At 53.1% G+C, this 57,582-nt stretch overlaps 20 protein-coding genes across 20 annotated transcripts; 9 read left to right on the top strand and 11 right to left on the bottom strand.

Moving 5' to 3' along the window:
• Positions 1-324: 324 nt before the first annotated feature.
• CORC01_13671 (CAAX amino terminal protease) lies at positions 325-1,432 on the top strand (the record flags this gene model as incomplete). The annotated part of the gene is made up of 3 exons (XM_022625287.1): positions 325-420; positions 494-877; positions 950-1,432. The coding sequence occupies 3 exons, from the start codon at positions 325-327 to the stop codon at positions 1,430-1,432; spliced, it is 963 nt and encodes a 320-aa protein (XP_022468223.1).
• Positions 1,433-1,477: 45 nt separating this feature from the next.
• Positions 1,478-2,799, bottom strand: CORC01_13670 (uncharacterized protein; the record flags this gene model as incomplete). The annotated part of the gene is made up of 2 exons (XM_022625286.1): positions 1,478-2,684; positions 2,753-2,799. The coding sequence occupies 2 exons, from the start codon at positions 2,797-2,799 to the stop codon at positions 1,478-1,480; spliced, it is 1,254 nt and encodes a 417-aa protein (XP_022468222.1).
• A 901-nt stretch (positions 2,800-3,700) lies between these two features.
• Positions 3,701-5,520, top strand: CORC01_13669 (Sec1 family protein; the record flags this gene model as incomplete). Its single annotated transcript, XM_022625285.1, has 2 exons — positions 3,701-4,840; positions 4,906-5,520. The coding sequence occupies 2 exons, from the start codon at positions 3,701-3,703 to the stop codon at positions 5,518-5,520; spliced, it is 1,755 nt and encodes a 584-aa protein (XP_022468221.1).
• Positions 5,521-6,306: 786 nt separating this feature from the next.
• CORC01_13668 (glucose inhibited division protein A) lies at positions 6,307-8,477 on the top strand (the record flags this gene model as incomplete). The annotated part of the gene is made up of 3 exons (XM_022625284.1): positions 6,307-6,410; positions 6,475-6,739; positions 6,804-8,477. 3 exons carry the CDS (start codon positions 6,307-6,309, stop codon positions 8,475-8,477), a joined length of 2,043 nt encoding a protein of 680 aa, XP_022468220.1.
• Positions 8,478-8,918: 441 nt separating this feature from the next.
• Positions 8,919-10,135, bottom strand: CORC01_13667 (CDP-alcohol phosphatidyltransferase; the record flags this gene model as incomplete). Its single annotated transcript, XM_022625283.1, has 4 exons — positions 8,919-9,024; positions 9,132-9,378; positions 9,498-9,811; positions 9,900-10,135. The coding sequence occupies 4 exons, from the start codon at positions 10,133-10,135 to the stop codon at positions 8,919-8,921; spliced, it is 903 nt and encodes a 300-aa protein (XP_022468219.1).
• A 778-nt stretch (positions 10,136-10,913) lies between these two features.
• On the bottom strand, positions 10,914-12,272 carry CORC01_13666 (Gti1/Pac2 family protein; the record flags this gene model as incomplete). The annotated part of the gene is made up of 1 exon (XM_022625282.1): positions 10,914-12,272. One exon carries the CDS (start codon positions 12,270-12,272, stop codon positions 10,914-10,916), a length of 1,359 nt encoding a protein of 452 aa, XP_022468218.1.
• An 839-nt stretch (positions 12,273-13,111) lies between these two features.
• CORC01_13665 (uncharacterized protein) lies at positions 13,112-13,312 on the top strand (the record flags this gene model as incomplete). The annotated part of the gene is made up of 1 exon (XM_022625281.1): positions 13,112-13,312. One exon carries the CDS (start codon positions 13,112-13,114, stop codon positions 13,310-13,312), a length of 201 nt encoding a protein of 66 aa, XP_022468217.1.
• A 360-nt stretch (positions 13,313-13,672) lies between these two features.
• Positions 13,673-13,894, bottom strand: CORC01_13664 (uncharacterized protein; the record flags this gene model as incomplete). The annotated part of the gene is made up of 1 exon (XM_022625280.1): positions 13,673-13,894. The coding sequence occupies one exon, from the start codon at positions 13,892-13,894 to the stop codon at positions 13,673-13,675; it is 222 nt and encodes a 73-aa protein (XP_022468216.1).
• A 14,577-nt stretch (positions 13,895-28,471) lies between these two features.
• Positions 28,472-28,744, bottom strand: CORC01_13663 (uncharacterized protein; the record flags this gene model as incomplete). The annotated part of the gene is made up of 1 exon (XM_022625279.1): positions 28,472-28,744. One exon carries the CDS (start codon positions 28,742-28,744, stop codon positions 28,472-28,474), a length of 273 nt encoding a protein of 90 aa, XP_022468215.1.
• A 5,223-nt stretch (positions 28,745-33,967) lies between these two features.
• On the bottom strand, positions 33,968-34,159 carry CORC01_13662 (uncharacterized protein; the record flags this gene model as incomplete). The annotated part of the gene is made up of 1 exon (XM_022625278.1): positions 33,968-34,159. The coding sequence occupies one exon, from the start codon at positions 34,157-34,159 to the stop codon at positions 33,968-33,970; it is 192 nt and encodes a 63-aa protein (XP_022468214.1).
• A 558-nt stretch (positions 34,160-34,717) lies between these two features.
• Positions 34,718-37,545, bottom strand: CORC01_13661 (ubiquitin interaction domain-containing protein; the record flags this gene model as incomplete). Its single annotated transcript, XM_022625277.1, has 10 exons — positions 34,718-35,150; positions 35,307-35,497; positions 35,595-35,779; positions 35,876-35,936; positions 36,006-36,079; positions 36,157-36,194; positions 36,265-36,434; positions 36,487-36,559; positions 36,608-36,717; positions 36,784-37,545. Coding segments are annotated over 10 exons (2,097 nt in total), but the record flags the coding sequence as incomplete, so codon positions are not given.
• Positions 37,546-40,179: 2,634 nt separating this feature from the next.
• CORC01_13660 (uncharacterized protein) lies at positions 40,180-41,310 on the bottom strand (the record flags this gene model as incomplete). The annotated part of the gene is made up of 1 exon (XM_022625276.1): positions 40,180-41,310. One exon carries the CDS (start codon positions 41,308-41,310, stop codon positions 40,180-40,182), a length of 1,131 nt encoding a protein of 376 aa, XP_022468212.1.
• A 2,267-nt stretch (positions 41,311-43,577) lies between these two features.
• Positions 43,578-44,099, top strand: CORC01_13659 (E3 ubiquitin-protein ligase RBX1; the record flags this gene model as incomplete). The annotated part of the gene is made up of 4 exons (XM_022625275.1): positions 43,578-43,685; positions 43,738-43,816; positions 43,882-43,952; positions 44,001-44,099. 4 exons carry the CDS (start codon positions 43,578-43,580, stop codon positions 44,097-44,099), a joined length of 357 nt encoding a protein of 118 aa, XP_022468211.1.
• A 224-nt stretch (positions 44,100-44,323) lies between these two features.
• CORC01_13658 (microsomal signal peptidase 12 kDa subunit) lies at positions 44,324-44,799 on the bottom strand (the record flags this gene model as incomplete). Its single annotated transcript, XM_022625274.1, has 3 exons — positions 44,324-44,530; positions 44,607-44,666; positions 44,749-44,799. 3 exons carry the CDS (start codon positions 44,797-44,799, stop codon positions 44,324-44,326), a joined length of 318 nt encoding a protein of 105 aa, XP_022468210.1.
• A 1,544-nt stretch (positions 44,800-46,343) lies between these two features.
• CORC01_13657 (CorA-like Mg2+ transporter) lies at positions 46,344-48,265 on the top strand (the record flags this gene model as incomplete). The annotated part of the gene is made up of 2 exons (XM_022625273.1): positions 46,344-47,632; positions 47,689-48,265. 2 exons carry the CDS (start codon positions 46,344-46,346, stop codon positions 48,263-48,265), a joined length of 1,866 nt encoding a protein of 621 aa, XP_022468209.1.
• A 606-nt stretch (positions 48,266-48,871) lies between these two features.
• CORC01_13656 (Tim10/DDP family zinc finger) lies at positions 48,872-49,303 on the top strand (the record flags this gene model as incomplete). Its single annotated transcript, XM_022625272.1, has 2 exons — positions 48,872-48,989; positions 49,137-49,303. 2 exons carry the CDS (start codon positions 48,872-48,874, stop codon positions 49,301-49,303), a joined length of 285 nt encoding a protein of 94 aa, XP_022468208.1.
• A 483-nt stretch (positions 49,304-49,786) lies between these two features.
• Positions 49,787-50,620, bottom strand: CORC01_13655 (ribosomal protein L23; the record flags this gene model as incomplete). Its single annotated transcript, XM_022625271.1, has 3 exons — positions 49,787-50,167; positions 50,277-50,344; positions 50,596-50,620. 3 exons carry the CDS (start codon positions 50,618-50,620, stop codon positions 49,787-49,789), a joined length of 474 nt encoding a protein of 157 aa, XP_022468207.1.
• A 473-nt stretch (positions 50,621-51,093) lies between these two features.
• On the top strand, positions 51,094-51,999 carry CORC01_13654 (nucleolus protein; the record flags this gene model as incomplete). The annotated part of the gene is made up of 1 exon (XM_022625270.1): positions 51,094-51,999. One exon carries the CDS (start codon positions 51,094-51,096, stop codon positions 51,997-51,999), a length of 906 nt encoding a protein of 301 aa, XP_022468206.1.
• Positions 52,000-52,229: 230 nt separating this feature from the next.
• Positions 52,230-52,673, top strand: CORC01_13653 (uncharacterized protein; the record flags this gene model as incomplete). The annotated part of the gene is made up of 1 exon (XM_022625269.1): positions 52,230-52,673. The coding sequence occupies one exon, from the start codon at positions 52,230-52,232 to the stop codon at positions 52,671-52,673; it is 444 nt and encodes a 147-aa protein (XP_022468205.1).
• Positions 52,674-52,881: 208 nt separating this feature from the next.
• Positions 52,882-53,942, bottom strand: CORC01_13652 (2,3-diketo-5-methylthio-1-phosphopentane phosphatase; the record flags this gene model as incomplete). Its single annotated transcript, XM_022625268.1, has 3 exons — positions 52,882-53,529; positions 53,742-53,782; positions 53,897-53,942. The coding sequence occupies 3 exons, from the start codon at positions 53,940-53,942 to the stop codon at positions 52,882-52,884; spliced, it is 735 nt and encodes a 244-aa protein (XP_022468204.1).
• Positions 53,943-57,582: the final 3,640 nt, after the last annotated feature.

The following is a 57,582-nucleotide window of genomic DNA, read 5'->3' as shown; positions in this document are numbered from 1 at the left end:
GTACAGCCTTGCTGTATCAGCCCTAGTAAGCTCGTGATGATACAGTGAGCCCCTAAGCTTTGCCGTTTTATAGGTTTTCCCGTGTATTCATTGCTCTCCTCGACAAGACCCTACCTTGACTTTCAAAAGGGTTGGATTCCGTCTTCGCCATACCAAGATTCTCGGCAATAACGCCATGAAGGCAGCCGCGTCTGTGGGCAAATAGTATCCTTCAGCACAAGACCCATCCGTTTACGCCACCCGTGGTTGCCCTCCACAAGTTTCGACACGTTGAGTGCGATTCTCCCTAGACAACTGGTGCACGGAATTGCACCAGCCGTCCTCATGTCTTTCTCTAGCAACCCCGGCCTCGCGGCTGGCACTGGCCTTTCCGGGACCGCCTCTCCATTCTTGCAGCCGTTGACGGCATGCGCGATGCTGGTAAAGCGAGGGACTCCTCACTTCTACCTACTCCCGCTGAAGTGTTTGTTCAGTCACTAACCCGCCTATGTAGGTCATGTACACTGCTGTTTACGTGCTGCCTCTTTATATCTCGCCTGCCAGCCGTCCATCGTCAACGCTATCGAGAGACGACCCTATCGTCATCCGCACACGCATCAGATCCGTCCTATTCTCTACCGCATCTTGCTCCGCCCTGACTTATCTCATCCTTGCCCGTCTGCCCGGTGATGCTCTACCCTTTGGACCACTTCATGCTATGGGATATTGGCCCATTGGCATACTCGAGTCTGGATCATGCCTTCTTCTTACGGCCATCCTGTTCGCAGCTCCGCTGTACGAGATTCTTCTCATGGACGGTGTCTGGCAAGACTGGCGAGGTCTTGATCCCATCATACGCATTTGGACCCAGCTGACAACGTGGCGGAATATTGTCGTGGTAAGTTACATCAAGGAAGCCTCAGAGGCGTATAGTATGCTCGATGCTTATAGATGCTAATGTGCGCCCAAGGGACCTTTGACCGAGGAAATGCTATTCCGCTCTGCCTCTGTTCCGCTGCTGCTCAGCGCTCGCATGTCCTTGACTCAAACCGTCTTTCTGTCCCCAGTCATCTTTGGCTTTGCTCATGTTCATCATTTTTATGAATTTCGCATCTCTCACCCCAAGGTGCCCCTGGTTGTTGCTGTGGCCCGCTCAGTTCTGCAGTTCAGCTACACGTCTCTCTTCGGTGCCTACGCCACTTTTCTTTTCCTCCGATCCGGGAGCCTCTTAGCCATCGTGCTGGTGCACGCGTTCTGCAATGCAATGGGCCTCCCCCGTTTCTGGGGAGCTGTCGAGCCTTACTGGCACGTGAGTGGGCACCATACGCGATCTGATAGTCGAAAGTGGACGGTCATTTACTATGGACTTTTGTTCACCGGGGCAATTTCTTGGTGGAAAAATCTGGTGCCCATGACCCAGACCTCGGCGAGCCTGTTTCCGCAGGGGTTTTGAGGCGCCTTGTGTAGTAGATATATCAGATATTGCCCTAGCAATGTGTCATTTTTCCATATCGATGTCCAGTCCTGGCATTGCGCCGGGTATTGTTAATCCATCATCACTGCGCATCCTCCGCCGACGCAGCGAATCCTGCTCCCAACCTGTTTGCGTCCTTGCCTCGGCCTCGACCTCTCTTCGAGCTTCTGCGCGGAGATTTGGGTTGATTTCCTTTCCTTTTGCCCTGCTCACCGATGCGTTGATCTCGGCTAACCCATCTTCCGGTCCCCTGGTGTTCTTCTTGCGCGGCCACATACTCGGCAGGGCGATCTCCTGGAATCGGGGCTCCACGCACCGCTCGTCGAACCAGCGGTGTAGACGCGACTCGATCAGTTGGGCGATTTTAGGCACATCTTTTAGCCTTGAACGGCCCCCAAGAAGACTTCCAATCGACAGATCAAGGCGGTAATCATCCATGAAGCTGAAAGTCATCATGGTCGGGGTAGATTGTGATGGGTTGCTCGGGATGAAGGAAATGGACAGGGTGCCACTGAACCTTACAACGGTAACTGAAAGTGCTACGGGTAGCACGGCGCTGAGGTTTTTGGGATAGTTGAGGAGGAGCTTTGTCTCAAGTGCAAGAGTAAGCATATCGCTGAGGTCAACGTCCATCCGTGCCTGTAGCTTCGCGCCGTCCCTCGTTGCGGCGCTCGCGTTAAGAGTCCTGCCGCTGCCTAAGTTCAGCCCGTCCTCGTCAACGGGAATGACTCGACAGTTGCTAAAAATGGGGAAGTCTTCTCCTAGGCTAAGCTCCGTGACGCGGATCTCATCTACGAAGTCGGGCCTCGATCCTCCGTTCAATGCCTTGGTGAGAGAGCTCAGAATGGCATCATCATGTTGCGCATCGCTTCGAAACTGGGCGATTGTTTGGGCCACGAGGACGTTGAACCAGTCCAAACTTTCTGGCTGGTGACTATCAACATTGTAATAGGTTTTGCTGAGGATGGAACCGATGGTTAAGTTCGGAGGATTTCGGAGGACGCTCGACTTCTTCCGGTTGAGCGTCTGCTGGCCATGCTTCGCATTTGCTGTACGAAGACTAAGGAGAGAGCGCTTATGAGCCAACGTCCTTGACCGACGTTCTGTTGCTCTCAATGACGCTGTCACCTCTGGCGAGGGAGGGTCGCCGAAGATGAAGAATTTGATAAAGGCCGCCAGAACGAGGACGACTGAGAGCTGGCCGAGAATGAGGCCTTGTGTAAAAGAAAGGCTATGAAGTTACTTGTTAGCATGCAGTTCTTTAGAGAGCAGTAGATGTATGGATGAAGAAGAACTGACGTCGGCTCTGCCTTTGCAGGGCAAGTGTCAGCGGATAGGCCTGCCATCGTGATGGTGGCCGAAGACGGGTCGTTTGGTGCTCAGAAGACGCTATTTCTCTGTTGTATGCCCATCTGGTTTGAATTACAAGCTTTCAAAGTGAACTGCGTGAAGGCCTGGCCGCCTCGAGGTGTGCAGCTTCGAAAGCTGATACCAACGTAACCTAAGATATGCTGCATGAACGTCACGGTGAAGTGTCTGCCTGTTTGACTAACAGTTTTAACACTGTGGAGCGGCCTGAACATCACTGCTTGGAGGATCCACCGCTGACCCGAATAGACTAGTCGCTGTGTCAGGCACGCTCATGCTGCGCGAGTTCCCACTGTCAACTTGAGGTATACAGCACTAGGGCACCTTTTTCAATCCCCACAACGCATTTGTATACCTGTTTAAGAATAAATTTAATGAGAAAAACGAAATGGAACTACGTTTTTTGTATACTTGGGTATTGTGTCATCAGAAATTAGAAACCCAGTGGCATGCCAAGCTGTTGTGCCGTACCTCTAGAAAAGGGAGTAGATGTATGAAGGTACCTGAGGGGGAAGTACTTTGCCAAGAAACCTAGGTACCTAGAGGTACCTTACCTTACTTTAGTACCTAAGGTACCTTAAGGTAGGCCAGGGAGCTCAGGCAAGCTGTCCCAGTCGACTACCTCCGCCATCCGCATCAGTTGCGAACTACATCGATTCCGCTCATCCAGCGATTCATCTTAATTCAACAACAATACAACGCGGCCGAATGCCATCCATGCGTAGAGAACTGACGGCTCCCATCTGAAACTGGTCACTGATATTATCTCGTCCTCCCACCTGTCGCAGGCCTGTCCACTAGCCGTCTCCCATCCTTCTCTCCGCCAAGCACCACGCTTCACCAAGGATTCGACCTTTGCGCTCTGCGCCCCTGGCCAATATGGACGTGGCACAAGCAGTGGCCAGTTATGTCTCTCGTATGATTCAATCGGCCGATTCTTCTTCGACGACACAGTCGGCCAAGATGAAGGTCCTGCTACTGGATCGAGAGACAGTTCCCATTGTGTCCACTGCCATCACCCAGTCAGCACTACTGAACCATGAGGTTTATCTCATCGATCGCATAGACAACGCCAAAAGGGAAAAGATGCGCCATCTCCGATGTTTGTGTCTCGTACGCCCATCGCCAGACTCCATTCAGCTTCTTATTGATGAGTTACGAGAGCCAAGATACGGGGAGTATCACCTGTATTTCACCAACATCGTCAAGAAGTCATCACTAGAAAGACTCGCCGAGGCTGATGACCATGAGGTCGTCAAGTTGGTCCAGGAGCAGTTTGCCGACTTCATCGTCATCAACCCCGACCTATTCTCACTTGGGCTCAGCCTTCCCCATCAGCGTCTGTGGGGCAGCAACCCAGACACGTGGAATTCAGACGCCCTACAGAGAAGCACTGACGGACTCATTGCCGTGCTCCTCGCGCTCAAGAAAAAACCGCTGATCAGATATTCCAAGACTAGCCCACTTACCAAGAAACTCGCTACAGAAGTGCGATATCGCATCACGCAGGAGGAGCAGCTTTTCGACTTTCGTAAGGTGGATACGCCTCCTATTCTCCTCGTTCTCGACCGACGCGAGGATCCAGCAACACCTCTTCTCACCCAATGGACATATCAAGCCATGGTGCATCATCTTCTCGGAATCACCAATGGCCGAGTTGATCTGAGCGATGTGCCTGACATTCGCCCAGAGCTAAAGGAAATCGTCTTGTCGCAAGATCAGGATCCTTTTTTCAAGAAGAACATGTATCTCAACTTTGGTGACCTGGGCGGGAACATCAAGGACTACGTGGAGCAGTATCAGTCCAAGACACAAAACAGCTCAAATATTGAGTCTATATCGGACATGAAGCGCTTCATCGAGGAATACCCTGAGTTCCGCAAGCTATCTGGAAATGTTAGCAAGCATGTCACCTTGGTCTCGGAGTTGAGCAGACGTGTCGGCGCCGAGAACCTACTTGAAGTCAGTGAGCTTGAACAAAGTCTCGCTTGTAACGACAACCATGCGGCCGATCTCAAGGTAAGTGCCCGACGACCAAAGCACGATTTCCCAGAATGACCACCCAAAGCTGACTCTTCGCTTAGAACATCCAAAAGCTCATTCAGTCTCCAAAGGTGACAAGCGACAGCAAGATGGGCCTTGTCGCCCTCTATGCGCTACGATACGAGCGGAGTCCGTCTAACGCTCTTCCCATGCTCGTGGATCTCTTGGTGGCCGCTGGCGGGGTTTCGGTTCGGCGAGCAGATCTCGTTTTCAAGCTGGTGAAATACCAATCTTCATTGCAGCAGTCACAGGCACAAACAGGCATCACAGACATCTTCGAGGGAGCTGGCATATTTGGAGGAGCCGGTGCCCGGTTCAAGGGGCTGAAGGGCGTTGAGAACGTTTACACCCAGCATAGCCCTCTGCTTGAAAATACGCTTCAGAATCTGATCCGGGGACGGCTGAAAGAACAGCAGTATCCCTTTGTTGAGGGTGGGGGAACTACTCGGGACAAGCCGCAAGATATGATTGTCTTCATAGTAGGTGGTGCGACGTACGAGGAGGCTAAAATGGTTGCAACAATCAACGCATCGTCGCCAGGTGTGCGCTTGGTACTAGGAGGTACAACGGTCCATAACTCGGCTACGTTCCTTGAAGAGGTTGAGGACGCTGTATCTTCGTGGCCCGAGATACAAAAACCCGGCACGAGGCGATAGTGGGAAAATAATCCGGCTCTAACCTTGATTATGACTTAGGAAAATCAGGATCTTGGTAGCCGCCGGTAGTTGTCATATCTGCACGTGTACTTAGGTCACTCCAATGAGCAACACGCAAGGTAACCAGGCGTAAATTCAATGGCGCGCCAAGACGTTCTTGAACCGAGATAATCCGACGCAGACTACTCCATTCCCAAATTGTAAAATTACGGCAGGAGTGGTCGGAGGACTCTCTGTGACGTGCTCGCGTGACGGTAGAAAAGGGGAAAAAAGGAGAATATCAAATGGAAGTATTCATGCCAGAGGCGACGAGAGCTGGAGTTCTCCAGTAGGTATTGTCACACATGCTGTACACAGACACACAAAGTTCAACCGATATGTTTAGAAGCGAATGAGAAATATTGCCGTAGGCAGGCTTTGCTGGGCATCATCTATGCGACTTACAGAATATATATGGGCTTGTTGAGAGGCCTAGGTCACTGGCAATCAATATGAATGGATTACTCCAAAGATGCTGGTGGTGAGAATTAGGTATCCACACCCCTGGAGTCGGCGCTTGTAATTGCCGTGCACCGATCATGTCACTGTGCACTGTGGCGCCAAGGGGCCAAAAAAATCCCAAGGGGACTGAAGGCGCGCGCAGGAGATCTCGATACACGGAACTCTGACCTTTGCTCCCAAAGCAACAACCTTCAAAGTCGGTTCCACCTCTTAGGACATAAGCCGGTCGGCCGCGCTCTGCTACGTGAGGCGCGTTCAGTCTTTTATTCGCCGCACACATAACCAATGCGATCCCTTTCAGCAGCCTTGAAGCTGCGCCCACGTATTACTGCCAGAGGCCTTCGAGATCTCAGCAGGTGCGGGTTCGCAGACGTTGCAGAAGGCACTAGGTTAGTTTGTAATACACCAAGCACTTCTAGTACGCCAGTCGCACGTCGCTAACCCTTGTTCAAGACCATTCGATGTCGTCGTGGTGGGAGGCGGCCACGCGGGCGCAGAAGCATGTGCCGCAGCTGCCAGAACCGGCGCGCGGACGGCTCTGGTGACACCAAAGATCGAGAACCTCGGCACCTGCTCCTGCAACCCTTCATTCGGCGGCATCGGCAAAGGAATCATACTCCGCGAAATCGACGCTCTCGATGGGCTGGCAGGTAGGGTCATCGACAAGGCCGGCGTGCAGTTCAGGGTCTTGAACCGGACAAAGGGGCCCGCTGTCTGGGTATGAAAGCCAAAATACCCCTTTCGTAGAACTATTCATCGCCGCTAACGCTCTGTTTCTGCAGGGACCCCGAGCGCAGATTGACCGAAAGCTATACCAGAAGCACATGAGAGAAGAGCTAGAAACGTATCCAAACCTCTCAATCGTGCTAGGCAGTGTATCCGACATCGTCACAAGCGCAAGCCCAGACACGACGAATTCCGCCCAGAGCAAGATCACAGGCGTGCGTCTCGAGTCTGGTGAGGTCCTTCCTACACGCGCAGTCATCATCACGACGGGCACGTTCCTCAGCGCCGAGATCCACATCGGCATGAAGTCGTACCCAGCTGGACGTATAGGAGAAGACGCCTCGTACGGGTTGAGCAAGTCGTTGAATGACAGCGGTTTTCGCCTGGGGAGGCTCAAGACGGGGACGCCGCCGCGTATCGCCAAGGACAGCATTGACTTTTCCAAGCTGGAAAGGCAGCCCGGAGACGACCCGCCAATGCCGTTTAGCTTCCTGAACGATAGAGTTGCCGTCGAGGAGCAAATGTCCTGCCACGTCACTTATACGACTGAGTCGACACATGAAATCGTAAGGGCTAACCTGGATAAGACGATCCATATTCGAGAAACCATCAGAGGCCCGAGATACTGCCCTTCATTAGAAGCCAAAATTACCCGGTTCTCAGACAAAAACAGACATATTGTCTGGCTGGAGCCCGAAGGGTTCGACAGCGACCTTATATATCCCAATGGCTTGTCCATGACGGTACCGGAAGAGGCCCAGGAAAAAATTTTGCGCTCGATCCCGGGCCTAGAGAAGTGCGTCATGACACAAGTCGGCTACGGCGTCGAGTACGACTACGTAGACCCTCGGAGCCTCAAGGCGACACTGGAAACGAAGCAGATCAGCGGTCTGTACCTTGCTGGCCAGATTAATGGCACCACGGGCTACGAAGAGGCGGCTGGGCAGGGCGTTGTTGCGGGCATGAACGCCGGTCGCGCCTCTCTTGGTCTCGAAGCGGCCCCGATATCCCGAGCAGACGGCTACATCGGCATCATGATTGACGACCTCATTACCAAGGGCGTCACAGAACCGTACAGAATGTTTACAACACGAAGCGAATACAGACTGACATCGAGAGCGGATAACGCCGACCTCCGACTGACAGAGCAAGGACGAAATTGGGGCGTCGTGTCGGACAAGCGGTGGACACATTTCAATGAGGAGAAGCAGCAGATGAACGACATCATGTCACTCCTCTCATTGACGAGCAAGAGCACACCCGAATGGTCCCGGCAAGGTTTTCCCGTAAAAGAAGACACGAGCCGACGCAACGCAATGGATATGCTCCGACTGCGCAACGTGACCATGGACCAAGTCGCTGCTGCGGTGCCAGGCATTGGCTCCATCCCGGAGCGTATCAAGTCTCGCATCCACATCGAGGCGACATATGCACCATTCATCAAGCGACAGCTCGCCGAGCGCAAGGTCTTCGCCCGGGATGAAAGTCTGAGACTGCCTGACGCGATTGACTATGACCAGGTCCCAGGCCTGGCCATGGCTGAGAAAACCGTTCTCAAAGCCACCATGCCCGAGACTCTGGCTCAGGCGAGGCGGTTGGAGGGCATTACACCATCCGGGTGCCTCCGGTTGCTGGGCTATGTGCAACGCCAGCAGAAGAGCATTGCCCTGGCCAACGTGGAGAAGACGTGGCGGGAAAAGCAAGGCCGGGAGAACGACATGGGACAATGACTGTTGCGTTGAAAGCCTGGTGAAGAGCTTGCCGAATGAGGGGCAAGGTGGTGATATGCCGGAAAAGGCGCGGCGTTGATGCTTGTATTAATACCAGAGCAATCGTGCCAACTGGGACCGAGATTTCTTGTTTCCCTCTGTGCATGTACATGTAATTTACAATAACTTTTTGTCCACCTTCCGTAACGCCCTCTGAATCCATGCTTGTTACCTACACTGATGCGGCCACACTTGACGAATGTATTGCGTCTTTCCTACTCATGAGACTGTGGTTATATCACTTGATACTGATGCGGTTGGTTTCTCAGCAGATGACAAGAATGAGCTTCAAATGTTTGGGCCAGTCAAAATACCAGGAGGGAAAAAAAAAGGAAAAGAAATGGGGGAGGGGCGAAGAGCAAGCTGCCGGTGACCAAAGGGAGAGAGCCCCTTTGATACTGATTATACCTTTGGAGGCCAAGTCTTGGGCGGTGCAAGAATCTTGACCGCATCCTTGGTGTATATATAGCTTGCGCCGCTCCAAATGGTTGTAGTAGCAACGATATATCTGGCCTTGTGTCAGCGCGCAAACATGCAAACACCGCTCCCGTCGCCTCTTCCTCCCGTCTCACGAGTCTGTTGGCATCGGCGGGGGTTGGAGACGGTCAAACTTACTGCATGGCAGTCAAAGCCGTCGATAGGTCGTAGCTAAACACGGGCGCGGCTGTCGTCAGGCCGATGAGGACGAGCTGGAGAAACGTGTTGTATTTGCTGATCGTCGTGGGATGGACTTCGGCCGAGGGCAGGGAAAAGTCCCAGTACCGCGCAAAGGTCTTTGGCGGCGGGAGGGAGATCCAACGGTAGTAGATGGCGGAGATGGCGAGGCCCACGTCGCGGCCCAGGATGATTGTTGCTAGCCACACTGCAAGGTGCATGAAATCAATCGTCAGTTTACATCTTTCCCCCCCATCACCACTGCTCCATCTTGTCCGTTTCGTCTGTCTACGAAGCGGGGCCCGAACCCAGAAAGAAGAGACCTACCCGGAAGAGACCCCTGAGCGGCAAGGCACACAGTCAGGATCGTCATCAATGCCTTGTCCGCCATCGGATCGATCACGGTCCCGACGACTGTCTGCTGCTTCCACCGCCTCGCGATCCACCCATCCAGCAAATCCGTCACGCCGGCATACGCAAACAGGCCCAGGGCCCAAGCATGCTGCTCGTGAAGGATAAAGTAGCCCACAAAGGGCGCGGCCACGAGGCGCGAAAGCGTCAACAGGTTCGGGAGAGTGCGGATATCTTCGCGGAGGTTGGTTGGCAACGTAGGTAGCTTCGCAACGATCTTGCTTGCCGTGCTGGAGCCGGGTTTCTCACGGATTAGCCAATGAATCGTGCCTCGGTGAAGGAGAGAGCTGGGGGGGAGGGGAGGAGGGCAGCACATACCTGGGGGGTTGACCGTCACTCCGCGACGCATAGAGGGCGACAAGTCGCGGGCGCGATTGGGGCTGGAGTGGGTGGTTGAGAATGGCACTGGCACTGGCACAGGCACTAAGCTTCAGCGTTGGCCGATGCCGTGCCGATGATGGCAACGCGTGAAGAAGACGGTTGCTGCTGCTATGTACGCGACCGCATTGGGCCAGAGACACAGCCCTTCGACCGCCGAGCCTAACAAACAGCATGTCTGTCTCCTGTAGCCCGACGTAGACCACAGTCGAGCTTCACTTCGCTTTCGTGCGATTGATTGGATGGATGACAGTCGCGAGCTCACGTGCGGGTGGCAGACGACCTCGTCCACATTTACTTGCTGTCAGCGCAGAGCTGGGGTGCCCCATCGTTTGGTAAGCTTGGTTGATGATTGGCCCGTGTCTGTAGCATATCACGAACCCGAATACTCTGCCACAAGCATACTATTCTTTACTGCATAACTGACTTTTTATTTCCTTCGACTGGGGGGGTGCAACGTAGCAACGGCTACTGTCTAATCACTCCCATTGACGGGAGCTTTACAGACCACACACATACGCTCGCAGACGATCAAATTTTATGATGATGCGTTGCGTTGCGTACGACACGTGTCTGAAGACTGTAATTGCCTTACAGGTAAACTTTTCGGTGTGTTCCCAAACACCCTCCTCTCTCCTCAGTACACCTCACATATTCCTGCGCCGTGGATTGCACTCAGCTTCGTGCACCTCTCTGTTTTTCTTCTGAATAAACCAACTTCATCGCAAACCGCAATCTCGGCGCTGCGCTCTGCAAGCACCTTGGCGCCTGAATTCGGAGTCTGCCTCGTTAACCCGAAGAAATCGGTGACCCCGCAACATTTTCCACACTGTCGTTCAAGGGCAATCCTCTCCAGCGATCCAACCAACGTTAGGTTCTCTTCCACATCCAACAGCTTTAGTGTTGAGCAAACTGGGGTGGCTGAAACATGCATACACATAGTACTGCTTCTCTTCAGGTCCTACCCAGTGTGTTGTTGCTGTTGTTGCTATTCGGCCAGCCCGCACTTCCTTGGGGAATATATTGACCTTGGTCGTCGTCCAATTGGTCAAACGTATTCCATGTGTCGCGGCTGAGCCCTTCAATGGGAAAGCCCTGGGATGGTCGGTCGCCTCCCATTCCAGATTCGGGATGCACATTTCGTGGTGACGAGGAGGGGAAGGTTTCGTGAGGAGACATGTCGTGAGCGCGTTGCTGGGAGTACAGCATTGATGTCATGTAGTTGCCTCCGCCCAGTGACCGCGAGGGGTCGGTTGAAACAGCTGGCAAACTGCTGGCAAGACTCATTTCGGGTCCCGTACCAGGTTCGTAAGCTGCCGAGTGTCGTCGAGGGTGATGCTGGGACTCGAGTGCCATATTTCGCGACATATCGGGAGTCAATCCGGCACTCGATGGATACCGGCCTGCACGGCTGAGGTTATCATAGCCATAACTTGGGTGTTGAGGCTGCGCGTAGCCAACGTTGCTGACAGATCCAGGAACTGGGTTCATGTACGACATGTACGGTGGGTGCGCGAACTGTGTTGCAGGCATTCCACTCATGTGTAGCGAAGGAACCGACATTGCTCGTGATAGACTCTGGTGGTGGCCATTGACCGGGTAGTGTTGGGCGAAAAGACCGTGGCCTGCGCGCGAATCGTCCATTTCGACCTCGTCGATGGGGGCGCGGAAATTTTGTGACATAATCAATTCCCCTCTGGGAATGATGGTTGAGAGCTGGTGATCTTTTGATGGAGTCATCAGCTTGCCGTCTGTTACATCTTCCACGTTGTAGTAAGACACCAGATGGTGCGGTACGCCTTGGTAAGTAACGCTGATTGTCTTCTTCACAAGTCCGTTTTCCTTGAAGGGGTACGAGTCAACCAGAGACCCAATCAATGCCCGCTCCGCGTCCTTGTTGCCGCCTTGTGAACCATCCCCCATGCCCAGATTGGAGGCTGTGCCGTTCACGCTGCCTTGGCGCGCGACTTCGGGCTTCGTCACGCCTGTAGGTTTCTTGTTGCGTTTCATGGCGCGCTTCTTCTCGCCGGGTGGGAACGGCCGGTCAAGCTCACGATAGATGAGAAAGTTACCGAGGATACGGCTGGGACTCCAGGCAACTCCGTCAGTCCACCGCTTGATGCCGGACGAATGCTCCTCGTAGATGAAGACATTCCCGCTCTTGATGAGATCCTGGCGTTCTCGGTCGTGTGGCCTTCGGGGAACATGGTGTAGCGCACTGCTCAAACATGCTTCAAATAGAACCAAAGCATCGAGGGTGGAAGCGACGTGACCGATGAAGGTTGGGTTTAACGGAACATTGGAATTTGCCATTTTGGCTTCCGGTTGCGCCGAGTCTAATCGTGTAAGTTACTTTAAACGTTGTCAGGAACGGCTGTAGAGTTGCGCCACTTACCGGCAGTATATGTATGCGGTGGAAAAGAGATGTCAGACGGAGCGTGAAAGCCGAGTCTTCCCTTGTGATGATGATGGAAGCTAGCCCGGCTGACTGAACAGGATAGTGCTCGTGGGAATAGAGATGCAGCCGTTGTAGTTGGGCGCGGTGTGTGAAACTGGAACTTGCGAGGAAGGATGGAGGAGAAGTAGACAAAAGAAACGCCGATGGGAGGGGGAAGGGAGGATGTCTTTCAACGGCGAGTAGGTGATTAAGACTTGTTAAAGCTAAATTTCCCGAGGCGTTTCTGCGAAGAAGAGAAGAGGGAGGGGAATATAATGGGCAGGGTAAGGTGAGGTAAGGTACGACACGGTATGTGTGGAGCTCTCTGAATCTGTAGCAGCAGACGCGGGACCGTGGTTCGCCCTACGCTGATCGTAGTATCCAGGTCGCGACACACTGAGCGCCTCTTAGTCCACCTCTTCGTCTTCTTGTTCAGCCACGGATGAGGAGCTGGCTGGATGACTCAGGGTAACCGTCGCCTGACGCCTGAAGCCTGAGTTGATGGGCAACGTGTGGTGGTGGAAAGAGCTTGTGTGTGGGACAGCGCGATGGGGAGAACGCCTCGGATCGCAGAGAAAGGAAGGTTTTTGGACTGGGCCAAGCAAAGGACGAAGCTTGAGGGCGGAATGTGTACGGCCAGCAGCAGGCAACGGTGGAGAAAAGGTTCGTATGTGTCTATGGCTTGTGGCTTGCGTGGGTCAGGAACCGGAGGTTGATGGTGAGATCCAGTGTTTTAAGGTTTGTCAAGCGCAGCACGGTTGAATGTTGGCGGCGTGTTAGCTGTGTGGTTTGGGTTTCCCTCCTGTCCTGTCGTGGCGGCTGGCTGCGGTGGTCTGGCGAAAGTGCAGGACCCAGCACGATTACTGTAGTGAATGCTCCGAGGAGAAAGACCTTTCCTTGTCAGGAAGAGAAGTGATAGTGCATTGAATGGGTGAGGATAGATTGTTGTCGCAAAGGAATGAGCGTGGGTGGTGGTTGATGTATGCAGTGCGATGTGCTGTGGAACGGACCCTGAGATCTTGGATGTCGGGAGGAGAGTAAACAGAAGGGAGGGCCTCGGAGGTTTTTGATTTCATGAACCGAGCGGTTGGGCCTCGAACTCCTGGTATCCTGAGCTTCGGATGCTAGGGACAGCAGAAGTAATCGAGACAGCTTGCAGAATGGATGTTGCCGAGGACTTATATGAGTGTCGGTGCCCGACGGTAAAACTGGTAATTGCGCGTGAAGATCGGGAGACTGGATGAAATATGTCCATGTACTTTGTTTTGCTGTGCAATCAGGGGAGCGCGCGCCCAGGGCAGCCGAGGACAAGATGGAGGTGCCTCGAGCGAAGAGGGCCAGGATAGAACAGACAGGCCTGGGTTAAGACAATAGACAGGGCAGATCGGGTCCAGGGCTCAAGGCGGGATGCCGACGTAGGGTCAGGCAAGGTGCCGCGGTCGAGGAGATCAGGAAGCTGTTTGAAGCCGAGCAAGGGTAGTAGATGAAGCTCTACCATGTACGTACGTCGAGAGCCAAGAAAGACAAGGCGGACGGGGCAGAGCGCAGAGCGGCGGCGGCGGTAGCGGCAGGGCAGGGCAGGGCAGGAGGAAAGAGGTGGAGGTGAAGATGGAGGTGGAGATGGAGGTGGAGGTGGACGAGGACGACGATGAGATGGAAGGCGACAAGCATTCGCCATCAGTCGCATCAACAAGAGGTACGGGTAGATAGAACACAGGTGCGGGAGCCAGAGCCAGAGCCACAGCCAAAGAGTCAGTCCTCCAAAGCAGAGCCGGTGGGTGTGGAGAGGCAGGACAAGGCGGAGGAGACGACGGCGGCGGCGGCGGCGGTGGGACTTGGACTGGGACTGGGACTACATAGGACGCAAAGACACACAACCCAGCACACAGGATACAGGGGTTAGACTAAGAAGGGTATGGGGTGTGGAAATGGAAAAGAGAAATGGGGTACGGAGTACAAGAGGAGTGTGGATTGAAGGCCGGGGTGGGTGGGGGGGGGGGGCGTGTGGGTGAGAGACGGGGAGGTCGAGGGAGGGAGTGAAATGGGAGAGGAGAGAAACAACAGTGCAGCAGGAGTGCCTTCGGTATGAGAAAAACGACTGTGGGCAATCGAAGGAGGACAACGAGCCAGAAAGAGAGAGAGCGAGAGAGAAAGAGAGCGAGAGATTTAGTGTGTGTGTGTGTGTGTGTGTGCATGTAGGTGTGCGTGTGTAGGTGTAGGTGTACAAAGTACATGCATGCGTGGGTGGGTGGTGGAGAGAAGGACGTGCCAGATGCTGGGGGAAACGCTCGGCGATCAGAAAGAAGAAAGGAAATTCCTCGAGAGGTCCAGCGCGGACCAGGTCGGCAGGCAGGGTAGCTATCGTATCCAAAAAGACTAGAGAGACAGCGAGAGAAAGAGAGAGAGAGAGAGAGAGAGAGGGAAAGAGGGGACAGAGGTACAAGTGCCAATACCGTCCGTACCTGCGCCAATACCAATACCCAATACCCAATACCCAATACCAATCAATGCCTGCGCAAGTTGTGGAAGTGTGCCAGAAGAGCATAGACTTTTCCCTCTATCTATCCGTAGGTAGTAGTGGCTATTCTCTCGTGACTCCCCCCCCCCCATCCTACTGTACCTACCTGTACCTCTTCCACATACGACACCTACCTACGGAAAACCTAGCACAGCCCTGAGATGGGCACTTGTCAAGGCCAATGGGCGGGTTGGTGATAGGTGAATCAATGGGCGACGTAGATGGGGTTAGGATTCGATTCTAATCAACCAAGCGGGCCTCTTATCCGCACCTGCATCTGGACTTTCTGTTGCAGTTCCTTATGTCTCATCTCGGTTTGCCATCCATTCTACACCATCCTGCACTGCTCAGTCGTCCATAGATAACTATGGCTCGGTATCTGTGCCGGTGTTGGTGCTGGTATCCGTAGATGCTTGGCTTGGGTTGACCAGTCTCCTGTGAGTCGGCACTACCACGGCACATTATATCAAGCACCAAAGGTACCAAACGAAGCCTACGCAGCCGTGTGATGTGCAACGCAATGGAACAGGGCCGATGCTGGTTAGGTGCGGCTACTTCTGTAATTGTTGTTGTTATTGTTGTCGTCGTGGCCGTCGTCGAAGTTTTGGTGTTGGTGTGGGAGGCATAGTCAAGGTTGGGCGAGGGAAAAGAGTCCGACAAGGTTAAGCTCAAATGCCTCAAAGTAAGCGGAGGATAAGGCTCTCGCAGAAGGATCAAGAGGCGGGCAATACGGAGAGAGTGCTCGGGCAAGGCAAGGCGATGGGATCGAACGACAACTGCTGGCCGGTGCTTGATGCTTGATTCGGGATGCTAGCCATAGTTTGCCTGATTTGCTTTTTTGGGTTTTGATGCCGACTGTCTGGCGGGTAGACGGGGATGAGTCTTTATCTCATCTATTCTGCTTGCCCTGTATTGTCGTGCCTCAAGCACGGGCTGACGCCAACCACGAGAGTGTTACGAGAGTGTTGGGGTGCGGGAGATGTCGATGCCGAATACACCATCATCTACAGCAGACAAACATTTGGGTCTGGTTGCGACCATGTTGAGAAGCGCGAGAACCGGCAAAGACGGGAACAAGTAGCTGCGACCTGGTACCTAGAAGCAAAGCAAAGGTACATGAGAGCAGATAAAACATGCAGTGAACTTGATGTTGCGGCATCTGGGTAAGAGGGGAAATAGTGGCGCTGGATAAGTGATCCGGCTTCGTGCGATTGCAGATTTCGCACACCTAGCATACCTGCCTCTTCCTGGCAGCGGGGAGCTGCCCGACAGCAAGGTAAGGAGAGCGAGAGCCTCCTCGTGTTTGGAGTTTCTGCTTGTTCAATATGCAGAGGACCTCTTCGGTGCTCAGCAACTGCAAGTTGAGGGGACAAGTAAACCACCGAGCGCCAATAGCCAGCCCGCGAGGTATCAGCGTTAAGCTCGTGTTCGGCTTGAATCATCTACGTCGGGGAAGAAGGAGGGCTAGACAAGGACGTCAATGGACGGATAGAATATGGGAAGGGCAAGGGGAGACAGGAAAGGCAATCATGAGCTGGACATGATAAGGTCGGACGGATGGAAGGGAATGGGATGGGATGGGAATGGATGAGATGGGATAAGGGTTAATCAAACGGCCGAGTCGAAAGTGGAAAGTGGAAGAGAAAGGGAGAGAGAGGGATGATGGTCATGGAGATGGAAGAGGCATAAGGCGGTGATGGGGTGAATGATGGGCACGGCCGAAGGTATCAGGAAGAGGGAGAGGAGGCGTGGCGTCGGCAGCAACATCGACTAGGTACCACACCGATTCGTTGAAATGGGGAGGACTGCAGGTGATGCCAAAGGTACCCAAGGTTAGCGATTGCTGCTTGCGATTGCCGTTGAAACAAGAATGCTCTCCTCTTCTTTCCTCTCTCCTTTCGTACACTCGGAACGCGTAGGAGGGGGAGGGGGAGGAGGGAGGAATAGGAGGTGGTGGTGGTGGAGGAGCTTCCATTGTAAGAGGTGATGAAGGGACCTCTTCGGGACGAGGCATACAACCCGCCGAGATGTTCGTGTCAGAAGGAGGTACGTATCGTTCACTACCGGTACCCAGCCCTCTTCCCCCCTTACGAATACATCTGCCGTCCCTTTCCACTTTTGGCATTGTCCATGCCATGCCCGGAGAACAAGATATCTATCTGGACCTAGTCCAGCAAGCCAAGGGAGAAATGAAAACTCTCTCTACTACTGCCCTTTCCCTCCCTCGTGCCTCGTGCCTCATGCCTCATCTCCTGACTTGCAACGGACTGGACTGCACTACAGTTTGGAAAATGGCATGAACCACCAGGGAAAATACGGTGTCCGACATGCCATCGCTTGTGACATCCATCCCTTCCCTTCCAACACAAAAGGACAAACGGCACTCTGATACCTGTGATACCGTAACGCCTACGGGTACCCAACGGCTGGCCCTTGCAACGTGCTTTGGCTGCCTGACCTTATGCAACAACACTGGACGAAACCTCCTATGGCCCGCAAGCCAAGAAGAAAGCACGGCCGAGCCGGTAGAATGTAGGAGATGGCAGCAGCCGGGGGCCATGGTAAGAGGGACAGAAGGTTGCGGGAAGGAAGGCAGCCCAGGGAGAGCACAGGCGGCGGGCTCGGGAGCCAAATGTTGAAGAAAACAAGGAGGGAAACAGAAGAAAACAAGCCAGCCCGTCCAAGGTACCTTGTCTTGCTATGCAGTAGAGTGCCCCAACTTGAGACAAGGAACATGTCTGCGCCGATCACGTAAAGATACGTGTTCACCCATCGGACACACGTACACAGGCCACCAGATGCCCCAAAATAACCCATCCAAGGATACCAACGCCGTCGGGTTCGCCGTCGGGTTCGCCATCGTCAACTGCAGCGCTTGTACGACGTGAAATAAGTCGACTGATGGGAACATCAAAGAGAAGGCTTGGCATCCGCGTTGAAAAGTTGTGGAAGAAAGAAAAAGGATGGTAAATAGAATAAAAAGTTGTTGTTGGGGGGGGGGGGGGGGGGGGTGTGTGTGTGTGTGTGTACATGCCCGAGTAGAGTACCGACCTACCTCAGCTTTATTTCTCCTTCCTCGCTTTGGAAACTCCTCCTCTATTATATTTTACTTTGTTTCCAGAAGGGAGAGCCCAAGCAATTACAACAATAGCCCCCTCACCGCGGGGGCACGCGGCGGTTGGGAAGCCCGCCCGCCCCGCGCTGCCCGCGTCCCCCGCCGGCCCGGTGGTAAACCTCGCCCGTTGTGACTTATCTCATTTCTCGAAAGGCGAGGCTATGAAAAGTTAAGCAAAGGAGCCATCGAGCGGTGGGACGCAAGGCTGGTGGATGCCCCTTCCCAAGTAGGGATATCAATGCAACTGCCGCGTCAGCCGTGCCACTGCCGCGCCTCAAAATGGTCGAGTGGTAGATGAGCTGACGAGATTTGAGAAACAGAAGAAGAAAAGTGAGAGGGAAAGAAGATGGAAAGTAAGAAATGAGTAGGGATCGGTGGACAAGACGAAAGACGAGGCATCATCAACAACCCGTAGCAGCCCTCGAGACGAACGTCTTTAGGCGAGGCGAGCAGCATCAGAAACACTTTACCTCAACATGTTCAATTCGTACATGGTAGCAACAGAACAGTGAATGGATGCGAAGGAAGATTCCAACTGCGAGAGGTCATTCTATCTGTAGAAGCAATCCACGATTTCCCAATGGTACCTTACCTTGGCCAAGTATGAGCATCGAGGCCCTGTGGCCTGGTGTTTGTCCCTACTGGGCCGGACTAAGACTGGACGGGGTTGGGCCGATGGATCTACCCAGAATCACTGGACCCCCAGCTTCAGCCCACACTCCATCCGGTACCTGGATAGCGTACGAATAGTTCATCGTGTTCTCGAAGGCAGGCAGGCTGTCGTTACACGCTGGATGCTGAAAGCGGCATGGTGTGGTGTGCGGCGGGTTTAATCAAGGATTGGCTGAAGCACTCTTTGGAGAGTCAAGCTTTCTCGACCCTCTGTTCTTCGTGGTTTTCTGATTGTTTCTGAGTCTTTATCGGTGCAAATCTGCTTGCCATCATGTTACTTTTCCTGTCCTTTGCCTTCCCTCGCTCGGTTCCCGCGTGGCATGCTAAATTAACTGCGAGTTTGCCTTTTGGTCGATATCACTCTACTAGATTGTTATCAAAAATAGAGATAAAAGAAAAAAGTCTACTCGGGGCCCAGTGGCTTGGTGTACGCTCCAATGCCTGCTGCTTCCCACCCAGCGCGTCTCTAAAGTCGCGCCTGGTGCTCAAAGTAAAATGGAATAAAAACCCACATACTTTCTCTCAATCGCACAACGCGCAACACAGCGTCTGACAATGGAAATGTGTTTGAGATTTCCAGTCGATGCCGATAATAACAGCTGTGTCGCTGTTGAATCTCGTCGGCAACGTGCCGGAACTATTAGGGCACCTATCCTAGCATTTATGCTGTTGAGAGACAGGCGAGACGTACTCTAGAGCAAGAACCAGGAAGGGACGTTCGTCGCCGGGTGGTGCATCTTAGGTACATTTGTGATGTGAACCGTGTGCCGATGCTGGTGGCTCGTTCTCGCGGTGCCAAACGCTCGCAGCTTTGCGTCAGGGAAACAGGGAGTAGGTGAACAATGCATAGAGAGGGAGAGGGAACAAGTACAAGGGAGGGGACCGGGCTTGCTATGTCGGCTTCGCTGACTTGGCTGAGTTAGAACTCCGCGCGGGTATTGATTCGTGCCTGACCAGGGCCCGGGCTCCTCACCCATAGTTAGGTAGCCAGGATCCGTGGAAGGATTGTGAAGAGCATGGGGGATAATGGAGATCGATTTGACGTCTCGGCACCCCCAAAGACGCACAGCTGATGCTGGAGCCGGGGCTGGTATCGCTGCTCTCCAGCCTTCAGCTGGACCCCGTACTCCAATACTTGCTCCTACTTGCGCTGACACGTCCAAGGGCGACCTGACTGAGAAGCTCGTGGTTTGGCGGCATATGGAGTCGCTCTACACGTGGTTAGGGCAAAGGAAACATTCTGGTCGATGAGAAGACGGTATGCCATGATGCGCCATGTGCTGAAGTGGAGAATGGGAACATCGTCGAGACATGAGAGCGTGCGCTACCACATGGAGCCGGCCGAGTATGGTCGGAGTATCCGCATGCGGTAAGGTACAGGTGAGACAACACCACACAACACTAGTGTATTTGGGGGGGGGGAGAGTCGAAGCAGCTCATCACGATAGGAGGTGCGCAAAAACCATGTGAAGGATGAATAGTCGAGTGCAAAGCGACGATTGTCGGTAAAAGGACATCCTACTAGGAATAGCAAGGAAGATAGATGGAGACGAGAAATACAGGGTTCTGGTATGGATGGACTGATAGACTAGGCGCTACAGCTTCGCAATGAAGTGCAATCAATCCAAGCAACAAACGGCGGGTCCGCGGATTTGCAAACCCAGCCATCAACCAAAGTCCTCCATCGGCTGCGAGCCAAGAAAAGAAGCAGGTATGTTACATTGAAAGGGGGATAATAATCAAATCAAGGCTGCCTAGGTCAAGCACAAGCCCGCCGCAGAATTGTATCTACAACTTGCCTAGCAACTAGGGAGGAATTCACCTACAAGGTAAGGGGTGGGGGACGGTCAAGAGAGTAAGACAAAAAGCAAATGAAGTTAGGGAAGAAAAAAAATTGGAAGAAAAGACTAAAGCCATCAAGCTTGACAGTTGAGACAGGGAACAGGGTGAATCAGATTTCCAATGTCATCTGCAGGCGCAAGCCGAGCCAGTCATTTGCGAGCTACAGAACAGGGGACTACGGGCTAGGCACCCCTGTCCGTTGGCACCCAGCGCCAGGAACCCAGGCGGGGTGGGAGGCTCAGGTCCCCGAAAAATTGAAGAATGATCAACACAAGGGTGGGAATGGGGTGGATAGCCGATGGAAGGCTGTGCGACGTGCGGTTCAAAGGTTGGATATTGACGAGAGATGGGTGGTGGCAGTGGTGGGGTTGGGGTTGTTGTTGTTGTTGTTGAAGGAGTGAAAAGGGTGCGGGAACAGAAGGGCTGGGGCGTGCGTCACATGGCCAAGGGCCGTGGGGTGTCTGCCGAGCTGCAAAGAGCACGTGCTCCACGTGACCTGATGACTACACCACGTTCTCCGTACCCATTCTGACATTTGCTTAGGTAAGGTAGGATCGTGCGCAGCAAAGCATCCGCCCGTTCTCTTTCACTTCCATTCGCATCCCACTCTCAGCTTTGGGTCTGCCCTTTCATAGAGATAGCTAATCCTTCTGTTTTCTCTGCTCCAGGGCTATGTGGCTGGTGGTCTACCAGTCAGGCGTTTTGTACGGTACGTACGAGATATTCTTTCAAACCAAGACATGTCACTTCCTAGCATGACCACAGCTGACACACGGCCTTGTTGAATGGGGATATTGGGGGTGTGGGTGTGGAGACACGACAAGGGGAGTTCACACCACCGGCAGTGTATCGTCATCCTCCTTTTTGAGGGTCTGCCTACTTTCCGAAACCGATGGCTACGACGACAAATTTGACTACAACCTATAAAGTTGTTGCATCAATGGAGGAAAGCTATGCCGAATTTGCGGAACGACCGGGAATAGGTCCAAGATAGGTCGCCGGGCATTATGCACCGTCCACAGTTGCGTGCGTCAATCAGCCTCAATCCTCAATCTAGGCATCTCCAGACAGCAAGCATTGCTTCTTTATTGTCACCTGTGTGGGTGAAGCTGTGCCTGCGCCAGTGGTCTCCAAGGTATTGTAACTCTATTATTGCAGAGCCTGGGCATGTACCCAAGGGCAGCTAAACCGTCTCATCGTACCTTGAGATGGTGTGGTGCCACTGCCCACCCGGCATCCGAGAGCTTTCTCTCGCTTGGCCAACTGCTCTGGATTTAGCTCCCAGGAACACCCAGCACATTCTTCGACGCAGCTAACCTTATTGGTTTAGCAGGGCGAGCCGATGTTGGTTGTGGAGATGGGGGTCGACTGGAGGAAAGTAGTGGCATAGCTTCAACGTGGCTAGATCCTCCTCATCGCTGTTAGCTGGAGTGTACTGTGATGCGCATGGCAGACACTATGTATCTATCTGGTGCCGCTAACAACGGTACAACACTGTGTCCTGCAGAACGCCGACTTGGCGCGCGTAATGGGTGTTGGTTCCCCTGCGATAGTGCCAGATGGGAACACGGGGTCGTCAAAGTCAATAGCTATCTGGACACTGAAACCAAGGTCGGAAAGATACCCTACCTTTCGAGGCAAGCCGATGACAGCCTGTAGATACGTACCCGTGTAGATGAACAAGTGACGCACGAGCTATCAATCTCGGACTCAGAGGCAAGATATTCATCCAAGTGCCCCATCTACCTATATTCACTTTCACGTCAACCACGTAGGCCTCTGTGTCTGGCAAAAGTTCGGTCCGGGGGGGATCTGTAGCAGGCCGTTCCACGCGGAAGTCAATTCGACGGTTGGCCGTGGGCGAGGCTATGCGTCCAAACACGCACGTTGGTTTGCAGCACGACAAGTTGCCGCAAGTCTGGGCGGAGATTTACTTGCGTGTCAAAATTACCAAGACTCATCCAATTGCATCAGTCAAAGCTACGTAGTCAGGTGGCAGAAAACGTTAGAGCAAATAGCTAGGGGCGGGAAAACTCTCCAGGTCCGATCCACGGCATTTGTGGCTGTCACACTCGCACGCTAGCGTCGTCGAATCGCTGCCAAGATTTCATGGCAAAGGTCTTCCGCCGCAGCTTGTGGCCGCGGGACCCCGGACACAGAGTGTCCAGGATTCAGGACGATGTTGTGATTATCTTGGAATCAAGCAGGGGAGCTGGTTTCGCGCCACAGGCCAGGAAGGGGATCGTGGAGAACGGCAATATCCGTTTGATTCCATCAAGACATGCTTGCTGTTGCCGCTAGGGATGCCAGTTTGAGCTAACGTCGGCAGCATGGCAAGTGAGGTGTACCCTGGCACCTGGTAAGTAGACCATTATTGGGCACCTAGAGTGGTAGACTACGCCCGCGTGGATTTGAGGAAGGGAAGGTCGAAGCCAACGCGCCAAGGAAACAGAAGTGCATGTGGTAATGGTGTGGAAGCGTGTGCCTGCCTGCGCTTTGTATGCATGATGGTGGTGGGAGTGCGCGTACGAGTTGCCGCACTGCGAGATGATCAAGCCCGATCAGATTTCCGCCAGTGTGCACGGGCGTGGTATGGTGTATGCGTACAGCGTGCCCGACTATGGTGGTACATCACTCGGTGCCCGCACAAGGACACAGGTGAATAGCTGTACAGAGGTGACTGTACAGTACGAGTGGCTGTCGTAAGTATGGACGGATCGAAGCGAAAACGAACTCCGTCCGGCTTGCCGCAAAGGTAGGGGGTGTGATTGAGCGACGATGCCTATGCCATATCCATGCCAAGGCACCTCGACCCCGACCTGTGTGGGCAGATTGACAGCATCCCGAGGCGACGCGTTTCAAGGTTCACCCGTACATTTGGGCAGCTCCCTTTACGCAACGGCAGGCTCTTCATCCAGAGTTCTGGGGCGGATTACTTTGGGCATCCAGGTATTCGCTGGGTCGTTCCAGATGCCTGGCGTCAAAGGCAAATGGCTCATTCCCAGGCTCCGGCCTGGCAACTTCTGTACGTAGTAGAGGGCCGTGCTGGTCAATCGGCGTTTGTCGGCAAGAAAACGGCGCTGGACTTAATTTTCAGATGCCGCTGCCTAGCACCCTAGAAGGTCGAGGATCTCGGGACGGAGGGCGTATAGCGTTCTTGGCTTCTTGATGCCTTGGTGCCTTGGTGCTCTGATTTATGCCTAGAAGCACCACACAGCAAGCGTTCGGCCTCAGTCGCTAGAGTCACTACTCAATAGTGGCCTAGCCGATTGGATGCTTATCCTCAGGCAAGAAAGATACACAACTTACAAAGTGGTCGACCTGCCCTTATTCGTACGGCATGATAGGCAAGGTAAGGAAGGAACGTTGTACAGCCCGAGGTCTCGTCTGGTTCGAGGCTTGCTGGAACCGGGCAGAAGCTCGGAGGCCGGGGCATCATCGTTGCATCTTGGTCCGCATCCCGCTGCAATTCAACTACACTTGCAGTCCTGCACCATCTTGCTTCTTCTCTACGCCCACAGATAGCCGTGCTCGTTCTTGACAGGCGAGCGCTCTGTTTGGACCCGACGTGTGCTTGGATCTGAAACTTGGCACCAATAGCAAACCATCCTTCCCCTCTTTTCTCTGCATCATGGGCCTCGTCTCACAGCAATTATCCTAGAGAGCATGCCTACATAGTACATCGGCCACCAATCTCGCAACTCGGCTGTGCGGGGCCCGGAGCCGGCCCCGACGACACATCCAACACTTGTTTCTGCGTCTGGACGGGGAACACTGGGGTTGCAATTGGAATGGTGTTCCTTACCACGTCGTTACCAGCAGTATCCATTCATCTCGCAACCCACCCGCCCAATCCCTGGCCACCTCTCGCATCTCATCTCATCCCACATCAGAAGCAGCCACAAGAAGTGTACCGAGGGGAACAAGCACACAAGCTCATGCTATCCCAAAGCTCAAAACTCAGAGCTCTGAGAAATCTCCCGTGAGGCACGATGAACGCTTCCGTATTGGCACCCCGAAATCGACGCGTTTCTTCACGCTGCATCCTTGACTTAGCCAGCTTACTATGTACACCACCTGCCGGAAGGTGGAGCTGGAGCCGGAGCCGGAGCCAGACGCTGAGCCCTCAGCCCTGACACCGTGAGTCCCAACCAGCGACTGGCTTCTTCAACATGGACAAACAGCACTAGTCCTTGTCGGTGGATACGATTCTGCCATGTTCCCAGGTTGTGTCTCCCACCGATCTGTCCCAACACAACTCCACGTGAAAAGGGGCAAATTTAGAATTCAATGTATCCGTACGTCCTTCCCACACTGTCAGGGTGAGAGCGGGAACGGGAGTAGAAGGCGCTAGCCCAGCTAATTAGCCCGATCACTTTCACCCCAAGACCTTCGTAATTCGGCCGATTAGGTATATCTCTCCCTGAAGCCGATGCTGGTACTAGAAGCACTCACTCCCTAAGTCCCTCATAGTCGCCAAGGGGGGGCAGCGACTGCAAGCCTGAGAAGGAGCCCGAGACAAGACCAACCTAACCTACCATGTCTGACCTCACCGACGGCCTTCACGGTTACTCACACGGACTCATTCATTATTCAAAGCCCGATGTCCGCGACACAATGTTGCTTCTCGGCCGTTCATGATATGCAAAAATTGGACCACCACCGGCCATCGGCCGTCGGCGACATAATTCTGACTTGAGCCGACCAATCACTCACACAAGCGACGGAGAGGCCAAACAAGGCCGCCAATCGCCTCGGTTCCCGACCTACCGGAGGTGTGCCTAGAATGCCGAACCGGCACTATGTCCTCCAAGTTCATTCCTGTCACTAATGACGGCACCAGCTGTTGGAGCTTGAGCTCCACCCCAGTCTCCAGGGTTGCTTTTCATCTCCAGACCCCAAACGGCGCCTACTCCACTCTCCAATTCAAACCCCTACCACGATCAAGAGTACTGGAGGCTAAGCAGCGACCTCAGTTGCGACTATACTACCTCAATTTGGTCATTCCAATCTCACTCAAGGGTCAGGCAGGCAGCGTTCGCAGCCGCCGCCAGGTGAACGAGGCTGGGGTTCTTGGCTCAGCCCCGAACAGATGATGAAGAAGAAGTACGGATAGATATTCAGAGCTTCTGCTTAATCACAGTTTAAAAACAATCTTATTCTTGCCCGACAATCGACTGACTTGCCAGTTGGCAATTGTGTCTGCGGCGGAATCTCCGCACCCCACGCCCCACGAGTCTTATTCTTGATCCTTGGACAAGTCATTTCCCCTTCACTTTGCTTTCGATCTTTACCCTTGGATTACCACATTAGTATCCTTGAGCGGACGTGACGCATTATCACACTGAGGTTGACTGGTGTCTGGGGTGTGGTTTGCCTGCCCGCCTTGTGTACGAGTGGCCTCATTCTGTATCGTTATTATTGTCCACAGTCTTCCGTCTAGTGGTGTGATAGCCTGATGAGCCTGAAAAGGGCCCGAGCACGGTTGTAGTTGCTTGACCGCTCGCCTTGTCGTCTGTCCTTGGTCCGCCTCACGTGGTGAGGCCCTTTTGAACAGATGGGACAACAAAGCGAATTCTAGCAGCATCCGGTGCACGGATGTGGTTGAAAAGACGAGAGAGGCAATAAGGCCTCAGGCGGACACGGTGTTTCCGCACTCCGCGGGCCTCCGCGAAGCGATCGCAACAACAGCGGTTCGGCGATAATGCTTTGTCGTGTCCGAGCAGCCGTTTGTTCGACCCTAGACTGATTCAGTCAAACGCCTCAGTCAGACGAATGCTCAACCCTCGCATCCGATATCGACATCAACATGTCATGGCGCCTTTCTTGCCATGGTCTTTTTCACGCGTTCCAATTTCCCCCTCTTTCTCGCAAGAGACCAGGGGTTCTGAACGATGAGGGGGCCGAGGGTCGAGGGTCGAGGATCGAGGGTCGAGGACTGGAACCCACAAGTGATCAACAAGAGACGGACGGAAAAAGCATGAGAGCGAAGACACCCCATGCTCCCCTCTCATCCCATCCCACTGGGCCACCCACGCCCACTTCACCGGCCTCACATTCTTCTTGGCCGTCTCTCATGCGCCCGCCCGCCCGCTGAGCTCCCCGCTCCCCGTTAGCAAGCTCCCCGCCGACAGCGTCTTGTAGCCTCGTCGAAGGCCTCACGTCCCCGACCCCGCTCATGGCGCCTTGTCTCTTTGTGTCGCATTCGTTCCCCGAGAACGCTTGGCCTGGTGGTCCTGTCGCAATGATGGGTATGTCGACGTTTCCGATGAGTCCCGCCCGGCAGGGCACCCAGCCAACCTGATCACGACTCGCGGAGGCACGTACGCAACGCCCAAGATTTCCATCTCCTACGAATACTTTGTACACCATACGATGCATACGGATACCATGACTCCCATCCCAACGCCTGTCCTTGGCCCCTCCTCTCATGGCGGCCCTATCCTGGTACGCCAAGGTAGCGCAGCAGCTCCAACACTTTGCAAGTCACGTCCAGATGGAGCTAGACCCAGATGGACCAAGCTTTCTCCGATTCGGAACTCTTGGAGATGTTGGAAATATCATGGCTCAGGTCCAAGCCTCGAAGAATATAGTGCACATGTCCAAGGCCGCAGATCTGTTGCCAGTGACCCGGGAAACGTCGAATACCTGAGCTAAAACAAAACCGACCAAAAACTGAATAACTGCCATAACCGAACCGGCCGAAATGCCAGTGCGGTTGCAGACCTTGGACCTGCATAAGGGATGTTTGACGTGTCGTGGTTTTGCAGTTCGCTGTGCACTAACATGACGATGGCGTAGGAGCGGCCAATCACTCCATCTAGACCCAATGCATTGTTGTCATGTTAAGCCTTCCAGTGCCTCACCTAGTCTTGAACTCGGGAGGAGTCTTGGATGCTGTGCCACGTTGAGCTGCAGCTCGAGCACGGTACGGATACCTACAGCTAAGAGGGATGACGGGGGGTTAGATGTGGCAGGCTAGAGCTCTGGAACTGTGTAGCAGCCAGAGAGAGATGGTTTCAGCCAAATTCGGCGCAGAGCCATGATCCCATTGGGTTCCCATTGAGTAGTGGTAACAAGGCACCTTGTGTCTTCCTCTCGCTACAATGTATGTCTTGTCTTACCCAAGTCCAGCTATCCCAAAGAGGTGAATGCAAGTGTCCGAATGTACTATGATGGCTCAGCTTCTAGCCCCTTGTCCTACCCACAATGGCCCGGCATCATACCTAGGATCCCGAATGAGCCAATGACCGCCCCGCTTCACTTTCCGCATAATAGTGTAGGTGAGGGTATTATGTCATCAGTTTCTCTGTCTCCATCGTCAGAAGAGAGGCTCTGTCTGGGCCCGACCATGGTGTAAGCGTGTCCCGAGGGGCTGTCACGGTCCACCGTCAAACGCCCGGACCATAGAGGGGAATACGAACCTGTGACCGGAGCGTCGCCATGCAGCACACGACCTACGACGATGACCGGCCGGCTTCAGCCATTTCCATGTTGGCGGTTCTGATGAACCTCGTGCCATTGCACCTCACGCGGCTTGCCTCATCGTGACCATCACGGGCGGTCTATCTGACTATCGGTGTGACTGTCTGTCTATCTGCCCTGCGTCTCTCCGTCTGACTTCCCTGCTGGCCTTTCCTCTTTTCACCCCAGTCGTGCGCGTTCTTCTCCGAATTCCCTGCCCGCCGCGATCCATCTCGGTTTCTCTTTCACGCTCCCTGTCTCCGATTCGCATCGTGGCCCCTCTTCTCTCCCGCTCTGTGCTATATCAGTCTCGCGAGGGCATCCGAGCTCAGCCGAGCCCACGACAAGGTCATGTCAGATGAGCCAGGGGGGGCCAGAGTGACCGGGGCAAGGCTCTTGACACTTATTCAAACAAGAGGGCATCGACTGTCCCAGAGATGGGGATACCCCCGTTTCTCATCATGTTAGCCACGGTTAAATGACCTGGGTCCAAAGGGCTCCCCGCACTGCCGTAGACAGGCTGGTCCGCCATTTCGCACCACGACTTTGTTGATACCTTGATCCCAGCTACCGCCCGCAACGTTGCCAGCAGCCAGGCGATCAAGCAGCAGCCGCTCTGGCCGCGGCCGCCGCGCCGTGTAACAACCTTGGTATAGGCCCTGTCCATAGTCTTCACCGCAAACCGACGGCGGCGGGCGGCGGGCGGCAGCAACGGGTGCGGACAAGATCCAAGCCATCTTAAACTTGCCGCCGTGCCGCGATTACCTTGGCGTGGGACATGGGGGAGGGGTCTTGTCAAATTTGTCACCCGCAGAACCAAGGGACCGTTACTCGACAACACCATGGAATCGTGGAACAAGTCTAGACAGAGAGGAGCAGTCCAGACTAGCGCAAAGGAGCAAAAAGGTGTTTAACCCTCGTCGCACATCGTCCGCGGCCTGGCGATGTCTACTCTGACCCTCTGGCGGGTGCTCGTCGAGTCGAGACTTTGGCATCCTTCACCAACCTTGACATCAAACAGCTTGGCGCGGACTGGGCTAGTCACGACACAACCTCCCCCCTTCCCTTCCCCTTCTAGTATTGCTTCTCGTCATCATCAAACCCCGCCCCGCCTTTTGGTATTGTGACAATGTCAGGTCGAGTGTCTCGTTTGCTGGTCTTCCCACGTTCCTTGCCCATCTCTGCCTCCGCCTCCACCCTCCGGACGGACTATTGCGTCTGCCCGCCCTGCTGCCGAATGCCGGATGCCGGGTGCCGGTACAGCCGCCGGGCGCCGAATGTCCAACACCAAGAACCACCTTCTGTTACCCCCCTCCCCGGCCTTAGTAACCCCCCCTCCCGAGCCGAGTCATCCCCCCTTTCGTTCCGAACCATGGTCTATCAATTTTTTGTCTTGACTCATCATCAAGGTGATCCTACGTGATGCCGTGTGATGCGAGATGTATTTGCTCGGGCGTGGCGGAGCAAGATAGAAGATCGTACGAAAATGGAGCCTCGCGATGGCGAGGCGCATGAGATTGAGCAAGTTTTCGCCAAGGATCCAAGCCTCCCTCTGCCAACTTGCCAATTCCCGCTTTTCAGCACCCAAAACAGCCCCCCCCGCCCCCCCCCCCCCGCCCCCCCCCACCTCCCCCCCCCTCCCCCCCACCCCCCCTCCCCCCCCCCCCTCCCCCCCCTCCCCCCCCCCGCCCCGCCCCGCCCCACCCTGTTCCCTACGTCCGCCCACCCTCCACACCCCCCCCCCCCCCCCCCCCTTTCTCTCTCTCTCTCTCTCTCTTTCTCTCTCTCCAACTGATCATCTGGTATGCATACGCGTGCTACGAAAAGTCTTCATGCCAAGATATATCTTGGCGCGCCTTTTTTTTTGCAGTTGCGAGCGCCCCAGAAGCCGCTAGGCCTGTGGAAATGGTACGACAATGCTTATGCGGCTGCTAGCCATGGGCGCGAACAAGCCACCGTTTCGACTGTCCATCGTCATCGGAATGGCTCAGGCCCATGGGCCAATAGCCTTGCTGCTGCTCTCTCCCCGTCGGCATCTTAATTCCCCGTTACCGCCCTAACTCCCCGTCTTGGTCCATTTTGCCTAGTCTGCGGCAGTGTCTGTGTGAGCTTCGAGACCTTTCCCGCCAGCGTGACGTTGGGGCAGGTACATGACCTACGCCACATTAAATGTATTTTCTTTCGCCAAGATGGCTCCAGTTCCATTTTAGCCCTTGAGAAGTTGAGGCTTGGCTCTTTGGCGCCTCGCCTTGCCCTGTTTTCTCTCGCACAACGCAGGCTAGGCCGGAACTAGATGCAACGGAGAAGCGCGAGTCTTGGACGCCTGCAGAGCAAGACAGGGCAATATTAGGCGAAGTTAATTGATCTTGGCCCCTAGCAATGCCTGGCCAAGGGTTTGCAGCAGGCTCAGACTCGAGAATCCCAGCTAGCAAGATTAGGCGAATGCAGATGCCCTCTCGATCTACTTTGCCGTATGCATACTTTGTTGATCAGTCATCAACATACCCAGCCATCCGTCCGGACAATATGTACAAAGCAGACTATGACGGACAAAGAAGAAGTCCCAAAATTCCGACCTCGCTCTCGACGAGAGACCCCTCCCCTGCAATGCCCCCGCTGGTCCCCCCCCCCCCCCCCCCCCCCCCCCCCCCCCCCCCCCCCCCCCCCCCCCCCCCCCCCCCCCCCCCCCCCCCCGCCGGCCCCCCCCCCCCAACCCCCCCCCCGGGCCCCCCCCCCCCCCCCGGCCCTGGTTCAGACCTCAACCATTCCTCTGGGCCCGAAGCCGCCGCCGCAGGCTGGGAAGGACCAACGTCAATCCCGGTGCAGCTCTCTGGGCCCCCTACATTCCATAGTAGAAGATTCGGAAGTGGCGCACGGTTTGGCTGCGCAAAGCGGGAAGACTGGAAGCTTAACAGCATGGCGGCGAAGCAGCTACCGAGACCTGGGCCAAGGTCAACCATGTACGAAGTACTTTGTGCCCTCCATACTGTACACACTTCACGTACCCACCCTACCACCCCTGTCCTTGTACGCCCGTTGAGTGATATGTTTCCCCATGGTCCCTGCCGGGGCCGCTGTAGCACAGAAATTGCCGTGTAGTAGTTGGCGGGGTGCAGGTAATTAGATCACTGACAAAAGTGCCCGTCTCCGCCCCTCTGTCTATCCGTACGTACACTACATAGGAGTGCAGAATTGAGGCCTGCCCTGCTCCAGTGTCCAAGGGATCCGTAGATCAGATCAGAAAAGTACCATGCTCTCCCACCCGCGGTAAAATAGACTAAAATGCCTATTTTTTGCTTCTATTCCAATTTGCCCGCATGCTCCTCCGTACTTAGTTTCCCTCCGCCTTTGCGGTATAGCGCCATTCTGTCTCTTCCAGCAGCAGAGTTGAAACGTTTGGTCCCCGGCGCCCTAGACCCTGTCAGATGAACTACACTACCATGGTAGTTTTGATCTCTTCTCTGCCATATCGCCTCTTCCTTTTGGCTCCTGTTTCTGACGCTGGTAGCCTGTAGGTACCTCCCATTGTTCGTGCTTCCCTCTTACTAATAGTCTGACCATCCGCCAGACTACACTGTCCGTGTTCCGCACATTGTCCTTTTGCTCAATCTCGTTGGTTCACGTAACATCTGTCCGGACAGACAGGCAAAGGTCTCCGGGGCCCCCAGAGAGAACTCGGCCCATCCGGTATGAGTGGGTCAGGTAGCGGCGCCATATCGCATTATACCACTTTCAGGAAGCGCTTGTTCGACTAGCGAGCAGTCGGGTAGCGTGAGGTGGTTCCACTGATGCGACTCCATCACGTATGTACAGTGTCCCACTGCAACTAGATGGCACGTCTTAGCATACCTAACCGCGCGCCGAATAGCATTGGCAGCTAAGGAAACTAAAAGGGATGGTTCTTCCGACACATCAGACAGGCCAGAACCATACCAAATGGTAATGGCCACCAGCAAGGGGGGCGAATAGTGCCGGTGCGTGCGGCCCTGACAGGTTTGCATCCCGGCGCCGGACCCTTCTCCTCCATCTCGGCCGTTCATCTGCTTGAAGCTGCATATCCCTCCCCCTCCTCTTCGTGGTGAGAGGCTGTGGTTCCTGGGAGCAACTCAACCCAACTCTGCCCACCATCTCTCTCTCGGGATCTGCCCTTCGTACCCAACCGAGTTATCCCATCTTTGGGCCAATCAAGCCCGTGTTGTGGTTCCAGCAGAAAAGTTGATCTCTGCTCCACCATCTCCCCGAGCAGAAATATCCGCCAAAACGTTTGGACGGGGACTCCATACTGTAGCCCCAAGCTAAGAAAAGAAAGCGAGTCCAAAGATGGCAATGATCTGATGCCTCACAATGACACATTCCACATACAATGGTAGTGTAAATGTACAGATAGCTCACGAGATTTTTGGACAACATGCAGACAGTGGGAGCAGGGCGAGGAAGAAGGCGGACAGAACTTAGGCCATCGTCTGTCAATGTGGCCATGTCACTGTCAACTGGAACCCTCGACTGTGGTTGCAGGCCAAAGCAAAAACACCTGTTAAGTATCTACAGAGCGCGACGAGGGCACTTTACCGATTGTCCAGGTCGCAATACATCAACCTTTGACGCTTGAGCTCGGCCATTCGTGTTGCAACATTTCACGGCCAGTGGTACACCACCGGCAAATCAAGACCGGGTATAAAAATTTTTAAGTTAAAATATATAATATTTCTCTTTTTCATTTCATCTCGCTTATTCTTTAAAAATAAAAATAAAAACAAGAATTTTTTTAATATATATATTTTTCTATTTATTTTAAAAATATTTATAAAAACGTAAATTATTTATATATATTAGTATATAAAAAAATAAAAAATTTTAAATTTTAAATTTCTAATTATATTTATTATATAATTTTATTAATTTCATAATAATTATATAAATAATAAGTAAACTAGTCTTCTTAATAAAATATAAATAAAGGAAAGCGCCAACTCTTTAGTATTTATATCAAAATTAAATAATTAAACGTGCTTAGTATTCAGCACTAGAATTGCGATTTTTCAAGTTGGAGTTTGCATTAGCGGCGCAACTTGACAAAGACCCCGACTGTGCCAAGCTTTCAAAGCGGGCTTATACTTCGTAGTATATCCGCACTACACCGCATCCAACGCTCCCTCACATTCACTCAATAGGACCAGCACTTATTGATGTAGGACTTGGACTTGGAAGCGTCGCTATGTCTCATCCATATGGAGGATAACGTTGAGACTTCATCTTGCTGTACCCGCTGGCAATACCAACCGTATGCCATGACCGAACTAGAGTCTTGGCAGCAATTTTGATCAACTCCAACACTAATTTCGCCTTCTTCTTTACCTCGACGTGCAAATCCAGCAGATAATCACAGCACGCAAGACTCGTTGCCAAGACGCCGGTTCTCTGAACGCCTGTCCTGGATACAAATGAATGGTTGAGAAACAAATTTAGAAAACACGAATCATGGACACGACAATGAGATGAAAGAAATCGCCAATCATAAGCTACACTTTGAATAAATCTCCGTGCTATTTGACAATTGCCGTATCGACTAAAGCTCGGTGAGGCTGCTGGTACGGGCGGTAAATTCAACTCCATCCCTCATTCACCCACCGTCCACTTCACGCACTATGAACCCTTAAACACCGCCGGCCGTTGAGAGAGCTACTTTCTCTCGATTTCCTGCCGTCCGCACATGATTTCTGACCATGTTATATTTGCCATCACGGCCAATCGTCACCCAATCGCCGACGAACGTTACCTTGCTACATCAGTAACCCGTAATTGTACGCATGTTTGCAACACACCTCACCGTTGCCTCTGATAGACTCACCCCTGATCAACCGGCCACTTTCCCATCGATCCCGCCCCTTACACGCATCGACTGGTTATTGCTTCCATGGACCCGACCCCTGACTGACAACGAGGACCCCATCCCCTCTCCGTCACCGATTTGTATTTAATTTTATTGAACAACTGCAACATCGACATGGTTTCGCTCTCCATAACCAGCCCACCGGGTTTGTCCGGCATGTGGGCCATCCTGTCTTTCGGTATCGTGGAATACTCCAATGTGCGTCTAGCAGTCCGTCAACTGCGCATCGTGCAGCACTCCCATCGCTACATTCGGATTCCATCCACACATGGACACTGGGTATTCGTAGTGTCTCGTCTTCCTCGTCCACGACTTCCAACCCGCCAACGGCCGCCAGTGTGTGCCAGGAAGAACGAATGTACGAATACACTTCCACACCCTCTTGGCCATAACCCCCCTGCCACCACAGGCTTGCATGGGAGCGAAAGTGCTCAGTACTTGAATATCCATTCACTACTAGTACCCGAGAGTAGACTAGTCCACTGCACAAGCTGCGGAACGCTAGTCGAAAGAATCTGGCTGGGTACGGCAGGATTAGTACCGCCATCGGAGGGCTAATTAGCCCGGCCGACCCGGGGCTTGCTCCAGGTTGAGACGACGCCATGCCATCACTGAAGATCCACGTCCGTGCTCTGCAGTCTGCACATGCTTAGCTCCATGGTTTCTCTCTCTGTCTCTCCTTTTCTCTTTCTCTCTATGTCTCTCACTCTCCATGCTGCATACTGAGTGGTGCTGCTCTTCCTAGCTGCCAGTGACCACTGACCATCCTTCAGAACGGCGTCTCAGCTGAATCGCACCCCCACCCCTGCCTGCCCAGTGCTCATTCGGCCTTCATAAAAAACCATGGCCGGCTGGCCGCCGATTCATCTGACGTGTAGCGCCTCGCCGGCACCCTCATTGGAATGGGCATCATCGCTCCAAACACTCCATCGAGGCCCACTGATTCGTCCTGTTCGAGCTGCTGATGCCGCCGCTTCCCCATGCTCCCAGTCCCTGCCGCTGCCGCCGCCGTTCCCTCCTTGCCCTTCGATGTCTCCTCTTCGCTCACGGCATGCCCCTCCAGCGTCGAAGTCCGCGCCTTCGCCCGCGGACGCGATTGTGCCTGTGCGAATTGGTCGACTCCCCGCCGTGTCCCAAGGTCTGCAGTATTTGCCGAGCTGTCCTTGGCCTTAACCGCGACTAACACGCCGCATTCCCAGTTGCGACAAGTGAGCTTGGCCGTTCCCGACTCCCGGTCCTTCACTAATCGGCCCCTAAACGTTCAGTCTAGGTCAGCCTTATGATCGACCCACGTCGTTTCTTATCGCTGCCCTCAGGTAGCAGACTTTACCCCTTCTGTGCTGTTGTCCCTCACCGAGACCGCTAAGGGTAGCGTGCAGGCCAATCGCGAGGTTTCCTGTTCAACTTACCACGCGCTCTCCGACAAGTTTGCACTCCCCACGTATGCCCAGACTACGCCGTCGTGCGCCCGCTCACGGACGTAAATGGCTTTGCTATGTAGCAACAGGCCATTTCGGGCGCCCTGGCAATCTCGCAGTAATTCTCGCGGAAACGTTGAAGAATTCCACCATTTCTCTTGCACGCAAATGGTGCCGGCAGACTAAATCACGTAAAATGAGCATACGGGGAAAATACATGGGGACTTGGGCAGCAGGATCGACCGGTAACGCGGCGATCCCGGCCGGCACACGACTTACAGATCTACCGCCCCAGCTACTAGAAACGGTCTTTTCGGTAGGGAAGTAGATGCGGAAATGATGCTGTAATTGGAGCGGCTCCTTGTCAATGTCGGCCGGTCTGGAACCAGCCAAGCCTGTTTTTGCAGCCTTGTTCTTAGTCGTTTTGGACTGCCTCGCTTCGTATTCTTTCATGCCTGAATCGCCTGCAGGGAGCAGCGCCAACGACGGGGCGTTACTGTTAGCATGCTGATCTTTCCACCCTGTCAAACCTCAGCAGGCTTGATTGCAACCACACGTACCTTGACAGGCATAGTAAATCGTCGTTAAGAATCCATGGTTTAGCGATCCCAGTGAAGATGTCTGGAATGACCAATTGGTAAGCAACACCCCTCGTCACGCGGCTCGCCAAGAGCTGGGTAGTTTGTGTACCACATAGTCAACGTCAACCGCATTATCGGTTGCCAACCCCAAGCTTCGAACACTGGTCCCTAAGCCGCAGTAGCCTGAGTCTAGGTTAGCAAAAAGTTGACTCGCCACGGACATGAAGTCATCGCGTCCCAAACGGAACGGGTAAACTGACCTGTGTGTTGCCAAGCATCCTTTGTATGGCTGCCCGCGCTGTGTGTCGATGTCAGCCATCAGTTTGTCAGGGTGCCATCTTACGTCGGATTGCCCTGTTGTGACTGACATAGAGTGAATGAAACTATAACGGCTTGTCTCTGAGAAGTCGTAGCTATCGAGACTCTTGACCAACTTCTCGTCGAGGCCAAGCGCCCTCAGGAAGCGCCGGAGCTCGGTGCCAAATGATGTCTCGGTCGGTGGTCCGTCGAGTCGAGGCAGGTCGATCAGAAAAACAATCTCGGAGAAGTCAGCCAGACCACCGAGAGGAGCTAAAGTTGAGAGCTCAAACGTTTTCCAAACCGCCCGTCTCTCCCCAATCGTATGGAACCAGATTGCCGGAAGGAATTACAATGCGGAGATAACTGCAAATCAGCAAGTGGCTATCAATAGCTTAAACAATGGAGACTCACCATTCATACTTCAAGATCTGCAACTTGGAATGCATGTATCCGCCATGCATTGGCGGAAAGCAAAATTTGATGAGGCCGCCGGCCGGAACGTTGGCGCGGATGGCGGCTTTCTGTAGCGATGAACCGCAAAGTCAACACTCGGCACAGCAATGTAAAGTAGCGTCCTTCAAACATACCTCGGCGTCGTTGGCTGCATAGGCGATGAGAAGCATCTTAGTCTCCAGGGCGTTGACTTTCGAGAGAAGCCATTCCTCGTCCCACTGGAAGGATGAGAGCACGGCCAGCTGGAGCTTGTCCTTTTGAAGGACTTCCTCAATCTTGATATCATCTCCCCCGCCCCTAGGACAGCCGTGAGACCAAGTGCGCTTGAATGCTCCTTTCGGAAATGGCAATTCCAAAACATTCTCGGGTGATGTTGCTGTTGTTGCCTTGGGATTTACGGGGCCGGAGTCAATAATCTCGTGGCCCTCCAATGCTTCAGAGCGTTGCAGCTTTTTCTGTGACTGATTATCAAAACCAGCCTCCATCGCCGAACGTTTCTTGAGTCTTGCTATACGTTCCTCTTCCATCCTCTTCCGGTCGAGAGCCAACAACCCCATAGGGCCGGTAGTGTTGGCCGAAGAAGTCGGTGGCTCCGTTCCAGATGATACAGCCCTGGCTTTAGCACCGTTCTCGAATTGTTCTTGCTGTAGAGAAAGTGCGATGGCCAACGCGAGATCAGGATCTTCGTCTGCGCTTGGCGACTGAGATCGCGCCTGATTATTGTGTGAGCTCATGTTCACTCGCGAGACGTTGCCTTTCGTTGCAGGTGTTGGCTTGAAATAACGGCAGCAATGTTCGACAATTTGTGTCGACTCTCCAGGTTCTAAATGCTCAACAGAAATTGGAAGCAAGAAAACTTCGGGATAGGAACACCTTGTGATGATGATGGTGAACGTCTGGCGACGTCAATTATATTAGGTAGCCGACGTGTAATCGAGACCCATTTTTTGTATGTCAGCTCGCGAAGTCACGTGCTTTCGTGTACTGTCATTCCTCTCGATCTGCGTCTTTATATCTGCATATCCCCCCTTATTCAAAATAGCTGCCTCTATTGACTACTTGCATTACTAGGGTTACAACAATATCGGACATCCAGCCTGTATGTTACACCTAATGCTGGATCTTGACGAGTTGTCTTCTACTGTCCATAGTCGAGATCGATGTCAATTCTTTTCGAAGCTCTATTCTAGGATTCCAATCTCTGAAGGCTGGCGTTGTCAGTGTGAAGGCATGGTATTTAATGCAGACTTAATATTTGAACAAAATTACGTCTGCATGATTCGTCGTACTAGATCCATTGTAGAACCCAGCCACTGTCAAGAGCTTGCGTATGCGTTCAGATGCTTCATGAGAGTATGAAACATGTGCATTACTTGGCTGACTGTAGGAACCAAAAAATTTCGGGGACCGTTCGTCATTGTTCACAGCCTTGTGAGAATGTTCCATTTGATCGACATCGTCCTTTGCCTACCTGGGTCACTTGTAAAGTGCACAACGCCTTTCGACATGAGAAATACAATGTACCGAGGGCATCGCAATGCTACAGTGTCCGTGTGAGTTTTGATTGCAAACTCCAATGATTCTCCTCCGTGGGGTGTTGCTATTCAGACACGTCGATAAGATTGAATTTTTAACCGGATCCAGGACAGGCTATACTCGGAATATCAACTGAGCTTGAAATTTGTGTTGATTATATTCGGTGAGAAGGCTTTGTAAGTGTGAAATATTGGTGAAGATCGCTTCAAGGTGCAACCGCTGTGCCCTGTTTGGTGCTGTTCCCACCACGGAACATCGAGGTGTGAGATCTTCTGGCCTAAGATCAGCCATTCCATTATGAAGTGCCCATTTGTGTTCGAACCAATGTCTCCTTTTCGTCAGGATTTTTGAAGTCTCTTATTCTGATTGGAACTAGGAATAAACTCGTTGAACATAGCTAGTTGGACATTTATAGATTGAGCGTCTCCCTCGAAGCTCATGAAAAGAATATAGCTAGATCTCGTTCTTTCTCCTCCTGGGGACATGTCCAAGCTATGTTTCCGGGATACGTTTGGCGGCAATGTAGAGTCTTCAAACCTGGTGATAGTGAGCCCAACTAAATAAGGCCATCATCGACCCATTGTCCTAGGATTTCAACATGCATGTGGACGAGAGTTGATAGGGTAGCGATCCTCACAGACTTCTGCTCAGACGGCCACCGACAGTAAAAATTGGAATTCAGCACAGGCTCCCGAAGAGCTATTGAACAAACGTCAAAAGGAAGGACTCACAATCAGAGCCGAGATTAAGGTCCCTCAATCGTCTTGAGACGGACGGGTGTAAGAGATATACTCCGAATCGAGGTCATGGCTGCAATGGAAATCTTCATAGAAGTATATTGCGAAGCCAGGGCATATAGGTCTATCGACACTCCTTATGACCATCCAACGAGTGCGGGACTTGAATAGAGAGGCTCCTGTTGGGCAGGGCAGCTTCCGACAACGACGTCAACTTCGTATGGACAGGAACCAGGAGACAATCTTCGAGCTCTCTCCATGTTGAACCTGAATGGAAGATTCACAACGGAATTCTTGCGTTACATCAAGCGGGAGGCATTCCGGCAACTTCAGTCAAATGTTACTCGGATGCAGCAACGATCAACATCACCGTCTTCGATGCCCCTCCGCGGCTGGGGGAGAGGTGAGGGGCCCGTTCCTTCGAATATATAGTTGGCAATCGTCTTTTGCAGGGAGGCGAATTGAGTCCTGGACAATTATGGAAATCACAGATGACGGGAATGTGAACCAGAGGTCGGTAGCATCCGGGTCATCGATGAGAACATTACCTTCGCGTCATGAATTTTCTTGAAGAGAAGCTGCACATCGGGACACTGGATCATGGATTCTGGTCGAATATTCCATAACATCGGACGCTGATATGATAAACGCCCGAGACTTACCTTGCATAGACGAAGAAAAATGCAGGAGTCATCTAGAGGGTCTGCGTAAGCAGTATAGTCACGATCTGTCATCGAGGAACGAAACTTCGCTAATACAATGTCCCTACAGAAGGCCTTTATCCCAGATATCTGATCTCTTAGCATGTTGTCGACCGTCCAGATGTGCCCAAGACAATGGCATCAAATCAAGGCTGGACTATGAAATGCACTGCGGAGGTGTATGTTGTGGCATGTTTTCAATCCAATTCGAGAGCAATAGAATCGAATATGGTAAATGGAAACGGAATATCAATTGGTCCTAACTGACAGGAAAACATCAACGTCGCTTTCGGGTATCAAGTAGAATCCCAGGTACAGTAGGCACGTAAAGCAACTGCTAGCTCCTGCTGCTTCCCGCAAACCCAAGACACCCAACAAGACAAATTAACAATCATATCAAATAGAAGCCGCGCAGACTCCTGTTTCCACGCCAGACGACTTCTAGTAACCTTGCGTCTTCCAATGAGAATCAACAGTACAAAGTCAACCAGCCAAGTGACGCCCGAGCTACCAAGTGCACCGAATTTGTTGTTTGCATTAAACAGCTAATGGCCGCCTAAGAGTACAGAGGGCGTTCCCCAGATTTTGTAGATGCCATGGGGGATTCGAGTTTCAGAATGCGGCGCAGATTGTCCTCCATAGCGCGAAGGTCGGCAGACTGTTCGCCCTGGGGTACTGGGTTGTTTCTCATGAAGCCGTTATGAACATACTGAGCCGGCGGACCCGAAGTGGGTGACTGAGTAGATGATGCCAGACCTTTGCCGCCGAAGAGATACTTCTTTAGAGCCTCAGAGCGGTCCTCGATCGGTGAGACATGCGAAGGTCTTGAGCCATTTGGAGACTGGTTGGGAGCGGCGCGGGCAGCACGAATCCGCTCTTGGTACGGGGTGGAGAAGGCAGGGCCAAGGGGCTTTCCCGAAAACCCGTCAAGCTCTCCTGCTGAGATTCCGCTAGATGATCTCTGAAGGGGTATGCGGTGCCCAGGATGAGTGTGGTAAGGCTTCGCAACGAAAGGGCCGTTGTTGGCCTCTCCCGGTGAAGGGGCAGCGGTTGACTCAGAACCGTCCGTCTGAATCGAGGAGTATAGAGAACTAGATCGCCGCGCCTGCTCCTTTTCGGCTCTATCGGCCCTAAATATGGCGTCCAGAGGCGACTCGCGAGCCCTAGGTGCAGTCGCAGGATGCTGAGGTGTCGGACGTTGTCGTTCGGTAGTCGGTGGTGACGGCTGCTGCTGAACTTCCGGTCTGGGTCCTGGAGATTCGGGAATAGATTTCGAATAGAAGCTGGGCATGGGTAAAGCCGAGGGAGCAGGAGAAGCATGGAAGGTTGCGCCGGCGAAAGCAGCTGCTGCCGACTTGTTTACCGGGATGCTCTGAGGGGTCGAGCGACGGTTCTGGCGGGTGACGTCGGGCGAAGCTACGGTATTGACATTCTTAGTCCGGGGTTTGTTGCGCGAGCGCTGTTTAGAGCCAGGCTGGTTGCTATTGCCGGATTGCGGCTCAGGCGAGCCGGAGTATGACTTTTGGGGGGTATGAGGATTGCCGACTTGTTCGTAGGCCAGGGCTGAGACGATGGCTACGTCGGTCTCGGATGCATACATCTTCTGCCCAGCAGCCTTGCCACCACCGCCCCGACCATGTCGTCGACGAGTGGGCGTTGGCTTTGCTTGGTTTGTTGTTTCTTGCATTCTGAGTTGCAGAAGAGGCGTAGTAAGACCTGTCGCAGCGAGCGCGGTGAGGTGTAGAACAGCGGTAGTCAGGGTCGACAACGGGGAAGAAGTCCCAGACAATGGTTCACCGGTGATGGAGGATGCCTTGACTGAGAAGGTAAAGATACGGCGGTGGCGAGGGCAGGTAGCTGTCGGTCACAAGGCTGTTCGTCTGTGTCTCTCGATACGCTAGCTGTAGCAAGGTTAGAGATGCTGTTTTTTTTTTTGTTTTTTGCTTCTTCCGATGTTGTGTTTTGTGCTACGTTCAAGCGCCAGGAGGATGATCTGTTTGAGGAAGCGGGTTGGGAGAAAGTAAAAGCGAATTGTAGAAGCCAGTGTCTGATGCAGGAAAAGCGCGTATATATTCTCTGCTCATGTTGCCGTACAAATGAGATACGGGCTGAAGAGTCGAGTAAGGTGACAATGGAAAGAGTCGGGGGGAAAAAGCGAAGCGTCAGCATGCAGCGAAAGAGGGGAGAGGGGCTTAAGTAACCCCGGTGCTAGGATACCTTGAGCCGAGTGGAGATGTGTGTGCCTTGCCAAACCTGCCCAGATTGGGCTTGTTCGCTGAGGAACCTCACTTTACCTCCTCGTGGAAGGCACGGTACCTGACCATACAAATAAGGTGCGTTGGGTACCTACGGTAGCTGGGGCAGTGGCAGGCATGTCATCCCGTCGCCTGAATGCCACTGCCAATAGGTACCATCCCATCCCATCCATCAAGGATCTTTGTGCCTATCCAAGTACGGATAAGGAACCTACCTACCCAAGGTAAGGTACCATTTCCACTCCCCTTACCGGAGCATCTCCAAGACTTCCAGTGGCTCAGCAACCTCCGATGAAGGACATATGGATCTCGGTGCCGACCCCCCTTCATGTGCCCTGCCAGCCTTACTCTTCTATCCGTAGTCTGCAGCTAATACCTCACAGACGGCACCCATTACCTCACCATCCTTGCTTCACTGTCTAAAGTGGCGTCGACGTGCGGATACGAGTCACGATCCTGGGTTCTGGGAGGACTTGCGTCACTCCCTCGACTCCTCAAGAGAGTCAGAGACCATAGGAACCGGGAAAACGTTGCCTTGGATGACGGCCAAGTTATCTCTACTTAATAGATTACTTGTAGTTGGGGCACACGGTCTGCTTGATGGGCACATTATTAAGAGGCCTAACGTAACAAGTCAGGCTGCTCATGTTCACAGGAACAATGTGCGGTTCCCGCGTAACATGCCATCCCGTTCGCGTAACCAGTATTTCCTCCCAATCTGTCTGCTATACCTACTTCCAACATCTCAAATGGCCAAAGCCGCTAGAAGATATTGCAATTTTTTGAAAGAGTTCCCTTTCCCAGAGTTATGCTGCTATAACAAAGCCTTCCAAAAGTTGTCTCATTCCATGGGATTTCTCGATGATGTGTCAGTCGGAGTAAGGCACAGTGCGCACCCATAATCTGAAGATATGGACCTCCCTTCGAGGTCAGGTTCCCCATGGTGCCATGTGCTTAGGTAATGTGTAGTGCCTGAGCAACCTCTCTCCACTCGCTTCTTTCAGGTAACGGCGGTAAGATAGGCTGGCCAGCAGGCCCTCAGGGCACAATACAGGCATCTCTATCCGTACTTTGGTAGGAGTCTAAGGCACCTTATAGAAGACGAAGGTACAGGGCACCTCAGGCAGGGAGCGATCCCGTTTCCCGCACTGTACCTTACCTAAGGCAAGGTTAGGGAAGGCACGGGAGGCATGCCACACCTCATGAACCCCGCCAAGGCAGGAGGACCGCAGGTTTGCTGAATGAGGCGCCTTGCGGACCGGGGCAATTCCCGTCGGCAACCTCTCCTACCCTCCATTCGTATACATCACCAACCCACGGAAACCCAGCCAGCAAACGAGACACGACAAACGCTGCACCAAACCACCAAAGTTCTTTTCTTCTTCTGAAAACTTGAAGAGTCACTTTGCACCGTCTTTGTAAGATATTCGCCCGCTACCTGGAAGGCTTGACATACGCTAGCCCGCCGGCCCGCAACCCTTTTGACCTCGCTGATCGGACTTAGCTGACCACCTACAACGAGACAGAAAAGGTACGCTTCTCACGCCTTGTCCGCAAGCTTTACCAAATACCGAACCGTCGCCGCCTCGTCGACTTCCAGTTTGCAATCTTGATATTCTCCGATACTGCTCGGTCGCTCAGTATTCAAACTTACCGACTACACCCTAGTCGAACCGTAGCTGCGATCCTAGATACCACGATGGCCGATGTCGACATGACGGATGCGCCCGGGACCGCGGTCGCCAAGAAGGCCGCTGACGGCGAGACCAAGGCAGTTGATGGAAAGAAGCGCTTCGAAGTAAAGAAGGTGAGTAGATGGGAATTCGGATAGCCTCACGCAAGCTTACCAGTGCCTCTAGTGGAACGCCGTTGCACTGTGGGCATGGGACATTGTCGTCGACAATTGCGCCATCTGCAGGAACCACATTATGGATCTCTGTGAGCTGGCCCCTGACACGGCTTTCCGCAGTTTCGCCCTTCTTCAACATGCTAATAAAGTACAGGTATCGAGTGCCAGGCGAATCAAGCCTCTGCCACGAGTGAAGAGTGCACTGTGGCCTGGGGCATTTGCAACGTAAGTTCTCTTTGTTACCTCTGCCTACTCTCGCTAACCTCAGCGCAGCACGCATTCCATTTCCACTGCATCTCACGTTGGCTCAAGGCTCGACAAGTCTGCCCGCTGGACAACCGTGACTGGGAGTTCCAGAAGTATGGACGCTGAGATAGTGCAAGACAAGATGGGAGAGTCTTTGCCGACGGATACGCAGCGTCACGGTGTGACAGCCATGCGTAATAAGGATACGATCAGTGGTACTGTCCTTCGAGCGAGGACTGCGTACGGCTACTCAACAGCTAGCTAGAGGAGCCTTGAAGGATGGGCACATTTGCAGATGCAGAACCATACAGCACAATGAATTGATGAATACTTGACGTCTTCAATCCCGGCTATCCAGACTTCTCTATTAGAGCAACATTCCGTGTCCCGGATCCGGACCCGGACCCGGATCCAGGCTCTATCCACTTGACCGGATGTTGTTTGAAGAAGGGCCAAGGAGGCACGACAAGGAGAAATGTGAGGACGGTTCCGCCCAAGCCAATGTAGACTGCGAGCTTGATGTCCTGGAGGATGTATCCAATGATGAAGGCAAGAACCTGCAGGGAAGGGGAGGTCAGCAAGAGTAACAATCAAGTAGCGGATGCTCTCCATAGAGCTTTTATTGAAACTTACTCCAGATGCCGAGAGAAGTAGAGTCGCTAGGAGATCTGCCAGCTTCTGGCCCTCAAAGTCCTGCGGAAAACACACTGTTAACCTCTGGGCGAGCAAAAAGCGTCAACGACGCCGGAAATGCCGATTTCCACCGGTGACGTACGATCTGGCCTTCCGCCATGTCGCGAACCTGATCGAGGATTTGATCGGCCATCGTGATTGCGGCCACGAAACTGTCCAATAATTGTTCCTTTTGGTTGTAGGCTGGTTGACAGTCGAGGTTGCCGCCGGAGGGTGAATCGATATGAAAAGCCCGCTTGCCAAGTGTAGGTGAAGGATACCGGACTGTAAATGTGTGTCCGAATACTTGTTTCGGCCTGTGGTCTCGAGGCGATCAACCGTTACTGATTTGATGAAGTGGTGGACGGAAACACAGCTGAAGGTACCATGGGTAGGTTAGGTAGGTAGGGAACAGGTATGCCGTTTCCAAAGCAGGTCAAGCACAGACTCCAGTCCACTCCGCAGGTCTGATTTGCATGGAAGCTCAGTCGGTCGGCGCATGCTGCTGCTCCGGCAGCTGCTATTGGGTGCAGTCCAAACCACAAGGAGAACGGCGGGGACAGGCTAACCAGGCTAACAGACTGTGTGGTGTCATACGGTGCTTGGCCGCGTCCCCACTTGTGGTATACCGAATGACACCCTGGGCTGGAACCCGAGAAAAAAGTCTCTCTCGGCTGGCCTGTGCCGCCACCTGCCTTAGCGACTCACTGGCTCGAAGGTCGGATTTTTTTACTGAGAACCGGGAAGTCTTCCCTTGCATTTGATCATTTTCTGGCCGTCCCCGTCTTCCTTCCATCCACCGCCAAAAAATTCAAAAAAACCCTCAATACGCTCAGGACAACAAAAAATCGTCGTCCCAACTCCCTTTTCGCAAACCACTTTTTGCTCACTGATTGTGCAGCAGTCAGAGCAGCTTATCATCAGATTAGTCTGATCTTGTTCTGGTTGTTGTTCCAGCGACCTCACGAAAGCAATAGTATACTGTTTCCGGACGACGAAGACAAAGTCCCGCATCCTTGGGTCATCATACGCATCCCCGACTACCATTGGACCTCGATTGTGATCCGATTTCTTCAACACCGCTCCTATCAACAGACACCTACGTCGTCGACTTAACACACAATCGTGTATTTCGAACTGCTGCGACAAACCGTACAAGCGCAATCTACTTTCGAGTGATCTCAGGTCGAAAGACCCAGTTGAAATTCTACCCGACACTCAAAACCACCAAGTTGGCTTCACTCGCAGCTGACGCTACCTCACCCACCTGTTCACTCCGAGGTCCTGGTTTCTGGGTCTATAGCGGAGTGCACAAGAAACCACCGTAATCAGGTTTCATCATCGAAGGAAGAACAACTGGAATAACCAAATCGACATCACCATTGCGCATTAACGCTGTCTTCTCAGCGTATACGTATCTTCTAGGGACTGGCGCAACCATAGCCACCCTGGAAGCTCGCTACTCGTTCAGGGCACACCGCGCCGGCCGCGCGGAGTGCGATTTGGCTACGGTCTACATTGAATACGCATCAGTTATGGGTATCGCCGCCTGATTCAAGAGTTGCGGAGGCCTTCGAAGAGGAACGAGTTTGAGACTTATGACCCATTCCCCTAGGCGGGCTACCCACACGAGCAAGCTGATATTCTCGTCGGCCTGGAATCAAGCAATACCGGCAGCTTCTAGCACTAGATCTCAACATGTCTGACCACGAGGAGAACATATCTGAGGGTGGCTTCAAGACGCCGATCCCTGAGCTCGACGATCACCGCCATCAGGTTGCAGCTAGCCCCCACCCGGAGCGGCCTCGAAGAGGCACCTTCGACACGCTTTATGGAGCACGCCTGCTCGGACCCGACTCGGTCTCTGGAGAGCGGTTGCCAAGTATTCGGGTTAGGGACTTTGAAGAGGCAATTGTGGATGATGATGGAGGAGACATCTCGCCGCATGCGCGACGGGTCCGTCGACCAACAGTTGAGACAATGACTGACCAGAGATCGATCTCCCCACCCAACTCGGTGAAGGCCTTTGCTGAAGCGCGCCGTCGCGAGCGTGGCATGTCCCTTTCCGAGTCTAAGGCCGAGAGGAAAGGCAGTGAGGAGAACCTGCATCGAGCTGGCTCAATTAGCAGCCGTCGCAGCCACCGCAGTCGACCTCACACGGTGGATGACGGCGCCAGCTTAGCCACCAACCAGTCAGCGGAGGAAGATGTCTGCTTCCCTCTTCAAGATCCACGGCGTAAGGATCAGCTGTACATCGACTTCGACTACTTGGAGAACTTCGTCCAGTCTGACCAGGCGTCGCGAATTGCCAGTCGCCGCGACTCTCTTCGTGCATTCCCAGACTTGCGCCAGACGCAGACGTCCGAGGGCCAGCCTCAGTTGCAACTCAGCACCGTTGACGGAGATATCCTCAACATGCCATCTGACACCTCTGATGAGCAGGAGATCTCGGAGAAGGAGCACACCGCCGAAGAAGCTAAGGCTAAGCCTGCAACCCAGCAGCCCTTGGACCCGAATCGTTTCAGCTTCTTTTCCTCGGCTTGGGAATCTACGATTCACGCGGCAGAACTCGGGGACTTGGTTCTCCCAGGCGAGGATCTTCGGGGCCTTTTCACGCTCCCCGCTGATGAATCGGATGGAGTTTGGTGGCTGAACGTCAATAACCCCACAAAAGAGGAGTTAACCGCCATCTGCAAGGCATTCGGTATTCATCCCTTGACAATTGAGGATATCACGACGCAAGAGGCGCGGGAGAAGATTGAGCTGTTTCCCTCGTACTATTTTGCAAGCTTTCGATCCTTCACCCCGGTTCAAGAAGACGATGGCTTGGAGTACGAGCCGTACAACCTGTATGTCATCGTCTTCCGTGAGGGTACTCTGAGCTTTAGCTTCGAGCCCAATGCCCATGCTTCTCACGTGCGTAAGCGTATTGCCCTGCTCAGGGATTACGTTGCGCTGAGCAGCGACTGGATTTGCTATGCTCTCATGTAAGCAGACATGGTCCTACTTTCAAAGAAAACCCCAGTGCTAATCTATCACAAAGCGATGATATTGTGGATAGCTTTGCTCCAGTCATCCGCGACATTGAACTGGAAGCTGACGCCATAGAGGACGGCGTGTTCGTAGCCCGCGAGGATGATTCGAACCAGTTTCTGCGGTCCATTGGCCGAGTGCGCAAGAACACCATGGCTCTGATGCGCCTCCTTGGAGGCAAAGCTGATGTCCTGCGAGGCTTTACCAAGCGTTGCAACGAGAATTACAAGGTCACACCTCGGATGGACATTGGACTTTATCTTGGCGATATACAGGATCACGTCGTTACCATGGTTACCAATCTCGGCCACTTTGAAAAGATCCTGTCTCGCTCCCACAGCAATTACCTGGCCCAGCTTTCCATCAACAGCATTTCTCAGGGTACGCACACGAACTTGGTGCTCAGCAAGATCACTGTTCTGGCGTCAATCCTGGTTCCACTCAACCTCGTCTGTGGACTGTTCGGCATGAACGTCCCGGTTCCTTTTGCTGACACATCTCTCGCTCCATTCTTTGTTATTCTTGGAAGCCTCATTCTCTTCAGCGTTGTGAGCATGACGTTGGCTCGCAAGTACAAGTTCATTTGAAGGGCCTATTGGGGCGCGACTGTCAAAGCTGCCATTTCAGTTTCTTCGCATGCTGTTCTACTACTCGGATACGAGTTACAACTTTCAAGCTTGTGTCAGCAACAAAACAAGCAATGGGGATGGGGTTGAATAATGAAATTGGTCTGTCAATTAATCAACTTTAGTCTTAAGTTCTAGTGGACGTGGGAGAATCAGAAGTGTTTTTAATATCTATCCTTTAGTAAAACTTTCATGTGACTTTCGAAATGCTCCTCCTCGTGAACTTTGTAATGTCTTGCTCAAGCCACCATCTCATTGATGGAAACTGGGAAAACTGGTTCTTTATGGTATACTGCCACGGTCGCCTGCACTTTATTACTTGCATTGAGTGGTGACTACTTACCTGCGCACAGAGTCAGCCAATGGGAGATGCCTATGTTATAGTGGAGACCTGGGAAAAAGCTGGATTCGACAAGCACAGGCCGACGACAAATACTTCAATTCAAGGCTTTCGGTTTCTATCATACTATCGTCGCGACCAAGATACGCTTTCCCATCGGTACTAGCAAGTTGCAGCAAACAAGTCGATTTTTATTCAAAGGGCAAAATTTCCAAAAAGCCATAATCATGGACTCCTCAAGATCAGCGCTTGAGAACTCGGACCTCGACAAGCTCAACGACAAGGACAAGCTTGAGCTCCGTCAATTTCTCGCCAACGAGCAACAGAGGTCTCAGATTCAGTCACGTCAGTACAGCGCTTCCTCCGAGAGACTATAAGAGCAGGGAACAATGGCGTATGAAGGCGATAGGAGAAGATAGAGGGGATGGCGCGGCCCAATCGGACAGCGGTGCAGTAAGAAGAACATCAGCTGACGAGATCGAACCATGATAGAAACCCATGCCCTGACCGAGATCTGCTGGAAGAAGTGCGTCAGCGGCTCAATCCGCAACTCAAAGCTGGACAAGAGCGAGGAGGGATGCCTGGCCAACTGCGTTGACAGATTCCTCGACGTCAACTTCCTCACGATGAAGCACCTCAACAACATGCGTTCCGGTTAAGGGATCGGAGGCCCATAGGAGAATCGCACTTGGGGAGAAGAAAACAGAACATTTCTTGGAGGAAACACGGTAGACCGGGAGACCTTGCCAGATTACGGCGTAGGATGAGAACTTCACACAGAAGTCGCCCATGTATAAGCATTGTATACTATGTTACAAGAAAGAATGGCAATACCATTCGCATGAACTGTCCGACACATGTAGCACGCATTGCACATGTACAAGTTTACGTTTTGAATTTGCAAGGATTGTCACGGGGAGAAGGCGAATTCCGCATTCATGGGCATTTTTGAGACTGAACACGGTCATGGTACCCCAGCCTGAGTACCGGGAGAATCGATTGGTGCCCTGTGGGAGATGCCACTCCTGGGGAATCTTTATCAACAACCTTGAGACGCCCATGCCAATGCCTTTGCAGTCAATGAACCCGAATTGCTTTGTTACTTTTCCATTTCCCATCCAAATCGCCCTAGCAAGAAACTCTTAAACAAGAGCCAGCTTGGTGGCGGCGATGTCAAGAGCATCGACGTCGGGGGTAAGGCGGGCGTAGGCCTTCTTGGAACCGTCGGGGCGGATCAGGGTGTTGATCTTGACGGTGTCGATATCGTAGAGCTTCTTGAGGGCCTGCTTGATCTGGGCCTTGTTGGACTTGACGTCGACGATGAAGACGAGGGTGTTGTTCTCCTCAATCTTCTTCATGGCGGACTCGGTGTTGAGGGGGTGGACGATAATCTTGTGCTCATCAAGGCGGGGCTCGTGGGGAATCGACTTGCGGGGGTACTTGGGAGCGCGCGAGACGACGAGAGTCTTGGGGCGGTGGAACGAGGTGGTGTAGCGGACCTTGTTCTTGTAGTGGCCGTGGGCCTAGCAAAGATTTTGTCAGCTCCCGCTTTCGCAGCAGAGCGTCCACCCTAGACCACAGAAACTTTGTGGCCCATCGAGACAGGGTAGGGAGAAAGTTGTTTGTACTTACACCCTTAAGGGCGGCCTTGGCAGCGTTGTTGGCCTGCTTGGAGCCCTTAGGCGCCTTGGAGGCACCGCCTAGAGTAGAGATGTCGCATCAGCAATCGCTCTTTGTTTTCAAAAGAACTCGCAAAATCTGCTGCAGCATGATGCTCCGGGAGAGGCTTCGGTGTAGAGAGTTGATGGATCCCCCGTGCCGTCACCGTTCAACCCGTCGCCGTCGACGAAACAAGAGATTTTGTCGAGTCGCCATTGTACGTGTGTAAAAGTTGTGAAGGTTGCGCTCGCAACTTTGTATTGACTGCTGCCGGGAGCTGGTGTTCAACTACCTTTCTTCGAATCCTTGGGGGCCATTGTGACTGCTGGGGATGTTGGCTGGTTGGGCGGGTTAGCTGTCTTGTCGTCGGTGTCGAAGTCGGATTGAAGAAAGTGAAGATTATGAAAGTCAAATGTTTTTTCTCTTCTGTGGGCTTAGGGTTGAATTGGTCTGTGCAACTAGATTCTCTATCTTATCTTATCTTTGTAAAAGGCGGGGGCGAGGAGGATAAATGTTCCACCGTCAGTAGTAAGGTCGGGTTAGCTAATTCAACCTGGCACCAGACATCATCTCAGATCGAAACAGACTGCTTATGTAAGGCTGGTATCGGAACTCACACTCATCGACAGGAAGAAAAAAAGTCCGAACATCTGTAAAGTCGGATTTGATATTGAGAAAAACCCAAATGTCAACGGGCCAAATTCGAGGCACGCGACTCGGCTTTGAAAACCAAAATCCTCTTGATTATTCTTTTGGTCTCTCTCTTCCCGGAAGAAAAGGCGTTGAGAACATGGGAAGAACCAAGTCTGCCAACAAGCTGTTGTCCAGTGGCCGCCCTCCTACTTTCAAAAAAGCAAAGTCAATATCTCGCAAGGAAACCAGAACTCTCATCAACACTCACCACACTCTGCAGAAAAAGCGCCAACAAGCATTGGCCCGAAATGACGAGAAAGAGGCCGCAGCGGTTGCAGCTGAAATCTCTGCACTCGGCGGGCTCGCGGAGTACCAGCGAGCCAGTCTCCAGGGCCAGAGGGTAGACCGCGGCGGGGACAGCTCAAGGGTCCTCCTGGACTGGTTGCGATCAGCGCGCTTCCAGCCCTTGAAGTCCAAAGGCAGTCGGGGTGAGGGGAAGGACGAGGGCGGTGCGCATCGCCGATTGCGAATGCTCGAGGTGGGCGCTCTCAGCACCGATAACGCTTGCTCCAAGAGCGGCTTCTTCGAAATGACTCTTATCGACCTCAACAGCCAACGAGCGGGCATCCTTCAGCAGGACTTCATGGAACGTCCTCTACCAATGGACGACTCGGATCGGTTTGACATCATCTCACTCAGCTTGGTGGTCAATTACGTGCCCGACCACTCTCTTCGCGGTGAGATGCTTCTCCGCACGCTCTCATTTCTCCGTCAGCCCGGAGACGATCTACCGGATACTACTCGCGCCATATTTCCCTCACTATTTCTGGTCCTCCCCCGAAGCTGTGTATCAAACTCGCGCTATTTCTCCCAGAATCGGCTGGCCGAGATCATGATGGCCTTGGGTTACGTCCAGCTTGAGGCCAAGGTCACGAACAAGCTTGTCTATTCATTCTGGAAGAGGGCGAGTGCTCCTAGCAACCCATTGCCTCCGTTTGTCAAGAAGGAGATCAATTCGGGTCTGAATCGAAACAATTTCACAATCACGCTGAAGGGTTCATGATTGCATGCAGCTAGATAGAAGGATTTCTTTGCGCCTGCAAACTGCCTGGCAGTCACGAAGTACTTTGAAAGCAGGATGTCTCTATTGTTGTTGGAAAAATGGGTTCCAATCATAATTCTGCCCTTGGGGCGATACTCGGCGATCAGACGCTGGGCCATGAGGTGGTGTAAGTTCCAAGCGTTGTCCCCTCACAGCGATCGACGGGCGATCATTCATATTGTCGCTTCCGAATGGACGCCTCGAAGAGGTCACGATTCCAACAAGCCAACGATGACCTGTATTGTGGGACGAATGTCGTCGACACGACAAGCCCACGACAAACCCCGCTGTCCGGGCAGTTGACAGGCGCCCGTTGCAAGCGAGGGGTTGCCTTGACATGCCTTCCGCGGGACGGACCAGTCCATGTTTTACACCTGGATCAATCGGCAACCCATGCAAGACAAACCATGGACCTGTTTGGCGACTTCAAAAGCGAGATAACGCGGCGAATCGGCAGCTGCGTACCCTCTAGTGTTCGATGGGGGCTTCTGCGAAGCTCCAGTGGATACAACTTTGGCCTGCCTGTTCCTTGCACATTGACCACCATGTTCCGGCCTCTTATCAGCTGTTGCGGTCAACGCTACGGACAAGATCCCACGTTATTTGAAGCCGAGGAATGGGCGACAGGCATCTAGAACAGACATGGCTTGGAGAATTAAGGAATAGGATGGACGGGACAAGAGATGTGGAATTGAGCGGTCGACGGAGATGGGAAAGCTGAAGATAGTGTTCACCGGATGCGGACTGTATTCGAGGCGTTTCCATGCCGGTTGTCCCAATTGCGCTACCAGATTCTAGGAGGAGCATTCGTCGTCGGGTAACCCGCAGTCAACTAGTCGCGTATCAATGATTTGAATGATCTGACCCCAAGCCCTTGAGTTCGTTGAAGTCTCTGATCGGCTGCAACGTTGGGCTCAGGTCATCCGGGAGTGGTGCGTTGCCGGGGCGGACGACGGGAATGCTTTGCATTCCGGCCGTGATTGCGGCTGTGACTTCGTTGGGGTTGTCACTGAGAAAAAGCCATTCCTCAGGCTTGCTGTCGGGAAAGTTGGACAGGATGGAGGCATAACTGCCGGGCTCAGTCTTGAGGCCGGCGTTGACCGTGTCGAACCAACCCGAGATGATGGGCGTCAAGTCCGCCGGCTGGGCATCTGTGTAGCCAAAGAACAGCTTTTGGGCGGGCACAGAGCCAGAGGAGTAGATAACGAGGCGTAGGCCGGCGTCTTTCCAGGACAAAAGACGTTCAGCAACATCCGGAAAGAGAGGCGCTTTGATTTCCCCCGACTTGTAGCCTTCTTTCCAGAGGTAGCCCTGTAGGGCCTTTAGGTACGAGGCCTTGACATCGCGTCTGACGAGTTCGCGGAAGTGCGCCTCAAAGATCGACCGGTCAGATACGCAGTCCTCAGGGAACGCATTGCGGTAGACAGCAAATTCGGGATTGTCCCACTGCTTGTCTAGCGTTGCTGGAAGGACGTTGACGGCATACGGATACTGGGAACCGAGACATCAGTACGAAATGACAGCGGCGGGACTGTGCCGCCGTGGGAGCATGCGCACAGTGGTCCGGTTCGGAATGAAGAAAAAAACAAAAACCCAATCACCTCCGCGCCATCGGGGGAGAACTCAAGAAACTCATCGGGGGACACGGGGCTTCACAGATTACCCGATGGTACAGGGGGTGTGGTTGGGGTGAGACGACATACCAGCACATCTTTGACGAAGGATATGGGACAAACGGTTCCTTCTGAATGTTTGGAAATCTCGAATCAGTATGGGCAATGTTATCAAGACTGAAATCCACCATACAAAAGAGTAATTCTGGATGCGGTGAGTTTAGCATCAGGTAGGAAGCGCTCACCGATATCGAGCAATACGACACTAATAGCGCCGAAGTTGTGGGCCATTGTCTGAGCTGTCTATAGAGACAACTTGGTATTGTGCGTTGTCGTGACAAGGTGAGAGGCAAGAAGAAGAAGAAAATTCCCGAGGTGACACGTCGAGACGGTGGGACTCGGGTCACGACGCGCGATCAGACCAAATTCTCCCTCTCACTTGCGATTGTCTTTCTCGCTTCAAGAATAGAATCCTTCAGCGGCTTTCGAATTCTGTTTACTACTCTCGTTCAAGCCTTCCGCAGTTCATTGGGATAGGTGAGTTGGCGCTACTTCATGCATGTGGCTGTGACGGTGGGAGATTAGAATAAGGCGGTCAAGCCAGCACCGGAACTCGAGTAGGGCCGGAACGGGATAACGCGGTTGCAGTACGGAGGTATGGCTGCACAGTGCAGGTGAGTGTGTGTGAGAGCCTGAGAGGTGTGTCTGTGACAGTTGGGTTTGCGTGAGGTGTGAGAGTGGAGATGGGCGAATAAGGTTGCAAAGGGCTACACCAACGCAGAGGTGCCATTGGTGACATGGCCCAATAACAGCAGACTGTTAAGCCATTGATTGCAAGGCAAGGACTAGCACTGAAGCAGCGGTGAAGGGAGGAATGAATTGGGCGATATTGCGGCCGGACATGGGCTCGGAGGACGGAAAGAGGGAGCCGGCGGGAGCTGGACGTGAATCCGTCTGGCGGTCTGGTCCATTGTGAGAATTTGACAGGTCACCGATGAACCCGAGAGAAGCGCAGAGAAGGTCGTCATCCGGTCGTCGTACGGCCTCGAACGGCCTCGTATGGGGCCTATGGGCAGCAACGGACCAAGACGATGCGCTCGGGTACCTTGCGTGGAGCACGCCGGGCCTGTTTCCGACTCCTTTCAACGACGCCATAATCAGGTCAGGTCGCCGGCCGATGTAGGACTTGCATTGGATACCTACCTAGGCTGGCGATGGGATTGAGAACCCCATAACTGCCCGAGATCTAGAAGCGGAACTCTATAGTAGATAGGAGAGCCGACAGTAATTAGAACCCAAACAGCACGCCAGAACGGTCCCGAATGTTGCTGGCGATTGGAGCTATCGTAAGCTTTGAAGAAGGCGGACAAGCGCTGCGGTTAATAAGGACCATTGGGCTGAAGTGGCTCATCATTCATTCCCCCTTCCTAATTTGTTCCGGTCCCCTGCCGACGAACCTCCGATACGTGCCGTGGCCTTTTCGTGCAGTCTCATCATTCTTATCCTTGTACCCCCCATCGTGCTTCTCCGAGATACCAATCCTTGTCCATCTATGATCTCGTGGTACGACAATCTCCCTATTTGACGAATACCCAGGCACCCCGAACGCCAATTCGTCGTACTAGAGGGAAATATGCAACAGAAATGCAAGCCAACTTGCCGAACGGGCTAGGAATGGAAAGCACGGTCCATGGATTGGCGTTGACTGACCAGCTACACGACATTTTGGACTCCTTTGCTTCTAGCTCCTAATCTGCACGGTAGCTTGACCTAGAGATTCTTTTGTCCGCATTCGAAGCATGGCAGTTAAACCAGGCTACCGGCAATTGCGCCATGCCGTTCTATGCCCAATGAGCAACGTTTCTCGCTGACACATGATGGTGATGAGCGGATTAGATCAGGGACCAGTGGTGTTGGTTCATGGACATGCGCCATTGAGGACGAGTAGACGAGTACGAATGGCCAGCATCCTGCCCGCCTCCCCAAGGACCCAAGATGTTGTCAATATTACAAGGCGTGACGTTTTGCTCCAAGTTCGATGAGATATTCATCTGCCTTGATTGGCCTAAGAGTCTGAGGGCGGAAATGCATAGCAATCGTGCGCCAGCATCTCCTGGTCCTAGAGTCCAACAGTATGAATCATCGGAAACCTGGAAGCTTGATGGAGAGGAGTGCGGCGCACGGCCATTTCGTGGAATCTGGTTGCCCGTGGGGGCTAAAAAAAAAAAAAATGTCGCGACGAGCGAGGAGGGAGAGAAGATGATGACGACCTCGGAGCGCATGGCCTGAAAAAGTGAACAACTCGTTACGTCTTGATTGACATGCGCGGCATCACGGGCTCTGGCTCTGGCCCGATCTCGCCTCCGTGCACGCAGTAGAAGGCGAGGAACAAGCTTTCCGGCTGGCCACATGAACTTTCGCCGCCGCCTCACGAGTTCAGACGGAGATTTGGTGCCGGTGAAGAAGATGGGGGGGACATGACATAACGGAGCGCAATGCAAAGGTGCCACTGATGACCAGGTAAAGAAGACATCAGGTAGGGTGGTCGAAGCCAAGGAACATACCTCAGGGCTTGGATATCAGACAAATACCTGGGGTGTGACTCCAAGACGTGTCTGATGAAGTGACAGATAATCATTTCATCAAGCTTTGGGGGCATAGTTGACTGAAGCCACCGCATGCTTTCCATCACAAACATAGTATGTCATATCCGGGGGCCATTCCCGCGAAGTTCGCCGCTCGCGGCGGCGGGGTCATTGTCGACGCCGGCGATGATCCGTTGCGATCGCCCGCCTGTTCCGTGTCCAACGCATCCATCTATCTCCCTTTTCGTATTGCGGCTGACCTGTCACAGCAGCCGTTTATTCGTCAGCACCCAATATGTACCCTTTCTGCCAGCCGCGAAGAAGAAAAAAAAAGCATGACACATGCCAAACGCTCTGTCCGTCCCAGAAGGGAGATGGTGGAGGGTGTTATGGTGGTATCTTGCGTTACAAGGCAGTCTGTCGCCTTAGCGAAGTCAGTTGTGTATCATACCAGAGAGGGCGGCAAGACGAGACAGCCATGGAGCCCTCAAACATTAAAGCGAGACACAGGGTAATCAGCTGTTGTTCGCTTGGTAGTGACTTTTCTCAGTCAAGACTGTACTGCCTACCTATGAGTGACTGGCATTTTACAAGCCTCATTACAACGCTGTCATAAGTGTGCAGCGGCATTGAAGCCTTCGTATGTTTGTACGTTTCTCCCGTGCGGAGTGGGGCTCGAATCCCGGTGGGCGGATATTTCTTCACGGTCATTCACTCAGCAGTGAGACCACTATTGCCCGGTCACACGACCAAGTTTGTTGGGGAAACGACTGGGCCGGGGATGTAGAAAGGCGTGCTGGGAGAAGCAGTCGAACACCGAATGCGGCCCCCATTTTCCGTTCGATGTGAGTAATTGTAAAGGAGTCCCTGCTATGGTTGATGCCTTTGCCTGGTTTCCGACACCACCAATAACTCGGTCTGCCAAAAAAACTATAGAGCGATGCTAGGGACGTGTTTCCACACGACAGGAGACCAAGTTTGCGAACCCCGCGATTATTACGTCGTCTAGATGGGAGACACTTGTTTTGAGTGCACACTTGCACATTGCAATTGAGACGAAGGAACTCCGGACACTCCTACGAACCTTTGGTGAGAACCACTTTGGGTTCGCGGGGATGACGAAGAGCGCCGACATCTGAAACACTCTCGAGGAGCGGCCGTGATCGGCATCAGCCAAGGCCCAGCGTCACGGGCGCTAAGTACACATAACAGAGCAAACGTGATCATCATCTCTGAGCCTGTAATAAAGCCTCTTGTGGGTGCCCAGCTTCGAGTGAGGTGGCCTTTGGGGGAGGGTCACATCAGCGCTCAAGGATCGGACAACGGTTTGACGATAGAGCACCCCC

Source organism: Colletotrichum orchidophilum (assembly GCF_001831195.1).
Source record: "Colletotrichum orchidophilum strain IMI 309357 chromosome Unknown Scaffold_205.1, whole genome shotgun sequence".
NCBI classification, from domain to species: Eukaryota; Fungi; Ascomycota; class Sordariomycetes; order Glomerellales; family Glomerellaceae; genus Colletotrichum; species Colletotrichum orchidophilum.
Note: the sequence above shows the minus strand (reverse complement) of the source record. Positions and strands in the feature narration are given on the sequence as shown.